This window comes from Geotrypetes seraphini, chromosome 2 (genome assembly GCF_902459505.1).
Source record: "Geotrypetes seraphini chromosome 2, aGeoSer1.1, whole genome shotgun sequence".
NCBI lineage: Eukaryota > Metazoa > Chordata > Amphibia > Gymnophiona > Dermophiidae > Geotrypetes > Geotrypetes seraphini.
In genome coordinates, this window is record NC_047085.1 from 308,703,631 (window position 1) to 308,775,719 (window position 72,089).

Genomic DNA, 72,089 nt, shown 5'->3' on the forward strand with positions numbered 1-72,089 from the left:
GCTACCTCTCAATTATCCATTTCTTAGTCCCTAGTTCTCCCATTTCCTATCTCACTCCTTTCCCAGCCTATTTCCTTCTATCTACAGTACTCCCTTTTACCACATTTCTACCACTATACTCACTGTCCTCTCATTCATCTTGACCTCATCCAAATAGATCACCACTTTCAGAATACCCCCTCCCTCTCTCCATTGGTCAGGTTATATCTTCCTGTCCCTTTCTCTACATCCTCTAGCATCTTTTATCCCATCTCTCTTCCCTCCTACTCCCTTGGGTCCATCTCTCCTTCTCCATTCCCCCACCCCCATGGTCCAACAATTTGCTCCTTCTGTTTTCTGTTGTTCTTCTTCCCTCCCCCTGTAGATGCTGAACAATGAGATGGAGAGGAAAAAAGAGATGCTCCATCTCTCTCTCCCTTCCACTCCCAGGCCTAACATTTCTCCCTCCCTTCCATCCCCAGGTCCAACCTCTCCTTTTCTCTTTCCAACTGACCCCCCCCCCATCCCATAACTCTCCCTACTGCCTTCCTCTCTCCCTTCCCCAGGTTCACCATCTAGCCCTTTCTCTTCCCAATAGTCCTCCCTTCAAGTAACTCCCCAGGTCCAACGTCTCACCATTCAGACCATTGCCCACCATCTCTCTCTCTCCTCTGTTTCCGGCCCCATAAGCAGTCCCCCAATGTTCAGTCTGGCACTTCTTTTAATACTCTCCCCCTTCGTACTTAAAAAAGAAAAAGTTAGTCCAGGGGGCTTCCTTGGCCCAGCATGTTCTCCCTCTTCTCTCCACGTCAGTCCGATGTCGCCCTCACTTTCTATCTTACTGAAAAATCCACCATTCTTGGCAGCGATTCAGAAATATTGCCCGCAGATCCTCTTCTTGCTTTCCGTCTTCCACAGTCTGTTCCCCAATGACGCAGCTTCCTGTTTCCGCCCAGGTAGACCATGACATATGGAAAGCAAGAAGAGTTAAATTTTAATTTGATATACTGCCTATCTAATAGTCTAAGTGGTGTACATATAGAGTTAGAATATATTAAGTTTATTTAAAAAATTGTTGACGAAGACAGGTTCATACAAACATTAAACCAATACTCGCTACATGAGGGAAGAAGGGAAATTAATTACATTATAGAGGAACTGCAAGCAATATTTCTGAATCGCAGCCGAGGCTGGCAGATTTTTCAGCGAGACAGAAGGTGAGGGGTTACATCGGACCGGCGCAGAGAGAAGGGGGAAGACATGCTGAGCCATATGGGCCTCCCAGAGCCTTGGAGCCCAGGGCAGCTGCCCTTTTGTTTCCCTCTAAAGCTAGCCCTGCACACACTTACGTTTTTGCCTACAAGTTAAGCATTGAAATATCTTGTTTAAATTACACAAATTCATATATACAAAAACAGATACCTATAATGTGCATCTTACTAAATCATTGAACACTAATCAGAAAAGTAAGTGTCCACAGATTTCACCAGTTTTAGTCCTACTGCTTTCCTGTTGGTAATACAGGTCTGCAATCTCTTCAGGACTCTGTGCAGCACTAAGAAAACCCCTCCTTCCTGTTTGTTACATGCAACTACTGAGCATGTGTGTTGCCTTAAAAAATGGCTGCTGTAAAGCAACAACATATAACTGAACATGCTCTATGCCCACTTTCTCAAGTTTTAATACACAAAAATTTCAAGGTGAAAATACATGGCATGACAGTTACAGGAACAAATTTCAGATGATCTGCCTCCAAGTGAGGGCAGGAAAGACAGAATCAAGTTATTATTTCTCTAGTTGCTTCCTCCGCTCTCAACAGTTCAGCATTGCCCAGTAATATCATACCCATAATGCTGTGCAAAATGGTGCTGCATCTATTTTTTTCTGCATGCTTCTAGTAATTATTTCTAATTTTTTCAGACTTCAATTTAACTAGACAATGTTACTATATTTTCTGTTGTATTTTGTGCTAATTGATTAACATTTTCCATCCAAGTATATTTTACTCTCTTTAATATCTTTAGGAGCTTCTTTTTGTGCTATGTGTAATCTACACTAAACTCTCTTTGTAGATCCCTCTGGAAGCTGAACTAGGATTTTTTTCAATTTTTGAAAGTCCTTCACATAGGACTGATATTTGTAAATAAAGGCAGTTGGATGAAAATACTGTACAAGTATTCTTACTTTAAGATAGAATAGTTTGGAAAAATTATAAATGAATGTTATTGTTACAGTTTTTCTAGGAGCTGTTTGAGAATAAGATAATTTATCCCAGGACAAGCAGGCAGCCTATTCTCACAAATGGGTGATGTCGTCAGCAGAGCCCGGATGCGGAAGCTTCCAAGCAGACTTGCTTGATGAAACTCGAAGTTTCAAGTCGACCGCACTGTGCATGCGTGAGTGCCTTCCCACCCAGCACAGGGCGCGTCTCCTCAGTTCTAAGTTTTCCGTGGAGCCGAGAAGATCGTCTTTGACTCTCTGCGTTTAACTTCGTTACTTTATGCCTTCTCTGAACCGCGGTTTGTATTTTTTTCTTCATGAATCGCTGTTCTTCCTTTATTTCTTTTATTTCTAGTTTAAAAAATTTTTTTAAAAATTTCAATCTTCCGTCCGTTTGCCGAGGCAGGCCGCTCGGCCGCAGCCCAAGGGCTTCGATTTTGCGGCGGCTATTTTTCCTCCTTTGTCCCGGCCTGTCACAGGCTTCAAGAAGTGTAGCCAGTGCCAGCGTGCGATTTCCCTTACGGACCCACACCGTAGGTGCCTCAAGTGCCTTGGGCCGGAACATCACCCAAAGTTGTGCAAGCACTGTGCTACTCTTCAACCTCGAGCCCTTAAATGTCGTCACCTTTTGGTGGAGAAGCTGTTCGGGATGGATTCTTCTTCCGATCCCTTGACATCGAAGGCGCCCTCGGCCTCACCTTCAACCGAGACTCCTCCTGCTTCTACCTTGAACCTCATCAGACCTTCGTCGTTTGCAGCAGCTCTCTCTTCAATGACACTTACTGTATCTTCCCCTGTTTCCTCAGGTCAGATAGCTCAGCAGAAAGTTCCAGCGGTGGTGCTCAAAGTGCCTAAGACTTCCAAGTCGAAGCACATTTACACTGCCTCGGTTGAGCCAAAGCAGGTGGTCTGGTTTCAGACGCGGATCCATCCTTGCCGGCTTCTTTCCAGACCATGCTGGAGAAGCAATTCATTCAGTTCCTTACTAATATGGGACCGAAGCTTCTTCCTCTCATCCAATCTGGGCATTCAGCAGACTCCCGCGAGGTCAAACTGCTTCCTTTGCCTCAGTCTGAACTTACACACTCTTTGCAGGTAGCAGAGTTTCTGCAAGTGTCTGGTCTGGTATCCAAGCACGTGAAGCAAGGAGCAGGATCTTTGCAAGTGCCTCAGCAGGAATCCTCACACTCTATCCAAGGAGCAGAGTCTTTGGGAGTGCATCGAGGTTCCTCCATCAAGCCTCTGGAGCTTCGCTCTACAGCCTCCAGTCCTATCCATTCTTTGGTGGCATCGGCTGCTTCTGTCTCCGAAGCGAAGTCTCCTCAATCTTTGAGATCTGCTTCCAAGCATCGTTCTCACCGACGATCGAGGCCTTCATCGAGGCATACTTCCAGGCATAGTTCTTCTTCTAAAGAACGTCCCTCTTCAACTAAGCCTCGCTCTACTCCTACTTCGACTAGACCGCTGACTCCTAGCTCGAGGTCTCCACTTCCGAACCTCGAGGATGCAGCGGTTTCGATTGCTTCGTCCAAGTCTTCATATTCTTTTGATGCCTTTTTTCCTGCCGAAGCTTCATCTTCGACCCAGGCTGCCTCAATGTCCTCGAGTCCTTCTCGAGGCAAAGCATTGGCGGATCAGCTATCTTTCTCATCTTTTCTTTGTCAGATGGCTGTTGACTTGGATCTTCAATTAGATGCTGGTTCCAAATACTCTAAGGAGTACCTCGAAGTCATGCATCTTCCTCAACCTCCGGCAGAGTCTCTTAAGCTTCCTCTTCACAACCTTTTGTCTCAGACTTTTGGTCGATGCCTGGAGACCTCTTATACTATACCGGCTGTTCCAGGCAAATTGGACTCTAGGTATAAAACTGTACGTCGCAAAGGGTTTGGCAACTCACAGTTATCTCATCAGTCCCTGCTAGTTGAGTCCTCCTTGAAGAGGTCCCATCCTTCCAAGGTTTATGCCACTGTTTCTCCTGGAAGGGAAAGGAAAACTATGGACAAATTTGGACGTCGCATCTATCAAAATGCCATGATATCCTCTAAAGTCCTCAATTATAATTTTCATTTTATTACTTATTTTGAGTTCCTCATTTCTCTATTACCAAAATTCTTGACTTATTTGGATACTCAAAAACACTTTGAATTTCAAGAAGTCCTTGCTTCTTTATCACAACTCCAATTACATCTCCTCCAGTCACCTTATGATGCCTTCGAGTTCTCTGCCCGGGCAGCTGCTTGCTCTGTAGCCATGCGTCCACTTGCCTGGCTTCATACTATTGACATGGACCCTAATCTTCAGGATCGCTTAGCTAATATTCCTTTCGCGGGCAATGACCTCTTTGATGAATCTATTGAGGCAACCACCAAGAAATTGTCTGAACATGAAAAATCCTTTGCTTCTATTGTCAGACCTAAGCCAAAGCCAGCTCCTGCCAAACCTACACACCCTGCTCTTATCAATGGCGTTTTGCTCCGAGGATGGCTCCTTACAATCACCCTCCTCTTAAGAAACAGCAGCCTCAGAAGCAACAAAAACCTCAACCTTCTGCTGCACCTAAGGCTACTCAACCTTTTTGACTGTTTAAAACAGAGCATAACCTCTACCGTTCTGACTCTGACTTCTCTTCCCCCTACAGGAGGTCGTCTCCATCATTTTTACCACCGATGGATGACTATTACATCCGACCTCTGGGTGCTCACCATCATCAGGGAAGGATACTCTCTTCATTTCACTCAGGTTCCACCAGAGCTTCCTCCAAGAGAGTATCCTTCCAATCCTTCCCAGACCGCCCTTCTTCTTCAGGAAGCTCAAGCTCTGCTTTGTCTCCATGCCATTGAACCAGTTCCTGTGGAACAGCAGAACAAGGGGTTTTACTCCCGTTACTTCCTTGTTCCGAAGAAGACGGGCGATCTGCGGCCCATTCTGGATTTCAGGGCCCTCAACAAATTTTTGGTCAAAGAAAAATTTTGAATGTTGCCCCTGGCATCCCTTTATACCCTTCTCGAGCAGAATGACTGGTTATGCTCTCTGGATCTCAAGGAGGCCTACACTCATATCCCCATATCACCCGTCAATATCTCAGATTTCGGATGGGGAATCTGCATTATCAATACAGAGTGCTGCCCTTCGGCCAGGCTTCATCTCCCAGAGTGTTCACAAGTGCCTGGTAGTGGTAGCAGCAGCTCTACGAAACCATGGTCTTCAGATATTTCCCTACCTCGACGACTGGCTCATTAAAGATTCAACATCTCAAGGGATTATTGTAGCGACCCAATGGACTACCTGGTTCCTACAAAGTTTGAGATTCGAAATCAACTTTCCCAAATCCCAACTTCAGCCCTCACAGAATCTACAATTCAATGGAGCTGTTCTGGACACTGTCCAACTCAGAGCATTCCTCCCACAACAACGTCTGGAAGCTCTTCTTCAACTCTGTCATACAGTGTCTTCTCGGTCTTCCATCTCAGCGAGACACATGATGGTACTCCTAGGTCACATGGCCTCCACAGTACATGTGACTCCTTTTGCCAGACTTCACCTCAGAATTCCTCAGTGGACTCTGGCATCTCAATGGACGCAGGTTTGCGACCCACTTTCTCAACACATAACAGTTCATTGAAGCAGTCTCTCCGTTGGTGGATGCTCTCTTCTAATCTCTCCAGAGGCTTGCTTTTTCAAACGCCCCCCATCAGAAGGTCCTCACGACAGATTCTTTGACCTACATTTGGGGTGCTCATCTCGATGGTCTCCGTACTTAAGGCCTCTGGACCAGTATGGATCGTCAGTGTCATATCAATCTGTTGGAACTCAGAGCGATCCTCAAGGCTCTCAACGCTTTTCAACATCTTCTTCACGACCAGGTAGTCCTCATTCGGACGGACAACCAAGTCGCCATTTATTATGTCAACAAACAGGGAGGGACGGGATCTGCCTCTCTTTGTCAAGAAGCTCTGAAGGTTTGGGACTGGGCAATCTGTCACAACACCTTCCTCAAAGCTGTTTATATCAAAGGGGCGAAGAATTGCTTAGTGGACAACTTGAGTCATCTTCTGCAACCTCACGAATGGACACTCCATTCCTCGCCTCTTCATCACATTTTTTCACAGTGGGGAACACCTCAGATAGACCTCTTTGCAGCTCCCCACAACTACAAACTGCCTCAGTTCTGCTCCAGGATATACTCTCCTCATCGCCTCGAGGCAGATGCTTTTCTTCTGGAATGGACGAATCTCTTCCTATATTCCCTCTCATTCCCTCCATTCCCTCTCATTCTCAAGACTGGTCAAGTTGAAGAATGATCATGCCACCATGATTCTGATTGCTCCTCGGTGGCCAAGACAACCTTGATACTCCCTTCTAATTTAACTCAGCAGCAGGGAGCCATACCGTCTACTAGTTTTTCCTTCTCTGCTTACACAGAGTCAGGGATCTCTGCTTCATTCCAACCTGCAGTCTCTACACCTGACAGCTTGGTACCTCTCAACATGACCCCTCTTCAGTTTTCTCAATCTGTAAGAGACGTTTTAGAGGCTTCTAGGAAGCCACCACTAGACAATGCTATCACCAAAAAAGAACTAGATTTTCTACATGGTGCTTTTCTCATAAGGAGCCTCAGCATTCCTCCTTATCTTCTGTTTTGGATTACCTTTTGCACTTATCCACTTCTGGCCTCAAGTCTACATTGATCCGAGTCCATCTCAGTGCAATTGCGGCTTTCCATCAGCCTATTGAAGGGAAACCCCTCTCTGCTCATTTGGTGGTTTCCAGATTCATGAAAAGACTTTTCAATGTCAAACCTCCTCTCAAATCACCTCCTGTGGTTTTGGACCTCAATATTGTCCTTGCTCAACTGATGAAGCTTCCATTTGAACCAATTGACAAGGCTCATCTGAAGGAAAGTGGTGTTTCTCATTGCCCTCACTTCTGCTCGACGAGTCAGTGAGCTGCAAGCCTTAGTTGCTGATCCACCTTTCACGGTGTTTCATCATGATAAGGTGGTCCTACGTATTTATCCAAAATTTCTCCCTAAAGTGGTATCGGAATTTCATCTCAATCAATCTATTGTTCTTCCAGTGTTCTTTCCAAAGCCTCATTCTCATCCTGGAGAAGTACCTCTTCACACTCTGGACTGTAAACGTGCTTTGGCCTTCTATTTGGAACACAGCAAACCACACAGAACTACTCCTCAACTTTTTGTTTCCTTTGATCCAAATAAGTTGGGACACCCTATCTCTAAGCATACCATCTCCAACTGGATGGCTGCTTGTATCTCATTCTGCTATGCCCAGGCTGGATTACCCCTACACAGTAGAGTCACAGCCCATAAAGTTAGAGCAATGGCAGCTTCAGTAGCTTTCCTCAGATCTACACCTATTGAGGAAATTTGCAAGGCTGCTACTTGGTCCTCGGTTCATACTTTCACTTCTCACTATTGTCTGGATACTTTCTCCAGACGGGATGGACAGTTTGGCCAAACAGTATTACAAAATTTATTCTCTTAAATTGCCAACACTCCCACCATCCCATTTTGGTTAGCTTGGAGGTCACCCATATGTGAGAATAGGCTGCTTGCTTGTGCTGGGATAAAGCACAGTTACTTACCGTAACAGGTGTTATCCAGGGACAGCAGGCAGATATTCTCACAACCCACCCATCTCCCCTGGTTGGCTTCTCTGCTAGCTATCTAAACTGAGGAGATGCGTCCTGCGCTGGGTGGGAAGGCACTCGCGCATGCGCGGTGCGGTCTACTCGAAACTTCGAGTTTCTTCAAGCAAGTCTGCTTGCGAGCTTCCGCATCCGGGCTCCGCTGATGACGTCACCAATATGTGAGAATAGCTGCCTGCTGTCCCTGGATGACACCTGTTACGGTAAGTAACTGTGCTTTGTGTGTGTGTCAAAAAAAATTGAACTTCTCGTGGGAAAGTTTGTTGGGCTAACCTGATTAAGAAAAGGGAAATCTGTTGGTCATGAATTTGAATTTTAGCAGGAAAGTTAGTTGTAAATCCAAGTTTGAATTTTAATTTTGTCAGGAAAGTTCATGGGCCCAATTTTTAAATTCTGGAGAGTCTGAGGTCCCACTGTTAAATTCTGTCAGAAAAGAGCGTTTGAGATGGAGGAAAAAGGCGTTTGTCTTCACCCTGTCTTTTTTGCGCTAAATTTATTTTGTATGAGAGGTGCAATGCTTTGTTTACAGAGAGCCCTTTATCTGTATTGAAGTTATTGGGGTGTCTTGCTATTTCTATTGCCTCTTTGATTCTTTTTGGCCACCAGCAGTCTTCTTTCTCCGGGATTGTATGACCAATTTCCCTGACACGGAGGGCTACAGATGATTTTTCTGTCTTGCATAGCTTGTGGTGTCTCTTGTGCTCTTTCAGTCTTTCCTCTTTAGCATGTACAGTTTCACTGATGTAAGATAGGCCACAACTGCAAGGGATTTCATATACACCAAAATTCAAACTCATGATCAACAGACTTCCCTGTTCTCAGTCAGGTCAGCCCAACAAACTTTCCTGCCAAAAATTCAGATTTCTTGATCCACAGACTGCCCTGTTCTCAATCAGGTCCATAGACCCACTTTATAGGCTGGAGTTGTTAGTCACGACTGTCCGCAGTATTGTGGTTGTTTGGATTCCCCCCATGTGAAGCATGAGCATCTTCTGATGGTGTAGCAGGGTGAGGGTCAGTTGAAGTTTCTGTCGGTGCTTGGGAGGCATTTATGGGTACCCACAGAACTGACCCCTGGGAACATGAAGCACCATGATCTCATGGGTAACATATGTTTGTTTGTTTTTTAATTCTTTATTGATTTTCCAAATATTAACAGTGCAATACACAAGTATATAAACATATAATAAATCAAGAAAAGCACATTCATCTTTCAGACATACATGAGCAACCATTTTATCCCACCCACCCAATGATTAATCAATAAAAACACAAATACATAGATTCTTTCAACAACCTTTCCCTATTTAAAATAGTAATGTAAACCCACCCTGGATGTATATATTCAAAGGGCTAAGATTAAGATAGAAATAGCCCTGGATGTGTGTGGAAATAAACAAAAATTAAAGACAAAAGACAACTACAATGAAGAAATAAAAGACGTCAATGGGCTCCAAACCAGTTTAAATAAATTAGTATGCCCCAACATGTCAGCATTCATTTTTTCATACCTATAGCTGGAGCAATTTCAAGTTACCATCTGCATAGCTATCCCAGTCATAATTAGGAAAAGCCAGCATTTATAATGTTCCAAGGGGGGCTTAATATGCAATAATGTTCCACATTTGACTACCTCATATGTTAATGGAATTGATGATTACAGTATGGTATTAATCTGTCCCCATATTGACTTCCAAAAGTTGAGTTTCAAAGGACAATAGAACAACAGATGATCCAGTGTCCCAATGTCTAGATGACAGTGCCAGCATCTATTAAATTTAGAACTGTCTAACTTTTGTAACCTAACAGTGGTCCAAAAAGAACTATGTAACAAGAAAAACCATGTTTGTCTCATAGATGCTGACACTGTACATCTCATCCTCCAAGTCCAAATTCGTGGTCATTGAGACACAGAAATATACTGCTTTATCTCTATGCTCAAATGTCTCTAAGACTAGATTTTGGTTTTTTTTTATTCAAGACTTCAGATATTAATTTATACCACCGGGCGGCCTGATGTCCTAGGAAATTTGTCTGGAAGCATAGGACCTGCAAGCTATAATGATTTTGTAGATTTTGCCAATCAGGGAACCCCTTCTGATTGGCTTGCTTCAACTGCAACCTGCTTATAGGACCTGGTGTTGGGTATGCTGTGTCCTTAAGTTATCTCCAAGCATTTCTCCTTTTCTGCCAATTCAGGGTAATGTGGATTTTCTTCCAGGTATTCAATGTCAAGCTATTTGAATATGGCAAACAAAAGGTTTACAATTTCTGTTCCAACTGTTTGATGATGATGAAGGTGTACTCTATACATTTGACTAGTTGAAGCATGTGTTTTTCTTGCCAGACTCTGATGTGTTCCATTATTAGCAGATTCAACACTATCTACAATCTCTGCCACCTGGCCAAATTACAAAAGCAAACCAAGAGGCGCTTTCAGACATGTTTAGCTTCTCAGCACAAAGTGTTATTCCACTTTGTTTTCACCATGTGGGTACATGATTTTCAACCGGGGTCAAACTGTGACATTGTGGTGGGACTCTGGTTGGCGGAATTCCATTGTTATCTTTTAGCACAATTTATTAGCAGAGCCTTGAAGAGAGCTCTGAAATTGACATCTGATATCACGCATTGGGAACTACAGCACAAGTTTTTGCTTCAGCTCTACATATATCCAACACAAGCACATTGGATGCACATTAGTCAGTCTCACCGTTGTTTTAAGTGTTCTGCTCCCTATGCTTCCTTGAGTCATCAATTTTGGTATTGTTCGAGGGTTTCTACATTCTGGATGACCTTGGGCTGATATGTGTCATGCATCTGGCATCGCTGTTGGATGCATACACCAGATTCAATGTTCGGTCAGCACAAGATATTCCCCAAACCACAGGGTATGACAGCTTTTGCATAGCGCGCTATATTATTGGGGGAAAAAAGCTATTTTAACAGTTTGGATGCAGCCAGAGGTGCCTTCTGTCCAACATTGGTGCTCCCTTCTGATTACACAAGCAGCCTTGGAATGTCGCAGCTTCCCAGATCTTGAATCTCCAAAAGGACGCCGTTTTTGTGCGCTTTGGGAACCCTTTTGGAATGACTTCACACCTCATGCACGCAGCAGAATTCTGAACAATTGACCTATAATTCTGTAATACCTTTCCTTTTTATTTGCAGGATTGTTCTGTGGGATGTTGGGAAGGGGGGGTGGGAGGGATTGTTGGGGAAAAACTGTTTATTCCATGTTTGGTTATATTTGCTGAAGTTGTGTGTTTTCAAAAGTAATAAAAATCATTTAAACATAACAACTAAACATCTGTATAGTCATATAGGTAAACATAGTACATACTCACCAGTGTGCTCGCCCCTAAGAAACCTGCACATTAAAAGGACAGTTAGAGAGTCATCACTTTTTATTTCTTAAGCTTGGCAGGCCACAATCAAAGGTTAGTGCATACTGCCATAGCAGGCACAGGAGTAAAAGTTAGCAAGCACTAGGGTTACCAGATTTTCCTGAAGGAAAATCCGGACCCATGGGCACGCTCCGGGCACACCCACTTCTGCCCATGTCACGCCCCACCCTGCCCTTAGCCACACCCCCTTAACCTGTTCATGCGTTAAGGCGGCATCTGCACATGCGACGCAATGATGTTGCATGTGTGCACGTGAGATCACTGCATTGCATCCACAGATGCTGTCCCAACATCGGAAGCTTTTCAAAACCCAAAGTTCTGGGTTTGTTGTTTTTTTAAAATGTATAATTTTCACAAATATATATCAAGTATTAAACATTTGTACAGATAGGTTTTGAAAAGTCATCCAGATTCCAGACCCCCGGACATATCCTGAAAAGGAGTACATGTCCGGGGAAATCCGGACGTCTGGTAACCCTAGCAAGTACTATATGATACGGCTACTGAGACTGAAAATTAGCAAGCACAATACATGGCTAGCAAGGCTGCAATAAAAGTTAGGAAGCACACAGGGTTTAAACCAGGGGTGCCCACACTTTTTGGGCTTGCGAGCTACTTTTAAAATGACCAAGTCAAAATGATCTACCAACAATAAAAATGCTAAACATATATATATATTTATTTATATATATATATATATATATATATATACACACACCGAGTGTACTTTGTATTTATGTTCAAATATTTTTTTATTATACAGCCCCCCTCCCCCGAAGGCCTGACCCCCCCCTGAAGGTCTGCACATTCCCCCTCAAAGGTTGACTCCCCCCCTGAAGGCCTGCACTACCCCTTGAAGGACTGCACTCCCCCCCCGAAGGCCTACCCTCCCCATATCCATTTACCTAATTCCAGCAGGGAGCAGTCTGCAGAGAGGATCGCTGGTACTTTAGCGATCCTTGCAGGTTGCCATAGGCCTCAGGAGCTGTCTTCCCTCTGCCCCAAGCCTTTCTCTGACTTAGAGGAGGGGCAGGACCACGGCAGAGGGAAGACAGCTCCTGAGGCCTATGGCAACCTGTAAGAATTGCTAAAGTACCACCTGCCACCAGCCGTCTCCCATTCGTCTCCTTTGGAGATCCCCACAGGAATAAGGAAGTTAAATTAATAGAATACTTAGGCACAGAAAAACAAAGAAATACTTCCAAGAACTGCCCCATAAGAACTGCCTGTCACAATGCTCATTAGTGGAACTGAATAAAAGACAAGGACAATGGATTTAGAAGGGGGACGATCCGCCCGGGTGCACGGCTTGGAGGGGTGCACAGCCGGCCAGGTCCAGGTCATCCTGCCTTTCTTTTCCCTCGGTCCGCGCTCGGGGCTTGCGCCTGCCTGGTCCTGCGCCGACGCTCGAATGGTGTCGTCAACTCCCGCGAGTCTCGCGATAACCAACAGCACCATTTGGGTGGCGGGTGCGAACCCCATGCGCAGACCGGTGGAAAGGAAGGGCAGGAGGACCCGGACGGCTGTGCATCCCTCCAAGCCGTGCACCCGGGGCGGGGGCGGACCGCCCCACCTCGGTACGCCACTGATTGGGAGGCCGATTTTGGGGGTTTTTAAATTGTATATTGGGCAACATTAGGCCTCGCTCTTACCTCAATCATTACATGCACTTCTATTTCTTGTGATGTGCTGAGCTCCGTCCCCCACCGACCTTCACCCCGCCCTTCCAGCACTCTGATAGGCCAGCGTTCTTTAAGAGGCGGGCCAGTCAGGAGGGGAAAAAAAGAGAAGGGAAGAAGGGAACCTGCTGTGCGATCGACTGGGGTTGCCTGAGCGAACGACCTGTCGATCGTGATCGACGCGTTGGGCACCCCTGGTTTAAACTAACAGGACTGCAGTAAAAGCTATAAAGCACTATAAGATCTAAGGCAGTGTTTCTCAACTTCTTTCATCCAAGTACCCCCTAAGTCTAACAAATATCAACCGAGTACCCCCGCCCAAGCTCCACAAGGCTCCATCCTAGACCTGCCTAGGCTCTGCCCCTGGCCCCACCTCCATAATAATAGTACTAATTGTAATGCAATTTCTTCTATCCATTTTTCATATATACACAATATAATCTTATTAATACATAATGGTAACCACAAATTTAAAAAAACAACAAAGTACACTGTATGCAGAGAAAATGTTAATAATCATTTATATTCGGGGAGGTTTTAAAGAAATCAAGGCAGATGACTTTAAAATATGCAATGTCATCTCAGTAACAACTATAGAAAATTGAAAAAATATAATGCAAAATGTAGGCAGCAGATATAAATTCTCAAAACGGACACATTTCGATCACTAAATTGAAAATAAAATAATTTTTCCTACCTTTGTTGGCTGGTGATTTCATGAGTCTCTGGATGCATTTCCTTCTGACTGCAAAACCAAAGAAAGCAACTGTGGAACTGATGATCTTAATGAAGTCTTTATTAATTAATTGTAGTATACATGGTACAAACCATAGATAGTGAGAGAGTTGAGGTATGGATAACGTTACCATTTATTTTTTCATCAAAATTGGACATCTATTAATATTCAGTCCCGCCCTCAATCCTGCCCTAGCCCCACCCCAGCCCTGCTCCCAGTTTCTTCCATTCATTTTTCATGTACCGTACACACAATATCTTATTAATTCATAATGGTAAACATAAAATTTTTAAAAACACAAAGCACACTGTACGCAGAGAAAATGTTAATTATAATTTTTGAGTTTCGGGGGGTTTTCAAAGATGTCAAGGCAGATGACTTTAAAATATACAATGTCACCTCAGTAACTATAGAAAAACAGACAAATATAGTGCAAAATATAGACAGCAGATATAAATTCTCAAAACAGACACATTTTGATCACTAAATTGAAAATAAAATCATATTTCTTACCTTTGTTGTCTGGTGATTTCAAGAGTCTCTGGTTGCACTTCCTTTTCTGACTGTGCATCCAATCTTTTTTCTTTCGCATCCAACATTTCTTTCACAATTCAGCCCCATCCCCTTTGGGACCAGGTCTCTCTCTCTTTTCCCTCTGTTACCCTCCTTTGTACCTTTATTCCAGGTCTCCCTCTCTCTCCCTCCTCTGTTATGATCTTTCATCTCTTTGATCTTCCTCAGGGTCTCTCCCCCTCTGTCTGAACCTCCCATAGTCCTGTATCTGCCTCCTGCCTTTCCCCTTTGGTCCAGGCCTTTCTCTCTCTAGTCTTTCTAATCTTCTTACAAAAACCCCCCATCTTTCTCTGCCTCTTTCTCTCCTTCCTCCCTTCATCCTAGCAGATTTTAGCATATCTCTCTCCTCTTTATCTCCCCTCAGATCTGGTATCTGTCTCCTTCCTCTTTTCCTCCTCCCAGGTCTGGTATCTGTCTCCTCCCCTTCCCCCTGCTCTGGCATCTTTCTCTCTCTGCTCCCTTCCTCCTGTTCTTTCCTGGTCTCAATTTATTTTCTGCCTCTATCTAAATTCTTTCTTACTATTCAGTACTCAATTTACCTCTTTCATTGTGTCTACCTATAGCTTGCCACCTCTTTCCCTCACCCCTTCCAGTATCTAACTCTATCCTCTTCCCTTAATCCAGCATGTGCCCTTTTTTCTTTCTCCTCCCCACTTCCTTCCAGCGTCTGCTCCCCCTCTCCCCCTCTTCCATTCAGTCTGCCCTCCTCTCCCCACTTCCATTCACCGTCTGTCCCCCCTCTCCCCCACACTTCCATTTATCATCTGTCCCTCCTCTCCCCCACACTTCAGTGACTGTTCCCCTCTCTCTACCCCATCTACTGTTCACCCTGTCTCACCCCTTCCATTCACTGCCCTCTCTTCCCTTTCCATCCAATGTCTGCCCTCTCTCTGTCTCTTCCATATGGCATCTTCCCTTCAATAGACTGTTCTGTGCCCCTTCTCTCCTTTGTACATGATTCATTTTAGCTTCACCCCTTCTCCATTTTTCTGTCTCCACCCCCTTCCCCTATGCTCTGACATCTCTCTCTTCTCCTTTCCTTTCTTCATTCCTTCCCACTCAACCCCACGGACTGGCATCTCTCTTCTTTGCTTCTCTTCTATCTATCCCTCCCCCTCCACTATCTGGCATTTTCTCTCCTTCCTTTCTCTCCCTCCTTTCTTCCTTGCCCCTGGTCTAACATCTGTCTCCTTCCCTTCCTTCCCCTCCCATGGTCTTGGCATCTCTCTTTCTTCTCCTCTCCCTTTCCTGGTCTTCCTTCTCCCTCCTTCCCTTTCTCTCCTCAATTGGGTGTTACAGCATTTCTCCCCCCCTCCAAGTCAGCTTCCCACCCTCCCATTAACGGGGCTCTAACACTGCACGCTATATGCGAAAAAACTTAATTCATGGTATCAGAGAGTTAAGACAGGACAGAATCTGACAACGGTGGGACCAGCTGAATTTTTTTTCATTCACATAGGCTGATTAGTGTTATATACACCTTGTCAACTTTTTAGCAATTCTTATGTTCTTTTTTTCTCTAAGGCTCTGTATATCCTCATTTCTGTATACCTTTAATTCTGCCTCTGTGTTTCTTGCACTAGATACCTTAGTATTTGTGTTTATAAGTGGATGAAAGGTGTGGAAATCTGCATCACTTTGTCTGTTTTTACACCTTCACTTCAGCAGCGAAGAACTGTGGGCGTAGTTTAAATGGGTGAAACAGGAATCCAGGAAGAGGTAGAAATGAAAGCCTAACAAAGTGTTTGTGAAAGCCACTGTGTATGTAAAAGCGAAGCAGCTTAAGAGGGAGAGAGAGAGAGAGATCCTCCTACATGCAGTTACTGATTCCCTGATACAACGCGAAGTATTACCTGGGGAAAGCCCGAACAAGTAAAAACACATTGAACTTGAAGCTCGTGTGAGGTGGCTGACCAAGATCAGAGCTACTTCATTCAGCCTCTCAACACGATCACCCACCAGTTTTGTCGTCTTTTTATTTTTTTGAGGGAGTCGGGGTAGATATTACTCTTTTCACCCCTTCCCTCAGTTCATCATTTCAAAGCCTCCTGATGGATAAAAGAAGAGCAGCTTCCCTCCCTCCACTCCCTCACAGCGCGCACATGTTAGAGCGAACAGAATCCAGAGGGGGGGGTGTCTAACACTGCACGTGCTGTGAGGGAGTGGGAAGGAGGGAAGCTGATTACCTGGCAGTCAGGGACCCCCTCCCCTATTTGCTCCCTTCTCCCTGATGTCAATGAGGAAGTTCCATGCCAGCCAGGCAGTAATTGGCTGACCCGGAATTTCCTCTCCAACGTCAGAATTGACGTCAGAGAGAAGGCTTCTGGATGGCACCTGTACCTTCATTTTTTGTGGTTTTTGCTGTGACGGGCGGGGAAACGGGCGTTTTCCCCCCACACAGCTTCGGAACGCCGTCTCTGAAAAAGGGACATTTTGACGTCCCGAAGCTGTGCATGGGGACAATGGGACAGGGGATCTGAAAAACAATTTAAAAAGAAGGACTTACTGTGCAAAAATAGTAAAATACTGTGGTAATATAAGGACAGACTGCATATTACTTACTGTATGACTTGACTCGATTAACGAGGCAAAATGGCGCTAGCACTCGGCGGACGCCAACGCATGCGCTTTTAAAGGGTAATTCTAAACCCGATATCAAAGTCAAAGCGCATGCGCTTATATCTTAATCGTTCACTAATACTACTTAAAAATTACACGTAAAATTTAGAATCTAGAAAAAGACAGTCCAGTCTACAGTGTTGTTCAGTCCATTAGGTGTCAAAGTCTGAAGTTTATAGATCCAACGGATCTCTCTTTGTAGTAAACGCCTTTTGTGCTATGACAGTATCTCAAAACCAGTTCACTAATCCCCGAGATGGCAAGTCATACCACATAAATAAATTTTTAACATGTTCATCTGACCATGTGGACTATATCATCGTCTGTCCCTGCAAAAAAATCTATGTAGGGATGACTACTAGAAACTTCAAAACTAGAATGATAGAACATAGGTCCAACTTGAAAAACAACAGGATCAGTGCCCCTCTGGTTGAGCATTGCTCTCATGCACAACACAAATTTGAAGAATTGAAATGTTTCTGTGTTGACAGAGAGGAGTCTAATATGCGTGGGGGAGATAGGAAAAGGCATTTACTACAAAGAGAGATCCGTTGGATCTATAAACTTCAGACTTTGACACCTAATGGATTGAACAACACTGTAGACTGGACTGTCTTTTTCTAGATTCTAAATTTTACATGTAATTTTTAAGTAGTATTAGTCAAAGCATGCGCTTTGAATTTGATATCGGGTTTAGAATTACCCTTTAAAAGCGCATGCATTGGCGTCCGCCGAGTGCTAGCGCCATTTTGCCTCGTTAATCGAGTCAAGTCACACAGTAAGTAATATGCACTCTGTCCTTATATTACCACAGTATTTTACTATTTTTGCACAGTAAGTCCTTCTTTTTAAATTGTTTGAAGATGTTTTTAGTATTTTCATAACTGTTATATTCTTTATGTTTGCTTTATAGAATTTTGACCCCTGAAGAAGCCGATTACAGTGAAACGGGTCCCCGTAGGGTTTAAGATATCACTACAGCAAATATTTCCAACATCACTAAGATAAGAGTGTTGTTTGAATGTCACATTTTTGATAACTTATTTGAAGCATTTTTGATTATTCATTTGAAGCACTTTAAAGCACTTTTAGAGTTTCCTACTGTACTCAATGATTGATACCTACACCTGCAATTTTGGTTTAAGATATCTTTGATGATTCACCAAGCAGGTATCTGAGAGTACAGTATGGTTACATCTTCTTAAGTCTTACAAGTCTGTACTGATTTGACTATGTATAACATAACCATTTATTTTTTTCATCAAATCGGGATATCCAGTCCCGCCCCCCAATCCCACCCTAGCCCCACCCCAATCCCGCCCCCAATTTCTTCCATTCATTTTTCATGTACACATATCTTATTAATTCATAATGGTAACCATAACATTTAAAAAACCACAAAGCATACTATACGCAGAGAAAATGTTAATTATCATTTATATTTAGGGGGTATTCAAAGATGTTAAGGCAGATGACTTTAAAATATGCAATGTCACCTCAGTAACTATCACCTCAATAACTATAGAAAAATAGACAAATATAGTGCAAAATATAGACAGCACATATAAATTCTGAAAACTTACACATTGTGATCACTAAATTTAAATAAAATAATTTTTCCTACCTTTGTGTCTGGTGATTTCATGAGCCTCTGGTTTTGTTTCCTTCTGACTGTGCATCCTTTCTTTCATTTCTTTCTGCACTCAGGCCCAACAATTGTCCCTTTCTATTCCCTCCCTCCTTCCTATGTCCTTAGTGCCCCCAGTACCTCCTTCCTAAGTCCTTAGTGCCCCCTCCTGTGTCCTTTGTGCCCCCAGTGCCTCCTTCCTATGTCCTTAGTGCCCCTTCCCATGTCCTTAGTGCCCCCAGTGCCTCCTTCCCATGTCCTTAGTGCCTTCAGTTCCTTCTTCCTATGTTACCCTCACTGCCTTCCAGCCTTTGTCTCACCCTTCCCCCTAAGCCTAACTGCCTGCCTGCCGTGCCAAAGCCTGCCTGCCTACCTCCCTCCCTGCTGTGCTAAAGCCTGCCTCCCTCCATGCCGCGCCAATTCAACCCCTCCCTGTCGCAGCTGCTGCTTCTTGCCACCCGGAAGCCTTCTTCCCGATGTCAATTCTGACGTCAGAAGGAAAGTTCCTGGCCAGCCAATCATGAGTTATCATATGATACGTTTAATTAAACATATCTAACTTTAGAACATTATAACACAACTCTTTCTGAATAATAATAATACTAACTTGCTAAATTATACCTGACAAGCCACCTGTCTTAATTCAAGCATATTATTATCATCTAAGGGCAAATATATTTTCACAGATAAGAGGTCATGGACTGAGGCTGAGGGGCAGCAGGCTCAGGACAAATGTCAGGAAATTCTATTTCACACAACGAGTGGTGAACGCTTGGAATGCTCTCCCAGAGGAGGTGGTGACGGAGACTACCATTCTGGGTTTCAAGCGTGAGTTGGATGCACACCTCCTTGCAAATCACATTGAGGGATATGGGTAATCAGGGTCTCCATCTGGGAGCACCTGGCTTGGCCTCCGCGTGTGCGGGTCGCCAAAATAGATGGACCTAAAGTCTGATCCGGTGAAGGCGTTTCTAGTTAGTATTGGGGTTCAAGAAGGGATTGGGCAACTTTCTGAAGAAAAGGGGATAGAAGAGTACGGATAGAGGACTACTGCACAGGTCCTGGACCTGATGGGCCTCCGCTGTGCGGACTGCTGGGCATGATGAACCTCTGGTCTGACCCAGCGGAGGCAATGCTTATGTGCTTATAACCATACCGTTTAATAAAATCTATATGCAATATACAATATGCAACTATTATAAACCCAGACCCCTGTGAACGTATATTAACTGGAAATTCATATATATGATGTTTTCCCCAAATACAGAATAAGGGGTCCTTTTATCAAACCACGCTAGCGGGGTTAGTGCGTCGGACATTTCAATCATGCGTTAACCCCCGCGGCCAGCAAAAAAACTAACCCCATGCTCAATGCATGCATTAGTGGCTAGCACAGTAGACGGTTTAACACACAGTATTACGCGTGATAAACCCCTACTGCAGCTTGATAAAAGGACCCCTAAGTTAATTTTATTTACACTATCCTTGTTAATGAATCGATTATTAAAGTACTGTCTAAAATGATTTATACCCACGCTTATCTTTTCAAAATGCATCCTAACCCATATTAAAGACTAAAAAAAAAAAATTTTAGGCATTAATAAATTATCAAAAGTAAACCCCACCTGGACAAAATTTATATGATATATCTTAATATATTCAGCGAGAACAGAAAAATTAGTATATATTAGTATATAAATTATATATATTAGTATATAAATTAATATATATTTTAATAAGAATATTAACTTTTAACCACCAACTCTTAAATTTACTCCTATAGAGACACTAATCGTTCAGTCAACTTAAAGGGAGACCATTTTAAAAAGCACCATAGTAGGCTCAATCCTCAACGTCTATTTCTCATTGTGCTTGTCTCCTTGTGAGTCATGAGCTGGAAAAGAGAGCAACTTGGTAAGCTTTACTTTCAACTTCACCTTCCTCCAGCAGCGAGTGCTTCCTACTTCTGCATACTCCTTTTAGCAAATACACGGAAGGTTCCCAGTAAACAAATAACCAGAAAGCTCTGCTCCAGACACTGAGGCTCATATTTCCACCAACGTGCATCACTTCAATGTCAATTTCCTCATACCAAAGGGGAGGATCCTCATCCTCGATCTTCCTCCAATTATATGGCATTTAACTTGAGAAAAAAAAATGACTGGGCAGATTCCACTCTGCAACCGTTGAGAGACGCAACTGTCAAAGGAATCCATACGTGGACAAACAAAACTATCATCCGAAGCGAAAATCCTCCTGTTCTCAACTAATCAATTCAGTGCTCACCTGTCCCTTTCAAAATATTTTCCTCTAAACAATGTAATAAAGTTTCTTTCTCCTCCGATGTAATCCCATTCATGAGTACGTCAAATAAAATCTGGAATCAATGTCTGCTGAATCAAATTTATGTAGACATCTGTTCCACTTGCTGAGACAAATATTCTGTCAGCTTTTCAGGGTCTTCAAGGTTTAAAGTTTTGTTTCCATATGTGATCCGCATTGTCGCAGGGTAAAAAAGACCATACTTAATATCTAATTCCTTCAGTTTTGGCCTTAATAACAAGAATTGCCTTCTAACGCTGGCTGTCATCTTTGCAAAATCTGGTACAAAAGATAATTTAGACTCCTTATACTATAGACCGCTGTTAACCTTTGCTAATTTAAGTATTTTCAGCCCCTGCTGGAATCTTAATGCTTAAAAATCATCGGTCTTGGGACAACTTGACTACTGACTCTTCTCGTTGGAATCCAAAGGAAATCCAAAGGAAATTTTAAATTCAATGGCAGCAATTTTGGCAGAATTTCTTCCAAAAAGGAAACAGGATCCCCTCCAAACCTTCCATAAGTCCCAGCACTCTTATATTGTTTCTTCGGGCCCTGTTCTCATAATCTTCCATCTGTTTTGTCACCCCATTTAATGTTTTATGATCCTTCCGGCATTGTATGAATCCATCCTCCATTTTATCTACCAGATTTTCCACTTACATTATCCGAACATTAGCAATTTCCATTTGTTTTGCTCCATTGACAATTTCCTCCTTCACTTCTTTTTTTTTTTTTTAATATCATATTTATTGAGACAAGAGACAACTGGGCAACAAGAGCCAACCACAAATCAGCAAAGCAAATAAACAGGGTATCATACAGTAGCAGAGTGTGACAAGATGTAAGAAAACATACGAAATATACAGAGGATACCACAGAACTACAGCATGGTAAATGTGGTAACAGCTCGCACCCCAGCGCCCCCCATCCAATTTAGTGTAGAAGAACAACAACCAGAATCCCCAAATGATCCATACATTCATACTACAAGCAAATGCAGCGCACACATACTTACAAAACACACCCATGCACTACAAGACACAACCAAACACGCACAAAGGCATAAACACAAACACACAGACTTACGCTCTCTGCCTAAAAGAAGTTACAGGGGGGCAGTAGATAAGGGGAAAAAAAACAGGAATCTACACCCACTAATACAGAAGAAGAAACTGCCTGTAGCAACTAAGCATCCATGTCCAAAATCTGTAGCCAGAGGGAACAATAAGTCTTCCAGTGATCCTGTGGGCGAGACGCATAAGTGTCCAGCTCAAAGTGGGCTTGTTGTTTCATCATGGTGACCCACGAGGTGTAGGATGGTGCTTCCTCAGAAGTCCAATATGTCAGGATGAGTTTTTTCCCCACAAGGATCGCAAGTAGAACAAATTTCTGAAAGGGGAAATCCAAGCCATGTTGTTGCAGGTCATAGACATCCCCCAACAATAGAGCAGGTACATTCCAGGGCATTGTACAGTGCATGAGAGCAGCCAGACAACTCCTCACCGAATCTCAGAAAGTCAGTTTTAAACAAGCAAAAAAGGAATGAAGGAAAATACCCCTATGGGTTTTACATTTAAGACAGTTATCAGTAGGCCAAAGCCCTATAATATGTCCCCGGGCTCGGGTAAGGTAAGAGCGGTGTAGGATTTTGAATTGGGTCTCCTGCAGGGCTGCCGCTTTCACATGGAGGTATTGCATGTGGAATAGAAGTCGAATATCATGGAGGGAGACATCCATCCCAAGTTCATTGGTCCACTCTCTGACCAGAACATGGAGACACCTCTCCCCAAGTCTATCCCTCCCCGCCCTGTACCAAGTGGTTATTTTATTATGCTCAGTGGGGGGTGGATAAGAAAATCGTATCCAAAGTGCCATAACCCCAGCCCTCCCCATGAATGCGCGTCAAGGAATGATAGTAGTGATGGATCTGGAAGTAAGTATAAATATGGGCAGGGGGTAAAGACCACGAGGCCTGCATTTGAGCAAAGGAAGGAAACACTCCTCCCCCCCAAAGCCAGAGCAAAACCCAAAGTCGTATCGCGCTCCGGGCGTCCTTTCAGATCCGCCAAGCCCCCCACCCCGGGAACAAAAGCAGGGTTGCGAAGGAGAGAAAGAAAAGGGGAAACAGTTGGCAACCTCTCCTGTTGCAGGCGCCACCAACGCCAAGCTCTTCGGAAAGGAAGGAGGAATGGGAGAGCAGAAGCACCAGACCCCCCGCCCCCACCCCCTGCTCAATGAATAAAAGATGAAAAAGACCAGGGTAAGCAGCAGTCTTCAAGCAGGGCTGCAGGAGAATAGCGACGCGATGAGACCATGAGCTCATGTATCCAGCGGAGAAGCGCTGCAACATTATAGACACGGAGAGCAGGTAAGCCTAAACCCCCCCTGTCTCGACTCTGTGACAATTTAAGAGTATTGATGCGAGCCACCTTCCCCCTCCAAACAAAAGAACGGACAATAGATTGATAGGAGCGCTCGTCCGTGCGGGAAATCCAGACAGGAATTGTTTGCAGTGTATATAGCAATTTCGGAAATAACACCATTTTCACTAATGCTACGTGACCGAGCAATGAAAGGGGGAGCGATTGCCACTTGAGACAAAGGGTTTTAATCCGTCCAATAGTAGCTGTGATGTTTTCATCATACAGTTTACGGGGATCTTGATAGAGCATGATACCTAAATATTTCAACTTCCTTGGGGCAATGCCAATGCCCAGTCCCTGACACCAAGGTTCCACAGCTGAGGCTCCTAACAGAAGAGCCTCCGTCTTATCGAAATTAATTTTGAGGCCGGAAAAAACGCCATAAGAGCGAATGATGGACATTAATGCGGGCATGGTCCGGTCAGCATGATTAACATAGAGAAGCATATCGTCAGCGAACAAGCTGATGCGGAACTCCCGGCTACCCACCCGAAGTCCCTCCAACTGTAGGTCCTGACGGATCCGAGCGGCCAAAGGCTCTAAAGAGAGAAGAAAGAGAAGCGGCGAGAGGGGACAACCCTGCCTGGTGCCCCTCCCAAGAGGGAAGGGATCCGATACTCCACCATTCACCAACAACTGGGAGTGAGGGTTATGGTATAACGCCAACAGCCAAACAATGAAGTTGCCTCTGATACCAAAGTGATCAAGTGTCCCAAAGAGGTGGGGCCAGGAGACCATGTCAAACGCCTTCTCGACATCCAAGCTGGTAATGAGCACTCGCTCATTGATGGCACGGGGAGACTGCAACACTGCGAGGACCTTCAAAAGATTCATGGAGGCGTGCCTGCCCGGTACAAAGCCCACCTGATCTTCATGAATGAGAGAAGGCAAAAATTCATTGAGTCGCGCTGCAAGAATACTAGCCAAAATTTTAATATCCTGATTGAGAAGGGAGATGGGCCTATAAGACCCCAAGGCATCAAGCGGTCGCCCAGGCTTGGGGAGAATGATAATATGTGCCCTATTATGGGAGTCCCCTGGGGAAGTAGCGCGAAGTCCCATAAAATAATTCCGTAAAGACAATAAAGCCGAAGGGTCCAAAAGTTTATAAAATTCAGGGCCAAGACCATCAGGTCCCGGTGTTTTGGCTAGTTTAAGTTTTGTGATGGCCACCTGCAGCTCCTTGCCTTCTAATTGGGCCACTAAGAGCGGCACATTGGTCAGCAGACAACGTGGGAAGAGAAATGCCCTGGAAGAATTGAGCGATAGCAGCTGCATCAAAAGGTTGAGCAGTGTAAAGATCAGAGTAAAATTTCACAAATTGCTGCGTAATAGCCTGTTGGGTAACATGGGTAGCTCCCCGTTTGTCTTTGATAGAAGTAATGGTATGCCGCGCTTTGTGTACCAAATTATCCAACAACCGGCCCGTTTTATCACCCCACTGATGTAGCTTATATTTGTAACAATATAAATTACGACTAGCGCGTTGATCCAAGGCACTATTAATTTTAGATTTAAGGATACCCATGGCCTTCTTTGTAGTGTCATCGAGGCGAGATATATGGAGAGTCCGATAAGCAGCAAGATCCCTAGACAAAGCAAGGAGCTCCGCATCACATCGTTTTTTCAAGGAAGCAGAATAAGCAAGAATATGCCCCCGCATGACCGCCTTAGCGGCCTCCCAATATATGGCTGGGCCTGCGTCCTCCACCGAATTAGTGTGAGCAAAATCATCCCACTTCTTTTGAAAGAATGGTGACATACGCCAAACACGACCTGCAGTTGGAGAGCCAAATTGTAAGGCAAGGCCCAGAAGAGCATGGTCAGAAACAAGAGGGACTGAGATGCTGGCAGTCGTTAGAGACTGAAAGAAAGAAGCAGAGATAAGAATGTAATCAATGCGAGAGTAAGTCGAATGCGGGTGGGAGTAAAAAGAGAAATCGTGCTCATCTGGATGCAGAGTACGCCAAGAGTCCAACAGACCCAATTCCTTCATGAGAAAGTGCACACCCTTATTGAAATGTCCCTTCGGTACCGGTTTAGCGGGTTTATGGTCCCATTGTGGATGAGCTACAAAATTAAAATCTCCACCCAATACAATCTGCTGGGGCAAAAGCGGAGCAAAGTGGCCCACCAAGGAGGTGAAAAAGGCATGGGTGTACGAGTTAGGGGCATAGACATTACACAAGACTAAAGGTTTCCCCCACAGTTCCCCAATCATGATAATATACCTCCCATTAGGATCAGCAATCTGGCGATGAAGGTGAAAGGGAATGTTTTTGTGTATGAGTATAGCCACCCCACACCTCCGAGCTGTGAAGGAAGCATGACCCACCACTCCCACCCACTCTCTGCAGAGTTTATCATGTTCTAGAAGAGTTAAATGCGTCTCCTGCAGAAAGGCAATAACAGTGCGTTCCCGCTCAAGATAAGCTAGGATTTTGGTACGTTTGATGGGGGAGTGTATCCCATCCACATTGTGATTTCACATTCAATTGAGTCATGTCATATAAAAGTGCACATCATCAGGAACCAAATATGCAGCAAACAATAATACAAGGGTGGGACGTCCCAGCAAAATCCCACCCCAGGCAAATGACGCCTCTGCATAAGGAGAAACATAGTCAAGGGAAAGCCCCAACTCCATACATCCGTCCAGCAGAGAAAGCAAACATACAAACCCAAACATACTACTACACATTCCACAAGCACCCTAACACTGACCCTCCCCCTCTCCCAGCCCGACCAGAAAATCATCCACAGCGAGGAGAATCCCCGCTATTCACCAACCCTTAGAACAAACCATCAAGTAGCCCCGGGCCGCACCACTAAATATTGTAGTCTCACCCAACCTGATATAATGGAAGCGAGAGGCCATATATGCAATCACAAAATGGAAAACAGCACAAAGGCACATAAACAGTGATCCCAACAGAAAAGGAGGCATAGGAGCTGACAAAGGCCATAGAAGCGAGTAGGTCACATGGATGTAACTGACGAAGGTCAATCAGAGCTCGCTCAGGAACAGGACACCCAAACAAGAAAGAGGGTCCTTTCGTTCAGAGTGGTACAGCCAGACCAAGAGAGTCGAGTACAACCAAGGAGCAGCCTCCGACGAGTTGCAGCCAGACAGAGGCCCAGCTGCCCATTCTCCATTGTGAGATGTCCATGCCCCGAGGACAGACAACTCCAACAGACTTGCACCCTGCATAGAGGGCCTAACGCGCCGTCCCCGGATTCAACACTCGGCAGGGCAAAGGGGCAAAACTCAGCCAACCGCAGGCACCACTCAGCTACAGCCCCCCAACAGCCAACTCGCCGAAGATAGACAAAACAACTGGGCAGAGGGGAAGGCCGGTCCAGCGACCTGTGCAAAAGCGGATCCTCTACATTCAAGAGACTCCACGGTCCCCATATGCCACAGCAGGGAGTGATTTGAGGAAGCCCTCCAGTGCCGCTGGAGTGTCATAAAAAGTGGTGACATTATTGTAAGTCACTCGGGCCCTAGCTGGATACAGGAGGGAAAATCGGATGCTGCGCCTGTAGAGCTCGCTGCAATGAGGCGCCATAGCCCGGCATCAAGATGAGACCTGTGGTGAAAAATCTTGGAAGATAAGAACTTTGTGCCCCTCAACTTGCAGGTTCAGATCTTTTCCAAGCCGGTAGGCAGCCAGCACTCTCTCTTTCACTGCAAAATTTAGGAACCGGGCAATGACCGGCCAGGGTCTGGTCTCCTCGTCTCGACATGGCCCCAATCTGTGGGCGCGCCCAATGCAGAATGGTACATGCAGATCAGACAGAGCGACAGCCCGAGGCAACCAGTCCTCTAGCCACTGACGGAAATCAACATCCCGTATGGAGTTAGGGATCCCGACAAAGCGCAAGTTATTACGCCTGCCCCTGTTTTCATGGTCCTCAAGACGCTCGGCCATGGATTTATTGGCTGATTCTAAAGTGCGGAGGCGCTCTTCAAAGTTAGCGGAAATGTCCTCTTGCTGGGCTATCCGGTCCTCCGCTCGTTGAAGTCTGCCTGCCTGGGAGTCCAGGCTCTCCCTAATGTCTGCCAGAAAGGTGTGGATAGTGGCAAGCTTATCCTCCATCACCAGGGTAAGCAAGCAAGTTCCTGGATTGCTGCTGCTTCCAGCGTGAAGACAGGTGCCTCGTGCACCTCCGCCATCTTGCCTTCCTGCAGCCATGGTCTGTCCTTCGCGGTTCTCGCCAACTTCGCTGCCATCGGTACTCCCCGCACAGCTGATTAATCGCATGCGCAAGGCAGGAAGAGGAGAGCTGCCGACTCCACTAAATGTAACGCCGCGCTGATGAGTGAAAACAGGATTTAATAGCAAGAAGAGTCGGCATGGCCCGGAGCTACACGGAGGCACTTCCGTTCAGCGACCCGGCATCACGTCTCCTCCTTCACTTCTAACAGCATTTCCTTAATGTTTCTAAGTTCTGACATAAGCTCAGTGCTGTCAAAAAAATTCTCTGCAGCTTCTTTGGGTAGTGGAATTTTTGAGGGAGTCGGCGGGTCTGTTTTCTGCCTTTTTGAACTACCTCATGACATGAAAGCCGCTTCAATTTTCGATTGCCTTGAAGTAGCCATTCTATAATTCAATATCCTTTATCTTGAAGTAAGAGGAAGCAGTGATTCTCTAAGAAAATAGCCCTAAAACACCATGATATAAGGAGCTTCACGATCAGCCGTCCATTACAATGCGCTGCCAAGCCACCCCCCTCCCCATTTATTCAAATTTCTATACCATTCTCCCAAAGAAGCTCAGAAAAGTTTACATGAATTTATTCAGGGACTCATGCATTTTTCCCTATTTTCCTGGAAGGCTCACAACCTATCTAATATCTATAATAATAAAACGCTAAGAGTGCATGCACACTCATGCCGTGTGTTCCCTGAGTCCTGATCTGTCGGGATGTGGCGGCACGAGTGCGCATGCGCTAGATGGCGGAGTGAGGGGCCGGCAAAGGAGAGCAGGCCAGGATTTGGCCAGCCCCGGCCAGGCATGACCCCCCTTCCCCACCGCGGCGGTTCCCGCCGGCAGAGAAGACAGCTCGGCGGCGGGTTGGCATGACAGTGCTAAGGCGGCTTGAGGTGCCGCCACGGCTGTCGGCACATGCAGGCCGCGGCGGCTTGAGGCGCCTGCAGTACGTGGCAGCTGTCGGCGGAGGGCAGATGCTAAACTCAAGAATGTCTAGGGGCATGTAAAAACTAAGAATTGTCACCTGCAGGTCTTTTTTTTTTATTCCAGAGTAAAAAATTTTCTGTCATCCCAGGTAAGTCTGAACAGCAGGGGTAAACTGCAGGAAATTCACTAGATTGTTTTGCAGGGCCTTGAGTGGTTCCCCTGCGAATAGAAACGCTTGGCTTCTCCCAAAGCTCCTTCGAGAGACTTTACTTGAGTTGGAGGAGGAAATGGACACAAATGACCCATTGACGGGCAGAAACCTTGGTGGTGGGAGGGAAGGAGAAGGGGCAGACCTCTATTCTGTAGGGGTGCTGGAGCCGAGAGCGTACGGTGGGCACATCTTTGCCCCCTGCCAACGGAAATTCAGCCCAAAGCTTTACAAACCTCGGGTCTGACTATTTCGCGCTGGAGCAACCTATTCATTGATGGCTCTCCAGGGCTGTCATCTGATTTAGCTCCCTACAGAATTACACTTATTTATTGAACTGTGAGTTTTCCTCGATTACTGCCATGAACCGATTTATATTTTGGTATGATTTTATTACAATATATGATGGAGTTTGGCTGAGAGCATATTTTGAACATCTTTTTAGTAGCCATAGCTGTTTGTGAGGGGTTTTTAATGCTACATCTCTCTTTAGCAATTTTATATATATATATATATATATATATATAATAATAATAAAACGTTACGCGCGTATGCGCACTCTCACCGCGTGTTCCCTGATCCCTGATCTATCGGGATGTGGCGGCAAGAGTGCGCATGTGCTAGATGGCGCGGAGTGAGAGGCCAGGAATTAGGGGAAGGAGAACAGGCCCGGAATTCGGCCGGCCCCGGCCAGGCAAGAACCCCCTTCCCCGCCGCAAAGAAAGAAAGACAGACAGGGGGAAGGGAGAGTGACAGAAAGAAAGACAGACAGTGGGCCAGGGAAAGAGACAGAAAGACAGACAGAAAGAAAGAAACGGGGCAGGGAGACAGAAAGAAAGAAAAAGAAAGAAAGAAATGCCTAAGTCTACACATCTATTCTAGCACCCGTTAATGTAACGGGCTAAAAAACTAGTACCTGAGATAATGGAGGTGGGGGGGGGGTGGAAGGGTCACAAGGAGTAACATGGGTTTGAATCCACAACTCCCAGGGTCCTAAGGCTGTAGCCAACCAGCATGCCTGACTCCTTTCAACCTACTAAGTTCCACTTACTTTTTTTCCTACAAGTTAAGCATTGAAATATCATGTTTAAATTACACAAAAACATAATGTATGCAGATTAAAACAGATACCTCAAATGTGCATCTTACTAAATCATTGAACACTAATCAGAAAAGTAAAGATCCACAAATTGAATTCAGCCATCTAAACAGATTTCACCAGTTTTAGTCCTACTGCTTTCCTGTTGGTAATACAGGTCTGCAATCTCTTCAGAACTCTGTGCAGCACTTCCTGTTTGTTACTTGCAACTACTGAGCATGTGTGTTGCCTTAAAAAATGGCTGCTGTAAAGCAACAACATATAACTGAGCATGCTCTATGCCCACTTTTTCAAGTTTTAATACACGAAAAAATCAAGGTGAAAATACAAGGCATGAGAATAACAGGAACAAATTTCAGATGATCTGCCTCCAAGTGAGGAGCAGGAAAGACAGAATCAAATTATTATTTCTCTAGTTGCTTCCTCCGCTCTCAACAGCTCCGGGGTTGCCCAGTGATGTCACTTAATTTGCAGAGCTGCTTATTTTTTCATACCCATAATGCCGTGCAAAATGGTGCTGCATTTATTTTTTTCTGCATGCTTCTGATAATTATTTCTAATTTTTTCAGACTTCCATTTAACTAGACAATGTTAATGTATTTTGTGCTAATTGATTAACATTCTCCATCCAAGTATATTTTACTCTCTTTAATATCTTTAGGAGCTTCTTTTTGTGCCATGTGTAGTCTACACAAGATGCTTTTCGTAAATCTCTCTGGAAGCTGAACTAGGATTTTTTTCAATTTTTGGAAGTCCTTCCTATAGGGCTGATATTTGTAAATAAAGACAGTTGGATGAAAATATGAAGTATTTTTTCTTTTAGATAGAATGCATTGGTTTGGAAAAATTATAAGTGAATATCATTGTGATTATAACAGTTTTCCTAGGAGTTGTTTGAGAATAGAGTAGTTTGTGTGTCATAAGATTTGAACTTTTGGTGGGAAAGTTTGTTGGACTAATCTGATTAAGAACAAGGAAATTTGTTGGTCATGAATTTGAATTTTAGCAGGAAAGTTAGTTGTAAATCCAAGTTTGAATTTTAATTTTGGCAGGAAAGTTCATGGGCCCAATTTTTAAATTCTGGAGAGAGAGTCTGTTAAATTATGTCAGAAAAGAGTTTGAGATGGAGGAAAAAGGCGTTTGTCTTCACACACACACACATCCCCCTGTCCTTTTGCGCTAAATTTCTTTTGGATGAGAGGTGCCATGTTTTGTTTACAGAAAGCCCTTTATCTATATTGAAGTTATTGGGGTGTCTTGCTATTTCTATTGATTCTTTTTGGCCACCAGCAATCTTCTTTCTCCAGGACTTTTGTATTTTCAAATCTGATTGTATGATCAATTTCCCTGCCATGGATGGCTACAGCTGATTTTTCTGTGTTGCATACTTGTGGTATCTCTTGTGCTCTTTCAATCTTTCCTCTATAGCTCATGTAGTTTCACCGATGTAAGATAGGCCAGAACTGCATGGGATTTCATATACACCAAAATTCAAACTCATGACCAACAGACTTCCCTTTTCTCAGCCAGGCCAACCCAACAAACTTTTCTGCCAAAAATTCAAATTTCTTGCTCCACAGACTGCCCTGTTCTCAATCATTATCGGCTGGAGTTGCTGGTCACAGCTGTCTGCAGTACTGTGGTTGTTTGGATCTTGTGCTGGTGTAGCAGAGTGAGGGTCAGTTGATAGTTTCTGTCGGTGCTTGGGAGGCATCTATGGGTACCCACAGAACTGACCCCTGGGAACATGAAGCACCATGATCTCATGGGTAACATGTTTTTTGGTTTTTTAAAAAAATTCTTTATTGATTTTTCAAATATTAACAGTACAATACACAAGTATATAAACATATAATAAATCAAGAAAAGCACATTCATCTTACAGACATACATGAGCAACCATTTTATCCCACCCACCCAATGACTAATCAATAAAAACACAAATACATGGTCGCTAGTGCTGCTGAAGCACTTTCAATCGGGACAGGCAGTCCTGCAGCTAACCAACCCAGCCAGCTGAGAGGGTCCTGTTTTGGATCCTTAAAACACCGGCCAGCCATGGAGGGAGCCTGTTGCTAGTGCTGCTGAAGCACTTTCCATTGGGACAGGCAGTCCCGCAGCTAACCAACCCAGCCAGCTGAGAGGGTCCTGTTTTGGATCCTTAAAACACCGGCCAGCCACGGTACGCGGCCCGCAGTTGCAAGCCGAAGGGGCGTGGCTAAAGGTGCCTGCCCTTTTTGAGCCCCTTCGGAGCCCACAAGGAGCAGGGAGCTCCTTCCAATATGGGCAAAAGGAAGCCAAAGTAATTCAATCTGCTGTGTTGTCTGGGCCGATGGATTATCATCTCATGGTTCCAGTTTTGCCAAATGTGGGAGAGAAGGTAACTTTAGATACCCAAGCTGCCTCATTGTCCTCTGGGGAACCTTCACCACCTCCTCAACCATCACATTCTTTAGGGTCAGAAGAATCCCCCCTTTTAAAGGAAGGATTATCTTCTTCCCTACAATTATCTTTATTATCTGGACTGGAGGTTTCAGGACAATCCATAGAGGGAGCTAAAGGGCTGACCCCAGTTCAGATGGTTACTGGGAAAGGTTCGGATGTTCTCCCCAAGGATAAAGTGATCACTCTAAATGATGTTTGGCTAAGTTTTAACAGAATAGAGTAATCATTACAAAAAAACGTTTTGAATTTATGTAAATTTTCATCTGATATAAGTTAAAATGAATAAGCATGATGTTAAATTTGGAGAAACAGCAAAAAAGTTAGTAAAATTGGATCAGGCAGTAAGTACTTTACAACTTAATGCTGCTTCTAATATTAAGGATAGTATGATGACTCATGCTTAATTAGAGAAAATGGAGAATTCTATAAGGGCTAAAAACCTCTGCATACTAAATTTTCCTATCACACATTATTTATCCCCAATGGAACTCTTGAGAATGTATTTGAGGGAGATATTACATTATACTAATCTGGACGCTTTTGAAGTTGATAACCTCTATTACATCTCAAGAGCTTGCAAGGAAATGGTAGTAGAAGGTGAAATGGATAAATTGGTGACACCCAATAGTTTGAATGTATCACAGTTTCTTGAATCTTCTAAAGACATAATAAGTAATTGGGCAACTCTTCTTGTGGCCCTCAAGACAGAATTAGAAAAACAAGCTATCTTGAAATTATATTTTTTGAAAAAACAAGATCTGTTTTGTGGCCAATGGGTGATAATTTTTCCTGATGTCTCTAGATATACTCAGTTTAAAAGGAAGCAATTCCTCCAGCTAAAGCCTAAGGGGTTCATAATATAAAAAAAAAAAAAGTCTAAAAAGTGTCCTAAATGGCTACTTGGACGATCAAAAAGCCTGATCATCCAAGTACCCATAACCAAAGCTGGTTTTAGATGTATCTAAAACCAGCTTAGGCCTTTCCCCTGCCACTAAATGCACAGAGAGAAAAGAGGCGTGTTTAGAGGAGGGGAAAGGGCGGGAGGTGGGCTGACCTACACCTAGGCGTGCAACAGGTATAACCAAAACCTTAGGCAGGTTGCCTAGTCGGCACTTATACCTTTTTGACTTAGACGAAATCAAAACAGGTCTAAGTGCCGAAAAAGGGGCCGCTGAGCTGATGGCAGCTGGCGCGATCAATTCAGCGACACGGCAACCTACCCACCCACCGCAACCATCACGGCAGGAGAGATGCCTCACCTCCCCTACCGCGATGCGATCACCCCTCTACCCGAACTGCCGCGACCTGCAGCAGGAGAGATGCCCAATCTCTCCTGCTGCGGGTTGTGGCAGTTCGGGTAGAGGAGTGATCGCATTGCGGCAGGGGAGATGGCCAATCTCTCCTGCCGCGATACATCACCCCCCTTCCCCCCGACAATATCGTGGCAAGAGGGAGCCCAAGCCCTCTTGCCCCGGCGATCATCGGCACCCCCCATTACGTTTGGGCCAGGAGGGAGCCCAAGCCCTCCTGGCCAGATGTACCCCCACCCCCCACTACAATACGGGCAGGAGGGATCCCAGGCCCTCCTGCCCTTGACAACCCCCCCAACGACTGCCACCCCGAACACTCAATCGCCCCCCCGCTTACCCGTGACCCCCTGCCGACCCCACGACCCCCCCACCCCCAATCCCCACCCCATACCTGGTAAATGTTGGACGGATGGGAGCCAAGCACGTCCGGCAGGCCAGCCAGTTCCAGAATGGGGCCGGATTGCCCAGGCGGCTGAAACCCCGTCCACAGGTGGGGCCTAAGGTGCCTGGGCCAATCAGAATAGGCCCGGAGTCTTAGGCCCCTCCTGTGGGCGGGGCCTTAGGCACATGGGCCAGGTTGGGCTCCCTCTTGCCCCGAACGTAGTCGGGGTGCCGCGGAGCAAGGGGGCTTGGGTTCCCTCTTGCCCTGAACGTAGTCGGGGTGCCACGGGGCAAGAGGGCTAGGGCTCCCTCTTGCCCCGATACTGTCGGGGAGTCGTCAGGGCAAGAGGGCTTGGGCTCCCTCTTGCCCTGATGCTGTCGGGGAGTCGGTGGGGCAAGAGGGCTTGGACTCCCTCTTGCCCTGAACATAGTCGGGGGTTTGGGGTGCCGCAGGCCAGGAGGGCTTGGGCTCCCTCCTGCCCGGATCGTTTTAAGGTGGGGGGATTCTGTAACCGGTGTTGTTTTTGACAGACACCGGTTACAGAATCCAGCTTTTAGGCGAAGGACTGGCTCCTCCTTCGCCTAAAAGCCCTTGTGTTGGACGTTTGGGGCTTAGGCGGTTTTTTGGTTCATTATGGGGTATAAGTGTAGACGTCATGGAGGGATAAGTGTAGACGTAGTGGTGGTCTGGGCGTTTAAACAGCTGAATGTAGAGGCAGGCCATTATCAAAAAAAAGGACGTTTTTTTTTATTATGGACATTTTCCCTGCTTCTGCTTTCAACGTTTAAGGCCTTAGGCCAAAAAGGGACTTAGACGGTGTTTTTGATTATGCCACTCCACAGTTTTGGCAGTTGGAGCTACTTTCTTTTTGAAATTTCCATGCAAGTGCCTTATATCATATGGAAGTGATAAATATGTGTTTTATGATCCAGTCCAGTTACAAGATTTTATTAAAGGGGAGGTGTGCGGACCCCTGGGCATCTGCTAAGGGAGGAAAGAACTGACTGTAGACTCTCTTTTGCTGAACTTTATTTCCTGCTGTGCTTTTCTAACCTGCTTTCAGTGCCAGAATCGGGCAGGCACTGCTGATATCATTCGGGGTCCTCTCCAACAGGCTTAAAAATGCTGGAGAACTGATGGTATTTTGGGAGGTGTACTAACCCTTGGGCATCTGCTAAAGGAGGAAAGAACTGCCTGTAGACTCCCTTTTGCTGAACTTTATTTCCTGCTGTGTTTTTCTAACTTGCCTTCAGTGCCAAAATCGGGCAGGCACTGCTGAGAACACCTTCTAAACATCATTCGGGTTCCTCTCCAACAGGCTGAAAAACGCTGGAGAACTGGTGGTATTTTGGGAGGTGTGCTGACCCCTGGGCATCTGCTAAGGGAGGAAAGAACTGCCTGTAGACTCCCTTTTGCTGAACTTTATTTCCTGCTGTGTTTTTCTAATCTGCTTTCAGTGCCAGAATCGGGCAGGCACTGCTGAGGACATCATTTGGGTCCTCTCCAACAATCTGAAAACACAGAAGAACCAGTGGCGTGCGGCCACAGGGGCCTGTCCAAAGGGGCTCGTCTTAAGGGGCATGATTTGCCCCTTTGGAGACACGTGGAGAGTAGAGTCTACTGGTTTTGGTAACTATTATTTATGGGTGTTATTCTCCTCTTCCCCCTTTTTTTTTTTTCTTTTCTTTAATAATTTGGTTACTTAGATAGGTTAACTATGGGGAAAAGAAAAGGGAAAGGAGTTTCTACACCTGTAATGATAGGTCCCATGGACCGTCATCTTATTACTTCAATATTAGAACCCCCCACAAGCAGCAGAAAGATTAGAACAGGTTTCAAGAATTTCTCTTAGTTCTCCCGAACGAACTCCTTCTCTCCCCCCTAAATCCTCTGAAGAAACAGGACCCGAAGCCACTGATCCTTCAGCCAAAACGTTTTTTCAATAAATGAATAATAAAAGAACAAGAGGGCATTCAGAAAAATTGAAAGGGGACAGATTCAAAACGAATGCTAGGAAGTTCTTCTTTACCCAACGTGTGGTGGACACCTGGAATGCGCTTCCAGAGGGCGTAATACAGTACTGGGGTTCAAGAAAGAATTGGACAATTTCCTGCTGGAAAAGAGGATAGAGGGGTATAGATAGAGGATTACTGCACAGGTCCTGGACCTGTTGGGCCGCCGCGTGAGCGGACTGCTGGGCACGATGGACCTCAGGTCTGACCCAGCAGAGGCATTGCTTATGTTCTTATGTTCAAAAATGCCAAAAAGTTTCACTACCTCAACTGAGAGGCTGTTAGGCTCAGATGAAACTCCGGAAGAGGTTTCCTTGAAAGATATTTGAATGCTTAACACAAGGATGTATCTCAATCACAAGAATTTTCTAGAGAAGTTGTAGAAAAAATGGAGAATGTAGATTCCAATATTAAGGTTTTAGACTCCACTATGACAACTATGGAAAAAAAGGTTACATTACATTAGTGACTTCTATTCCGCCTTTACCTTGCAGTTCAAGGCGGATTACATAAGAATTGTTATGATCTTAATACATAAGCTTATATGGTAAGGTTTTCTAATTTGCTAAGGCGTAGGATGTAGGTGTCGGTGGAGTTTGGCAATTTGTTGGTAAGTGATAATTGGTTTTATGTGTTTTTTTAAGAGTAAGGTTTTTGTTTCTTTTTTGAAAGTTTTGTAGTCTGTAGTTGAAGTCAGCAGATTGGCGAGTTGTCGGTCCAGGTTCGCTGCTCTGTTGGCCAGTAGGTTGTCATATATTTTTTTTCGTTTGACCTTTTTGGTTGGCGGGTGTGCGAATATTGTGTGGGTTCTCCTGTGTCTGATTGAGGTGGAATGAGTTAGTCGATTGTTCCAGTAGGAAGATCTGTTTCCGTTTATGGCTTTGAAAAGTAGGCAAAGGAATTTGAATTGTATTCTGGCTTGTATTGGGAGCCAGTGTGAGTCGTGGTAGGCCTCCGTGATGTGGTCGTACTTTTTCAGAGAGTAGATAAGTCTTAGGGCTGTGTTTTGTACTGTTTGGAGTTGTTTTATCTTTGTTGTTGGGCAGGGGAGATATAGAATGTTGCAGTAGTCTATTAGGCCTAGGATTAGAGATTGAACTACCAGTTGGAATTGTTTTCTGTTGAAGAATTTTCTGACTTGTCTAAGGTTTCTCATAGTGGCGAATGATGTTTTTATAATTTTGTTGATTTGTGGTTGCATGGTGCAACTTCTATCTATCAGCACTCCGAGGAGTTTTAGCGTGGGAAGTATGGGGTTTGAGATCGAATTAATTTCTATATTTGTCAAGGTTGGGGTTTTGCAGTTTTCAAGGAGGATGAAGTTTGTTTTGTCCGGGTTAAGTTTTAGTTTGTGTTCTTTCATCCATGTTGCTACTGTTTCAAGTGTTTCGTGAATTGTGCCTATCATGGATGGTTCTAGTTGGTCGAAGGGGATGAGTATGGTGATGTCATCTGCGTAGCTGTAGGAGGTAATGCCTAGTTTATCTAGGTAGGAACTTAGGGAGACAATGTATAGGTTGAAGAGTTGGAGATAGGGGAGATCCTTGTGGCACTTCACATGGGTTGGACCAGAGATCCGATTTTTTTTGTTTGTTTTTACTCTATAAGTTCTGGATTGTAGGAATCCTTTAAACCATGTTAGAACTTTTCCTGTAATTCCTATTGCATCTAGAATTTGTAAGAGGATGTCATGGTTTACTAGATCAAAGGCTGCAGAGAGGTCTAATTGTATGATCATCATCTTTTTTCCAGTGCAGAGGTGTTGTCTCGCGATGTCCATGAGTGTTCCTAGTAGGGTCTCCATGCTGTAATTGGTTCTGAAGCCGGTTGCGTGGGATAGAGTAAGTTATGGTGATCTAGGTATACATTTAGGGCTTTAGCTACTAGGCCTTCCATTAGTTTGATGTATAGTGGGATTGAGGCTATATAGGTCTATAATTAGATGGTTGGTCTGTTGCTCCCTTAGGGTCTTTTAGGATTGGAGTTATGATGATTTCACTGAGGTATTGTGGGAAATGGCCGTCGGTGAGTAGGGTTTGTATCCATTGTAGGAGCAGCGTGCGGAATATCATACTGGAGGTTTTCAGTAGGTATGGTGGGCAGTGATTAAGATCGCAGGCTGCATGACTGTATTTGTTATATAGTTTGTTGAAGTCTGACCATTGTATAGGTGAGAAGTGGAACCAGGTTCTGTCTGCTGCTATCGATTCTTTTTCTGTGGGAGAAGTTGAGATTTCTTCTAGGTGATTCGGTGTATCATTGAACGTGGATCTGATATTAGCAATCTTATTTTTGAAGAATGTGGCTAACGTAGTGGCTGAGGAAGGGGGAAGAGTTGTTAGTGGTCAGATATGGCGAGGTGTCTGTGAGTTCTTTTAGTAACTGGAATATCTTTTTTGTGTCTTGGGATCCTTCTCCTATTTGCTTTGTGTAGTACGTCTTTCTTTTTTCTTTCACCTTTTGTTTGTAGTTTTGGTGAAGTATTTTCCATTCTGCTTTTGTGGAATCTTGGCTGCTTTCTAGTTGTCTGCACTTTCTTTTGAGTTGGAGTAGTTCATTGTCGAACCATTTGTCGGATTTTCTATGTATTCTTGTTTTGGATTGTTCCGGGGCTAGAACATCTAGGGTTGTTGTACTTAGGATGTTCCATTGTGGGATGAAGTCTTTGGGGTTGTAGCCTTGGATTATGGTGTCTGTCTTTGTCCAGAATTTGGCGGGGTCAACATGTGGGCGTGAGATGTAGGTTGTTTTTTGTGTAATTGGTTTGCTTTTGTTTTCGGTCCAGTTGATTTTGAAGGAGTACGTATAATGGTCAGACCATATGGATCGGTACCAGTATCCGTTAGATGTGTATATTTCTGGCTGAGTGGGCTGTTGGGACATGTAGGCTGCAATGTCGAGTTGGTGACCTTTTTCATGGGTGGTTTGCGGTCTAGTATCTTGTATGTTAGGGCCTCGAGGTATGCTAGTAAGTTTTCCACTTGTTGTGGGATTGGTTATCGAGGTGTAGGTTGAGATCTCCTAGTATTAAGTTGTATGTTGTCGTAAGTGAGTTTTGGTAAATGAAATCTTCGAATTTTGGTTTTGCTTGTGTTCCAGTTTCCTGGAGTTATTTTTTTTTTTCAATATCTTTATTAACAATTGCGAAGGAACAAACATCCACGGGCAAAACAGCCAAAAAGAGCCATCGACAACAGTCAGAAACAGCATAAAAGAGAAGGCCAACAAGAGAAATACATAATACAAAAACCCCATGGGTGAATGCCCATCACAATTGACATTTTGAAGTTATACCCCTCCCCAAACAAACACACACCTGCCAACTCCAAGCCCACACCACAAATCTCACCAGCCACATCACTCACATGCCACCCAGCAGCCCGTCGACACCCTCCCTCGCACACACACCCACACCACCACATATACAGCTACTCTGGGGACAAAGCGAAAAACAGAAGGGAAAAGAAGGAAAAAAGGAAAGGCAAAAGCAAAAACACCAGCAGCAGCCCCCCCCAAGAAAAGGGCGGGGAAAAAGGAAAGAAAGAGAGAAAGAAAGAAGTCAAAACGTCAAGAATCAAGGGGGGGAGGGGGAGGGCACATCCTCTGCCTCCAAGCTGGAACAGCCCTTCAACACCCGCTGCCACAAATCTCGGTAACAACGATGAGTCAGGGTCCCAGACAGAGGAACACGCTGAAGTTCATAACGCCCCACTTCAGCCAACCGAGCCCGCCATAGCGGGAAGGAGACCACAGAATCGCCCACCCAGTTCTGTAACAGGAGCTTTTTCACCACCAAGACAGCCATGTAAAGAACCCTGCGCTGAGGGAATGTAAGCCCCCCCTCAATCAATTCCCGTTGATCCCCCAATAGCAAAAAGCCATAGGACCATGGCACAGCTCGTTGTAAAATGCTCTCCAAAAAAGGAAGAGCATGCAACCAAACGGCAGTGGAAGGGCACTCCAAGAAATGGTGAGTAAGGGAGCCCACAGAACGATGGCATTTGATACAGACTGCATCCTCCCACAGCCCCATTCGAGCACCCTGAGCTCGAGAAATATACGCCCGGTGGAGGATTTTAAACTGCATCTCCCTATACTCCGTGGACCCCCCCAAGGCATACACAGTGGCAAAGAGATCCAGGAAGGCCTTACGATCCAGAAGAGTACCAAGATCAGATTGCCACTGGGAAGCCAAGCGATCAATAGAGTCCAGGGCCGACGCATTCTTCAGAATCCGATACCAAGTAGCCAGCTTGTTAGAGGCAGGAGAGACCTGAAAAAATTGGACATCCAAGGGCCCACAGAGCCAAGCCTCCCCCCACCGCCGGCCTAAAGACAAGTAATAATGCCGGGCCTGGAGGTAAGCCCAAAAATGAGTCTGAGGAAGGTGCCAATGAGTCTGGAGCTGGGCAAAGGACGGGAAAGGACCCCCCCCCCACCTGTAGGATATCCTGTATTCGAGTAGTTATGATTCGAATTTAACTACTGGTGAACGTAACGCCCTTACAGCTCTAAGCAAAGATACTCAGTGTGTCATTAAACCCGCTGATAAGGGCGGATCTATAGTTATATTGAATAATCATCAATACGTCACAGAAATTAATAGACATTTATCTGATACACGCTTCTACTCTCTTTTGTCAGGGGATCCTACTGATTCCCTTGTATCCACCATAGCTACTATTGTAGATAGAGCTCATGAAGAAGGTCAATTAACGAGAGCTGAGACTAAATTTCTCAAGTTATCGTCTCCCAGGCGTCCGACATTTTACGTAGTCCCCAAAGTCCACAAGTAGGTCATGCCTCCACCTGGTAGACCCATAGTATCCCTCAGAGGCACGGTACTGGAGCCCTTATCCAAATTCATTGATTGGTTTCTCAAACCTCAGGTGACCAGTGCCAGGTCTTATCTCAAGGATACTACCCATTTTTTGACTTGCATTGCTAATATTACTGATGTTCAAGACACTCATATACTAGTTACAATGGATCTTGAATCTCTTTATTCTAATATTCCCCAATCAGCTGCTCTAGAACTGATTTCCAGAATTTTCATGCAAGACATACATCACGATCGGATTAGAGCAGATTTTCTTATTCAATTGGCTCAATTGGTATTAAATCACAATTATTTTCAGTTTGATCAACAATTTTATTTACAGACACATGGCGTCACCATGGGTACGGCTGCAGCTCCAAGCATCGCCAATTTATATGTTTCCAGCTTTGAAGAATGTCATCTATATTCATCAGCTTGGTACCCTTACATCAAAATATGGCGCAGATTTATTGACGATGTTTTTTGCATCTGGACGGGACCGGCAGAACTGTTATCATACTTTCTGGATTGGCTCAACTCTTTGGATTCCAATCTGAGATTCACTATGGAGTCAAATTCTAACCAAATATCTTTCTTGGATGTGTGGGTTATCAAATCCGATCATACCTTAACCACTACACTATACAGAAAGTCAGTTGAGGTCAATAACTATTTAAACTACACGAGCTGTCATCCGACCAAATTGAAACAATCACTACCTATAAGTCAGTTTCTTCGCATCCGCAGGTTATGTTCTAATATTAACGAGTTCCGAAGCCAAGCTCGCAAGCTGTTCACCAGGTTTAAAGAGAAGGGTTATCCACATCGTGTTCTTCAAAATGCCTATAACCGGGCTTTGTATGCCAACAGGGATTTGTTGCTTTCTACTACTTCAGTCCAAGAGGATTCTGGTGTCACTTGTGTTCTAGCGTTTTCGGATCACGCTAGGAGGGTTGCTCAGAGTGTGCGGAAGCATTGGCACATTCTTCAGTTGCACCCAGTTTTTCAAGATCTTCCCCGTATCACATATTCACGTGCGAAAAATTTGTCAGATTATCTGGTCCATTCTAACTATTCCAGCTGTAAGGGGACTTCCAATCGTGAGGGTCAACATTTTAAATGCAACAACACATGTGACATCTGTAAAACTACCATCGAAGGGAAGAGATGGCAACATCCCAGGACCAACAAATCCTATGTTTTCAAATCAGTTACCACCTGTAAATCCAAGTGGGCTGTATACGTTATTATATGCCCCTGCAGCATGATATATGTGGGCCGGACACAGAGGACTGTTAGGACCCGTTTGATCGAACATCGTTCACGGATTAATACCCAATCCACGAGTGCTCCCATGGTTCCTCACTGTATACAGTTTAACCATGCTTTTCAAGATCTTCGCTGGTTTATCATGGAACAAGTGTTTGAAGATTACCAGGGGGACAAACTAACTTGGCTGCGACGTAGAGAACAATACTGGATCTTCGAACTGCAAACTTTGTCTCCATGTGGACTCAATGATTACATTGAATGGCAATATACTTACTAGCACCAGTTCATAAAGGCCTTTTTGATTTGTACATTCTGTCAGATGCCAGTTAGTATTGTTTCCATTTTCCAGCTAATGTATTATCTTACCCATTCAATAGTCACGGACTCGATATGTCAGCTGTTTAGTCAGCTGACTTCTTTAACCAATTACATTTGTGTCTGCAGTTTAAATTGGAGGCGTTCTCTCCAGTTGAGTGCCATTTTCTACCTCGCTTTCCAAGCTGTGTCTGAGAAACTGTGAGACCTAGCGCAGTCGAGTTCCTGAAGAAGGGGGTGTGCACCCCCGAAACGGAGTCCCGTAGGACGAAGCCATCCTTGCTGACTGCCTTCACACGGAGAAGCTAAGTTCTTCTAGTTTGTGTTCAGCTTGGTTAGATTTGGACACTCATTTCCTTTTTGGCCCCATGATTGGGGGACAGAGACAAATTTCAACTTAACTTAACGGTGTGTTTTTTATTCAATTACTTTTTCACACTTACAGCACTTTATTGTTGCACTTTATTTATTCACTTATTATGCGGAGAGAGCCCGGGGATGTTTCGCAGTTAACACTCTTCTGGGTGTAATTCGCATCAGCTTTTCCCTGGGTTTTCCCAGTGGTGGCTGTGTGACTGAGGGCTCTCCTGCTTAAACAGTTATTAATTTTTAACATCAGTTGATTGAGCGTTCAGTTGGTCTTTGTCTCTTTCCCCTAGTCATTTTTCTTTCTTGGGGTTTGGGAGGTTTTTTCTAGTTTAGTTTTTTTGGATATAAATAATTGACAGGACACAATCAAAAGTTGGTGCACACTGCCATAAGAGGCACAGAAGTAAAAGTTAGCAAGCACTAGGGTTACCAGATTTTCCCGAAGGAAAATCTGGACCCGTGGCCACGCCCCAGGACCACCCAGTTCTGCCCATGTCATGCCCCACCCAGCCCCTAGCCAGACCCCCCTTAACCTGTTCATGGATTGAGGCGGCATCCGCGCATGTGATGTGATGATGTCGTGCGTGTGCATGTAGAAAAATCACAAGAACCCGAAAATAGTTGGGAGGTGAAAGAATCAACAAAGAAAGCAAAAACCTCCCAAACCCCAAGAACTGGAACCAGACAAGGGGGAGAGACAAATTAAAGTCTCATCTGGTTCTTCCCCAAATAAACAGACTTGGATTAACTTACAGCGTAGTTTAATCCGTTTAGATTTGCACAGCATGTCTCTAGTGGAATATCTCAAAAATCAATATATCCTTAGAGGCCTGCGTATTCAGAAGGTTCCTGGGCTATTCACGGACAGAGAATCTTTTCTCTGTAAATGGGCATCTATTCTGAATAAATGCTCCATTGACTTAATGATGCTTATAGTTGACACAATTCAGGAAGTTACTCAAGAAGTGTCTACACAAGCAGATAAGATTCACGAAGAAATATGTAAAGAGCCGGAGGCTTTTCAGGCATTACAAGACAGCCTTCCGGCTATTCAACAATCACTAGACCAATTAAGAACCAAAACACGTGCATCTAAAATCAAAAAATTTCACCGTGATGCAGATGATTACGCAAAGGGTAATATTTACTCATGGCTGATCTTTAAAGAAACGGAACATAATACACCACCTGTTCATTTTTTCACTGATTTGGACTCAGGCTCCAGTAGTGGCATAGAAGATCCTAGTGCCAGGTCTAAATCCCCGGTTTTTTTTACCCAGGGGGGGTCGGGGCAGGCAACGGAGACAGAGGGGAGGCAGGCAGAGAGGCAGGGGGCCCAACAGAGGCCAATATCCCAGTTCGAATCCACCCACATGTCCTCAAACAAGATCGTTCGGTCCAGCCAATCCCTAGTTAACAACCTATCGGGGATACCCTTATCCATCGACCAATTAAAGGTGTTGAATAAAGGGCTCTCGTTTGTTCCATCCACGTGGTATGATGCCTTTACTACACGCTGTAACATCGAACGGTTTATTAGATCTCTCCAGATTAAGTTATTTTTCCAGAAGCAGCCTGATACTGAAGATCTTTCTATATTTAGACCTCCCTCTATATGGCTCCCTCCGGGTCCCTTAGACCCTGCTCTTCATACCTTTAGGAAGCTTATTTTGAGAGATTTGCATGTTCTTGAAGGCTCTCTCGGTACTAAATCACGTAGTTACTCTAACTTGACCACGCGTGAACGTGCTGCTTTACTGGCTTTAGGTAGAGATACTCAACGTGTCATTAAGCCCGCCGATAAGGGCGGCTCAATTGTCATCTTAAATAACCAACTATCACTGCTGAAGTTAATAAACATCTGTCTGACACACGTTATTATTCTATCCTTTCTGGGGACCCCATTGATTCCCTTATCAGTACTATTGCCTCCATCGTAGATAAGGCTTATGATGAAGGTCAATTAACTGGAGAGGAAAAAAGATTCTTAAAATTGCCTTCTCCTCGCTGTCCGACGTTTTATATTGTCCCCAAGGTGCATAAGAACGTTAATCCCCCACCGGGCAGACCTATAGTGTCTCTAAGAGGCACTGTCTTGGAGCCTTTGTCCAAATTTATAGATTGGTTTCTCAAACCTCAAGTCATCAAAGCTAGGTCTTACCTTAAGGACACCACTCATTTTTTGTCATGCATTACACAGATCACGGATATCCGAGATACCTACCTTTTGGTCACGATGGATTTGGAATCTTTATATTCCAACATACCCCAAAATGCTGCCTTAGAACTAATTTCTAGAATTTTTATGCAGGATATCCACCATGACCGCATCAGAGCTGACCTACTCATCCAATTAGCGCAGTTGGTTTTGAATCATAATTATTTTCAATTTGACCAACAATTTTTCCTCCAGACACACGGCGTGGCTATGGGCACTGCTGCTGCCCCTAGCATCGCCAATTTATATGTCTCACGATTTGAGGAAACTCATTTGTACTCTTCGATGTGGTTTTCATACATTAAAGTGTGGTACAGATTTATTGACGATGTCTTTTGTATTTGGATGGGCCCCCCAGAGTTGTTAAATCACTTTGTGGATTGGCTCAACACTTTGGATACTAATTTGAGATTCACAATGGCATCCGATCAACTTCAAATATCTTTTTTGGATGTATGGGTCCATAATTCCAACCACACTTTAACTACCACCGTTTACAGAAAACCTGTAGAGGTCAATAATTATTTGAGCTACACTAGTTGTCATCCCACCAAGCTCAAACAATCACTGCCTATAAGTCAGTTCTTACGTGTTCGGAGGCTATGCACAGACCTCGATGAGTTTCGTACTCAAGCTCGGAAACTTTACATCAGATTTAAAGAGCGAGGTTATCCGCATCGAGTTCTTCATAATGCTTACAATAGAGCTTTGTACGCTAACAGGACCCTTTTGCTTTCTTCGGTTCCATCTCAAGAAGAGGTTAAAACCATCTGTGTGTTGTCCTTCTCAGATCAAGCTGCGGCCGTTGCCCATAGTATTAGGAAACATTGACATATTCTCCAGCTTCACTCCATCTTTCAAGAACCTCCTCGTATAGCATATTCCCGTGCTAAAAATATTGCAGATTATGTGGTTCATTCCAAATACACAGCAGATCGTAGTAACATCATTCAGGAGGGACAACACTCAAAGTGTAGTGATACTTGTAATCTTTGCAAAATCACCATTGAGGGTAATACATGGCAACATCCTAAGACTTTTAAAACATATACCCTCAAATCGGTTACCACATGTAAATCCATGTGGGTGATATATGTCATCACATGTTCTTGCTGCATGGTATACGTGGGCCGTACTCAAAGAAAAATCAAGACTCGTCTCATTGAGCACCGTTCACGTATATACACACAATCAATGAGCTCTCCGTTAGTGCCTCACTATGTTCAATTGGGGCATGCCTTTCAAGATCTACGCTGGTCTATTATTGAACAGGTTTATGAGAACTATCAGGGGGACAAACTACTCTGGTTACAACGGAGGGAGCAGTACTGGATTTTTGAACTCCAAGCGTTGGCCCCTATTGGACACAATGACTACATCGAATGGCAACTGCCTTTTAATTTTAGTATCATTATTCTTTTCTGTTTTGGTTTTCAACATGACACCTGTCTGCAGTTTTTCTGCAGTTTATTGCCTTAGCTTACTTGGGGTTAAGTGATTTTCCTTCCCCTGTGGTTTTTTGGAGTCATGTGACTCATTCATCCAATGATGTTCTAGTGTCTGCAGTTTAAATTGGAGGCGTTCTGTTCGGTTCAGCGCCATTTCCCGCTCTGTCAATCCAAGCTGTGCCGGATGATTTGGAGGGTCACAGCGCAGTCCAGCCGTTCCTGAAGAAGGGGGTGTGCATCCCCGAAACGGAGTCCCGTCGGACGAACCAAGACCTCTGCTGACTGTTTGTTTCCACGGAGAAGCTAAGTACTTCCTGTTGGTATTTTTTGCTTTGCTGGATATGGACGTTTGATACTTTGGCCCCCTGGACAAGAGGTAGAGACAATTGCCGTGAATGGTAGAGTGTGTTTTTTTGATTCATTTATATCTTTTTTCACACTTAGCACTGTTGGGTGCACTTTATCACTAAAAAACACGGAGTAGAGCCCGGGGATGTTTCACAGTTAACACTCTTCTGGGTGTAAGCCAAGTGACAGCCTGTACCGCTGGGAGTTTCCAGTGGGTGGCTGTGTGATTGAGGGCTCTCCCGTGTATACATAAAAATTATTTGTAGATTGTGTTGTGTAGCTCTACCGTCCCCACTCTTGTCTCTCCCCCTTGTCTGGTTCCAGTTCTTGGGGTTTGGGAGGTGCGTGTGCATGTGACATCACTGCGTTGCATCCATAGATGCTGTCCCAACATCGGACGCTTTTCAAAACCCAAAGTTCTGGGTTTGTTTTTTAAAAAAAATGTATAATTATCACAAATATATACCAAGTATTAAACACTTGTACAGAAAGGTAGATTAAGACAATATACTTAAATAAAAGTCAAATAATATTTTTAACAGGAAAATATCTGGGTTTTGAAAAGTCATCCAGAACTCCGGACATATCCTGAAAAGGAGGACATGTCCGTGGAAATCCAGACATCTGGTAACCCTAGCAAGTACTATATGATATGGCTACTTAGACTGAAAATTAGCAAGCATAACAATACATGGCTAGCAAGGCTGCAATAAAAGTTAGGAAGCACACAGGGTTTAAACCAGGGGTCTCCAACCTTTTGGCTTCCCTGGGCAGCATTGGCTGAAAAAAATGTTTTTGGGGCCGCGCAAACGCTGCAGCAAGACAGGAGGGAGCTGGCAAGACGATAAACACCCGAGGGCAGCAGAGGAAAACACTGCATTGCCCTCGACTGGGGCCGCACAAAATACTTCACGGGGCCGCATGCAGCCCTCGGGCCATAGGTTGGACACCCCTGGTTTAAACTAACAGGATGGTAGGCGTTCGATAGGGTGTGGTGGGATTTTCTTTATGATACGTTAACAGCTTATGGTTTTGATGGTTTGTTTGTTTTGGCGGTGCAGGCATTGTATGCCTTTCCGCAAGGCAAATTAGTGTTGAAAGATTTTGAAATGGAACGGTTCCGATTTCCAGGGGGACGCGACAGGGTTGTCTCTTATCGCCCTTATTATTTGTGCTTACACTGGATCCCCTTATCCGGGATATATATGCAGTGTCATCTATACGGGGGATTAATATCAGTGCTACAACCTTTAAGCTATCGGCCTTTGCTTATGATATCTTCAGATGGAATGTGAGTTTTTTGCTCCCTTTGATGTGTTCGCTTTACTCCATAGTCCCCAGAAAGACCTGCCAACTTATATTAGAACCAGTGTGTTATTTTGTTTGTTGCAAGCTGCCTGGCGATGGCTTGAGGAAGCACTGGGAGGGATCCGGCGGTCATGGATCTTTTGCCTTTTAGGGGTAATCCAGATTTTCCTCTGGGTAGAGAGTTCCAGGAATATTTTTCCTGGGGAGAGAGAGGTGTTTCCCGGTTAGAACACCTCTTGGGGGCCAATGGGGGAGCTGTTGGCCCGTGCTAATATGCAGGCTGTAGTGGGAGATACCTGGGGAGCGCAGTTTGCGTGTCATCAAGTGGAGCATTATGTGGGATCCTTCGAGAGAGCACAATTGAGCAAGCATTTGGGGGTCTGGTTACGGGAGTTTTTCACTCAGGAGGAGGGGGTTTCCCTCTCGGTGTCCAGCATATATGCTATTTTGCAAGACTTACAACCATCTAAGGACTATCAATTAGTCAGGGGTAAATGGGAGATGGAATTGCAGATTAATTTGGGACAATGGGATGTAACCCGTACTTTGAAGGTGATGCCCGTGTGCCTGGTTTTCGGGAGACGTGCTACAGGGTGACCTTACGTGCATTTTATACTCGTACACAGTTATATTACAGTGGAGGTCTCCCTACACCAATCTGTCATAAATGTGAAGACAGGGGACACACTCTGGGGCATGCCTTTAGGTCATGCCCCATAATCCAGCGCTTCTGGAGGCGTATAGTCTCTTATATGTTGGAGTTGCTTGGCAGAGCCTTGCGCAGTACCCCAGCCCACTTAGTATTGGATTTGCCAGAGGCTTATGGCTATTTGCCTAGGGGGAACCGGGCTCTCTGAAGAAAGATGAGCTTGCTGGCCAGGAGGTGTATTCTTCAATACTGGACAGTACCAGACCCTCCAGCGTTTTGGCATTGGAGGAACCAGTTGCATCAGTTGGCTACCTGGGAGTTGAGGGATGAGGGAGAGTCTCGGAAGCAGAAGATGGTGTTTTTGAATATCTGGGAGTCATATCTGCAGTCCTTACATCCCAAGGGATGCAGTGAGGTTTTATGATGGATGTCCTAATCTGGGTGCTCAACTTGCTGGGGTGAGAGAGCATGAGTGAGATATTGTGGGGCAGGGTGGAGAGTACCAAGGGGGGGGATGGGGGTATTGGGAAGGAGGGAGGGATTTGAATGGTTCTGGCACTTAGTTACCAATATATTCTTTGGGGATGAGTGGGGGGAGGGAGCTGGAGTGGCTTCTTCGGGGCTCATGAGAGTCCAGGGCCTCGGAGTGCCATTCCGTCAACTCTGGCCTTGTTTGCAAGGAGTAGAATTGAGGGGGGATTGGTTACTGTTATTTTTTTCCTGTTAATGCTTGATATAATATTGAATATGATGCCTCATTGTATGTGATGTGAACCCTTTGTGTTCCATTGTGTGCTTACTCTGTTGTTTGCATCAATAAAAATTGTTTGAACCTAAACTAATAGGACTGCAGTAAAAGCTATAAAGCACTATAAGATCTAAGGCAGTGTTTCTCAACTTTTTCAAGTCAAATATCCCCTAAGTCTAACAAATATCAACCGAGCACACCTACCCAAGCTCTACCCGAGACCCACAAGGCTCTGCCTAGGCTCCGCCCCTGGCCCCACCCCCATAATAATAGTACTAATTGTAATGCAATTTCTTCCATCCATTTTTCATATACACACAATATAATCTTATTAATACATAATGGTAACCACAAAATAAAAACAACAAAATATACTGTATGCAGAGAAAATGTTAATTATCATTTATATTCGGGGAGGTTTCAAAGAAGTCAAGGCAGATGACTTTAAAATACGCAATGTCATCTCAGTAACAACTATAGAAAACAGAAAAAATATAGTGCAAAATATAGGCAGCAGATATAAATTCTCAAAACATACACATTTCAATCACTACTGTATTTTTTGCTCCATAAGACGCACTTTTTTTCCACCCAAAAGTGGGTGGAAATCTTGGTGCTTCTTATGAAGCAAAGGTATACCGCGGCACCACCTTTTAAAGGACATCTGCCCGCTACCGCTGCCTCTGCACCACCTTTTTTAAAAAACACCTCCCCATCCGCCCATAGTCATCCCCCCTCGTCGTCTTTCTCCCTTTTGGCGCAGAGATCTGCAGCACGGATCCCCACCTTTGACTAGGGAGAGGAAGTCTATGCAGGGGGCTGAAGGGCCGAGCCCCAGGAGTTCGGCGCGCAAAGGGCGGGAGACACCTGTTGCTCCAGGGGCCGATTCTGCTTATGTGCGAAGGCTGCCCCTCTGATCTGCTTCCACTCCTGCCCTCGATCTTAACCCAGGAAAACAAGCGGCAGAGCAGGAAGCGCCGCTGCTGCTGCTCAACATCCACTGCTGCGCGCCCTTCCGCTGACTCACTTTTACCCTGCACCACCAAGACCAGAAGTCTCCAGACACACGCATGATAAGAAACGTTGAGATCTCACATTCGTTCACCTGTAGCCCGTCTAGGCCTGCCATTTGCACCGGCTCTAGTACACGAAAAGCGGCTGCCCCTCCGTGCACAATCACCCTCAAAATGACAACCATTTGCTTCACTACCTCCCGGAGAACCCCCTTCCTCACATCAGCTCCTCTTAGCTTTACCCTTCTCCTCCACTGCCAATTCCAGGCTTCCTTCCTTTCATCCAGCTGCCCACTATACCTGGAAGAAAATGACCCGTCAAGGCTGGGAAATGAGCCCGGAAGAGCAAAGGCAGGGAGGGAGAGAAGCCGGCTGGAGCTGCTGAGCAGAATTTTAAAAAGGTACTGAGGGGGGCTTGCCTGTAGCTGGCTGGCTGGCTGGCTTGGGGCTGGTTGGCCTGGAACTGCTTAGCTGGCCTGGAACTGGCTGGCTGGTCTGGGGCTGGCTGGTTGGCCTGGAGCTGCTTGGCTGGCCTGAGGTTAGCTGGCTGGCCTGGGACTGGCTGGCTGGTCTGGGGCTGGCTGGCTGGTTGGCCTGGAGCTGGCTGGCTGGGAGGTGGCTGACTGGTTTGGGGCTGATGGGGCTGGCTGGTTTGGGACTGGGGTGGGCTAACGTGCCCACCACTAGATGTGCCCTGTACCCTGTCTCAGCCTACCACTAGACCACCAGAGGGGGGACAGGGCACATCATTTGGTTCAGAATTTCTTTTCTTGGGTTTTTTCTCCTCTAGTGGTGGGTACGTCTTATAGTCAGGTGCATCTTATGGAGCGAAAAATACGCTAAATTGAAAATAAAATTATTTTTCCTACCTTTGTTGGCTGGTGATTTCATGAGTCTCTGGATGCACTTCCTTCTGATTGCAAAACCAAAGAAAGCAACTGTGGAACTGATGATCTTAATGAAATCTTTATTAGTCAATTGTAGTATACATGGCACAAACCATAGGCAACACAGTGAGGGAGTTGAGGTATGGACCCAACACGGTCCGTGTTTCAGTCAAAAAAGACCTTCTTCCTGGGTCTGTAGTTGCTCTAAATCACAATGAATAGATTCCTGATAAGGAAAACAGTAAACCATGTGCCAGAGAACTAGCCATACATGCAATAATGCCGGTGAGCAAGTAAAAAGATGCCACGGGAAAACCACTCGTTAAGAATGCAATTTTTCACCACTGTCTACCAGCCCCATGCCCATTTCTCCTTTTATCACCCCTCTCCAGCACCATGCCACATCTCTCCCTCCATCACTATGTCCAACATTCCTCCCCCTTGCATCCCCTTCAATCTGTCCCTCTGTTCACTCTCCACCACCATATCCAACATTTCTCCTTCTCATCCTTTTCTTCCCTATGCAGCTCTACCTCTTTATGCCCAATTTTTCTTTCTTCCTTTCCCCATTTATTTTTTTCATCAAAACGGGACATTTATTAATTGTCAGTCCCATCCCCAATCCTGCCTCCAATCTCTTCCATTCATTTTTCATGTACACATAATATCTTATTAATTCATAATGGTAACCATAAAATTTTTTAAAAACCTACAAAGCACACTATACACAGAGAAAATAAGAACATAAGAATTGCCGCTGCTGGGTCAGATCAGTGGTCCATCGTGCCCAGCAGTCCACTCACGCAGCAGCCCTCTGGTTAAAGATCGGTGCCCTCACTGAGACTAGCCCTACCTGACCACGTTCTGGTTCAGCAGGAACTTTTCTAACTTTGTCTTGAATTCCTGGAGGGTGTTTTCCCCTATGACAGACTCTGGAAGAGAGTTCCAGTTTTCTACCACTCTCTGGGTGAAGAAGAAATTCCTTACGTTAGTACGGAATCTATCCCCTTTCAATTTTAGAGAGTGCCCTCTCGTTCTCCCTACTTTGGAGAGGGTGAACAACCTGTCCTTTCTACTAAGTCTATTCCCTTCAGTACCTTGAATGTTTCGATCATGTCCCCTCTCAATCTCCTATGTTCGAGGGAGAAGAGGCCCAGTTTCTCTAATCTTTTGCTGTTCGGCAACTCCTCCAGCCCCTTACCCATCTTAGTCGCTCTTCTCTGGACCCTTTCAAGTAGTACCGTGTCCTTCTTCATGTACGGCGACCAGTGCTGGACACAGTACTCCAGGTGAAGGTGCACCATGGCCCAGTACAGTGGCATGATAACCTTCTCCGATCTGTTCATGATCCTCTTCTTTATCATTCCTAGCATTCTGTTCACCCTTTTTGCCGCAGCCACACATTGTGCGGACGGCTTCACTTGTCGATCATAACTCCCAAGTCTCTTTCCTGGGAGGTCTCTCCAAGTACTGCCGCGGACATCCTGTATTCGTGCATGAGATTTTTGTTACCGACAAGCATCACTTTACACTAATCCATGTTGAACCTCATCTGCCATGTTGATGCCCATTCCTCGAGCCTGATTATGTCACATTTCAGATCTTTGCAATCCCCCTGTGTCTTCACTACTCTGAATAACTTCGTATCGTCCGCAAATTTAATCACCTCACTCGTCGTATCTATGTCGATCGTTTATAAAGATGTTGAAGAGCACAGTTCCAAGCACCGAGCCCTGCGGCACCCCACTGGTGACACTCTTCCAGTCTGAGTATTGTCCATTTACCCCCCACTCTCTGTTTCCTATGCTCCAGCCAGTTTTTAATCCATGTGAGTATTTCACCCTTGATTCCATGGCTCACAATTTTCCAAAGTAGTTGTTAATGCGGAACCTTGTCAAACGCCTTCTGAAAATCCAGATATACAATGTCGACTGGGTCGCCCTTGTCTATCTGCATGTTTACTCCCTTGAAAAAGTGCAGCAAGTTCTTCAAGCAAGATCTGCCTTTGCTGAAACCATGCTGGCTGGTCTCATCAGACTGTGTCCATCAATGATACGGTCCTTTATCAGCACCTCTACCATCTTTCCCAGTACTGAGGTCAGACTCACTGGTCTGTAGTTACCCAGATCCCACCTTGAACCTTTCTTGAAGATCGGCGTAACATTCGCCACCTTCCAGTCCTCCGGAATCTTTCCCGATTTGATCGATAGATTGGCTATTAGTTGAAGCAGTTCAGTTATAGTCCCTTTCACTTCCTTGATAACCCTCGGATGGATGCCATCCGGTCCTGGGGATTTATCGCTCTTTAGCCTATCAATCTGCCTGCATACCTCATCTAGACTGTCAACCCTGTCAGTTTCTTTTCTTCGTTTCCAGCATATAGCCTGATGGGTTCCGGTATGCTGTGTATATCCTCTTCAGTAAATACAGATGCAAAAAAATGTGTTCAGTTGGTCGGCGATTTCTTGGTCTTCCTTTAGCACTCCCTTTATTCCACGGTCAACAAAGGGTCCCACTGCTTCCTTTGGACCCTGTTCCCATAATCTTCCATCTGTTTTGTCACCCCATTTAATGTTTTATGATCCTTCCGGCATTGTATGAATCCATCCTCCATTTTATCTACCCGATTTTCCAATTGCGTTACCCGAACATTAGCAATTTCCATTTGCTTTGCTACATTGACAACTTCCTCATTCACTTCTAACAGCATTTGCTTAATGTTTCTAAGTTCCGACATAAGCTCAGCGCTGTCAAAAGTATTCTCTGCAGCTTCTTTGGGTAGTGGAACTTTTTAGGGAGTTGGCGGGTCTGCTTATTGCCTTTATGCACTACCTCATGACATGAAAGCCGCTTTAATTTTTGATTGCCTTGAAGTAGCCATTCTATAATTCAATATCCTTTATCTTGAAGTAAGAGGAAGCAGCGATTGTCTAAGAAAATTGCCTTAAAACACCATGATATGAGGAGCTTCATGATCAGCCGTCCATTACAGTGCACTGCCAAGCCATGCCCCCCCCCCCTTTATTCAAATTTCTATACCATTCTCCCAAAAAGCTCAGAAAAGTTTACATGAATTTATTCAGGGACTCATGCATTTTTCCCTATTTCTCCTGGCAGGTCAACCTATCTAATATACCTGGGATAATGGGGGAGGAGGGAATTAAGTGACTTGCCCAGGGTCACAAGGAGTATCATGGGTCTGAATCCACAACTCCCGGGGTCCTAAGGCTGTAGCCAACCAGCATGCCTGACTCCTTCCAAGCTACTAAGATCCACTTACTTTTTTTTCCAAAAATTAAGCATTTAAATATATTGTTTAAATTATACAAATTCATATATACAAAAACATAACGTATGCAGATTAAAACAGATATCTCCAATGTACTAAATCATTGAACACTAATCAGAAAAGTAAGGGTCCACAAATTGAATTCAACCATCAAAGCAGATTTCACCAGTTTTAGTCCTACTGCTTTCCTGTTGGTAATACAGGTCTGCAATCTCTTCAGAACTCTGTGCAGCACTTCCTGTTTGTTACTTGCAACTACTGAGCATGTGTGTTGCCTTAAAAAATGGCTGCTGTAAAGCAACAACATATAACTGAACATGCTCTATGCCCACTTTCTCAAATTTTAATACACGAAAAATTGAAGGTGAAAATTCAAGGCATGAGAGTTACAGGAACAAATTTCAGATGATCTGCCTCCAAGTAAGAAGCAGGAAAGACAGAATCAAGTTATTATTTCTTTAGTTGCTTCCTCTACTCTCAACAGCTCCGGATTGCTCAGTGATGTCACTTAATTGCTGAGCTGCTTATATTTTCATACCCATAATGCCGTGCAAAATGGTACTGCATTTATTTTTTTTCTGCATGCTTCTGGTAATTATTTCTTAATTTTTTCAAAGACTTCCATTTAACTAGACAATGTTACAATATTTTCTGTTATATTTTGTGCTAATTGATTGACATTTTCCATCCAAGTATATTTTACTCTCTTTAATATCTTTAGGAGCTTCTTTTTGTCCCATGTGTAGTTTACACAAATCTTCTTTGTAAACTTCTCTGGATGCTGAACTAGGATTTTTTTCAATTTTTGAAAGTCCTTTATATAGGACTGATATTTGTAAATAATGATTAAATGAAAATACAGAGTATTTCTATTTTTAGATACAATGTATTAGTTTGGAAAGATTATAAATGAATGTTATTGTGATTATAACAATGAGAGTAGGATAGTTTGTGTGTCAAAAATTTTGAACTTTTGGTGGGAAAGTTTGTTGGGCTGATCTGATTAAAAACAGGGAAATCTGTTAGTCATTAATTTGAATTTTAGCAGGAAAGTTAGTTGTAAATCCAAGTTTGAATTTTAATTTTAGCAGGAAAGTTCATGGGCCCAATTTTTAAATTCTGGAGAGAGAGTTTGAGGGCCCACTGTTAAATTCTGTCAGAAAAAAGCATTTGAGATGGAGGAAAAAGGCGTTTGTCTTCACACACTCACCGTTCTTTTTGCACTAAATTTCTTTTGGATGAGAGGTGCAATGCTTTGTTTACAGAGAGCCCTTTATCTGCATTGAAGTTATTGGGGTTTCTTGCTATTTCTATTGCCTCTGATTCTTTTTGGCCACCAGTGAAACGTACACGATCCGTTTCTTGGTCCCGAAACTGCCCTGCAAAACACTCTGTCATCTGGAGGCAATTCCCCTTAGAAAGAAAGATAGGTAGCCAGTATTCTAAAGAGATATTTGCCTGTTTTATTATCAGTCTGCATTCATTTATATATCTTCAGTGGTATTAGCAGATGACATAAGTACAGACCATATCTAGTGACAGGATACATAGGCTTCAAAGAAGTAATCAACACCAGAAAGGGGGGGGGGATGAATGAGCAGGATATGTACTTCATTGTTTAAATCTTAAAGGTGTTAAGAGCTGTGGAGGGTTGAGCCTTCATGTCTCAGACAACTAACCTAGTTAACATAAATTAAATGACCTCTTCCCAAACCATTAAGAGAGTAAACACCCAACATTCTACATTTGATTACTTCCAGCATGGACAGAGACAGAAAACTTAAAATGTGTCCTTTCATAGACAGAGACAGAAAACCTATCCTTTCCTTTCAATCCCCTCTTACGTCATGAAAATGACGTCATAAATGCACAGCATGAGCGTGGAGGGAGAGATATTCTAGATATGTCTCTTGAGGAGGAGTTTTAGGGGCTGTAATATGAGTCAAACAGCGTAGGAACAGTCTAAAAATTACAGAAGCAACAAGAGTGCAGATAATAATAAAGATTATAACAATAAGAAGGTCTTTACCCACCCCTGCATCCAACTAAAATACTGGTCCCAAGGATGAGATAAACCAGAGTTACGTTTGAGTTCAGCAGAGAGGTCTTCTAATTTTTTAATGGCCATAGTAACCTTACCCGTGGGACCTGTATTGTCAGGAATAAAGATGCAACAGGATAAAGTATTGGGGAGAATTTTACAGACACCCAACAAAGCGTTGCTGATTATAATAAATGTAATTAATCCAATCAACATTCTTATTGATAGTAATAAGTGATTCAAACCTAGCATTAACCTGGTCTCGGGCCTTGAATTCATCTGGGACCCCTCTTGGGACCCCTATCTCATCTATGTATAGCTAAAGCGCACTGGCCTATCTACGGGCTGGGTAGTTTAACACGGAGTCGAAGGTCTCCACAGAGCCAGTAAATATCACCTAAAGAAAAATCTAATGCGGCAACAGTGAAGCATACCTATAATTTCCAAAAAAGAATACTAGGCTGTAGTTAAATTTCCAGTATGCCTCGGACAATAGTTTCTGATTAATACATTAACACATTTTAGCTAATCATGATTTAATCAGGACTACTTGAAACCGTCTTCCTGCCCTCAGGGTCTATCTGCATCCCCATGCCAGAGTCAGATTGATACAATTTCCCATAGGCCTTTGGTGACACCAGCTATGCCAACCGAAAATGCTGAACGCCTGCAACGGCTATGCTGACATCTTCCATATTCTTTGAAATGAAAGCAAACTTGTGGTACCCTTAGCCAGCTTGCCTCGCTTATGCCTTGCCAATCTCTAACAGTATATCATAGCTGTCCTCCAAGCTATGAAGATGAACAGTTCCAATTATGAGTTCAAACCTCTGTCTTAGGTTGCATAGGTCGTATCTATATCTTACCCGTCGTTGAGCGAATGAACGGTGCATAAGGGGTGTATGAAACTTTCTCAGGAGGCCCAGGCAAAAAGGTACAAGGATGTCATAAGAGAGTATGTAAGTATGGGATATGGGATAATATTATCCCTGACCCTGGTAATGGTAATGCAATAGGCCATGCCAAATTAAAACCAAATTAGAACCAAATTAGCAAGTTGTCAGAGAAGATACTGGAAATTCATGTATAACTGCCTTAAAAGCTAGAAGGAACTTTGTGAGAAAAGAAATGTACACGTGTTTCACTCTACAGCAAAGGAGAATCATAACAATACATAGCAAAATTTGTAGAATAGTTAAGATAGGATGAATTAAAACATTAAATACATGGTTTGCAGTGGGCGAATACCCAAAGAAAAGTTCCCAAACTGAGATATGAGCGTCTCGTAGCAAATTTTCTATAGTTTGTGCAATCTGTCCATTTTCAAAAGTGATAGTATGATTCACTTCTTTGGAGGTTTTCTTAAGTTGTTCAATGTAAGTATGGAGTTCAGTAAAGTTCAGCAGCTTTTGGAATGTCTCATTCCCCATTCCAAGAGGTAGTGGATGTACAGCATATGAAATAAAGTCTGAAATGTCCATAGAATAGGTTAAATAGGAGGAATTGTACAGCAAAGCGTTCTTAGGAAGGTGGCTATCTCCGATGAACAGGAAACATTGTGTACAGCATGTGTGGAAAAGTCTTTGCAGTCAGGGTGCAGGAAGATGAATTACAGTCCAGCAGGAAACGGCAGTCTCTTTAAACTGGTGAGATGCACACTTGGGATGAAATGATGTTTGCACAGGATCTGTTGTTTGCACAGGATCACTGGAAATTAGTGGTGTTCACCCTTGAGATGAAATGATGTCTGTGCATACAGGGAGGGATTTGAAAAGAGTCCCGATATCATTCAGCAGCTGTACTCCAGTGTGATCCAAATAAGAGATAGAAAATGGAGGAGAAACCATGTTGCCTGTACTGAATGTAGAGAGAGAGAGAGAGGAGAGAGAGAGAGAGAGAGACCAGGTTGCCTGTACTGAATGTGGCAACATGTGACAATATTAATACATTTACTTGTCATAGACAATATTCAAGTACTTAAGGTTCTTAATCAGACATTCCAAAAAGATATGTTTTTGTGTGCTGCATATAACTATTATGGCAATTCAGAGAGACCATAATTCTGTACTGAATGTATTTTAAAAAAATTATGTCAGTCAGAAATGTGTACTGAATGGTTCATATCAAGTGAGCACCATAGAATAAACACTGTATAGATATAGAATAAAACCTTTTCTTAAAAATACAACCCCTAACTAAGCTACATTTAGCATATGCAAATTATAGGGAAAAAAGAACATTGCGCATTTGGGCTAGTAAAAAGTGGGAAAAGAGCTAGCTCTAGAAATGGCCAATACATTGGTGCCTCGCATAACGGCCGCCTCGCACAGCGAACGCTGCGCACAACGAACTTCTTGTCTTGATCCGTACAACGGACTTCGTTTCACACAACGAAGTCACCCGAGCTGCATCGCTTAACTGGCGCTACATATTTTAAACCTCCCCCCGCCGCCACCGCATATTTTTAAACCTCCCCCCGCCGCCACCGCATATGTTTAAACCTCCCCCCGCCGCCACCGCATATGTTTAAACCTCCCCCCGCCGCCACAGCACATGTTTAAACCTCCCCCCGCCGCCACCGCATATTTTTAAACCTCCCCCCCGCCGCCTGGGCCTGCGCTGATCTCTGAATGGCTGCAGTCAGCTCTCGCGGGACTCACAAGAACTAACTGCAGCCAGCTCTCGCGGGACTCACAAGAACTAACTGCAGCCATTCGGAGATCGGCATGGGCCCACACAGGCGTGCAGAGGAATTGCTCCTGATCTCTGAGCTTCTGGCCTGTACGCCACTGGCTGGGAAAGATGGGAGGAATTAAAAAAGGTACTGGGGAGTATGTGGGGGGTGATTATAATACACAGCAAGGATCAACAAAACCCCTGTCTCCCCTCCCCTTCACATATATCCCCTCTATATCATGCTAACAGCTCTAACAAGGTAAATTTATCTTTTTTTATGTCATCTTAGCATATTTTATGCTACAGAACGAATTATTTTTTTTTACATGTATTGTTATGGGAAAATGCGTTTCACATAACGAACTTTTCGCATAACAAACTTGCTCCTGGAACGAATTAAGTTCGTTGTGTGAGGCACCACTGTATTATATATCCTGGGGTACCCCTCAAACCAAAACAAGTAGACAAAACACAGACCACATGGCACAGACAAGACACAAAACATATAGCTCTAGGCTTCAAACTATTCTTCCATCGGTCAAGTGTTCAGAGCTGAACTTATCTCTGGAAATAAACACATTGTTATAGAAAAACAAAACAGAGATGAACACATGAGTAAAGTATATGGACAAATAATGCATATCATAACCATCTCATATTTAGAAAAGCTAATGTCTCTTTGGATTGTCTTTATCTCTGCAGTGACAAAGAGGATCCCTGGAAAACACCAGATATATCCTTGTGCCAAAACTGGGATGGGCATGCATATATCCGAACCGCTGCTAAGAAAAAGAAAAGAAAAACACATTTTAATTTTGCAACATCCTAATTTCAGCTAAAACAATAGGAAGGAATTTTTTTCCATTCACAAATGTGCCAGCTGTGGCTTTCCAGATTTTATCTTTAATAGTCCTGTTCATGCGTTCGACAATACCGGAACTCTGTGGGTGATATGGGAGATGAAATTTCCACTCAGTGTGGAGTGCGATAGCTAAATCTTTGCATACTCTGGCAGTGAAAGCAGGACCATTATCTGAGTTGATGTGTGTGGGACATCCCCACCTAGGGATGATTTCGCGAAGTAAAATGTTCACCATAGTCTGAGCAGTTTCATTTGTAGTGGGAAAAAACTTCAGGTTATCGGGAGAACATGTCAACAATAACAAGGGCAGCTGGTATACAGGGTTTCCCCTCTTTGCACCAAAGTCCGTCCGAAGGGCGGCTTTGGGCACCGGCCAGATGGACATTGATTAAGCCAGTGACCAGGGTCTCCGCAATTAAAACATCCAGTACTTCTAGATGGATTATTACCACCTCGATCGGAGGCAGGGGCCCGCCCGCTACAAAACCCGTGACCCCCTCTTCCGTGAGGAGCGGACAGGCGGGGTCCCCAGGTAGGTAGCTGGCCCTGATAATGCAGGATTTCCCGAGGTTTAGAGATCTCAAGCGTAGGAGAGTGTTGCGTAGTGGTTAGCGCTACAGCCTAAGGAACCTGAGGCTTGGGGGTTCAAACCCCGCACTGCTCCTTTTTTCAATCTGAAATTATGCACGAGAACTAGTGGGCCATTCTGAAATCATTTGTTTGACCAGAATCTGCAAAGGAGAACGGAGGTTAGAAAGGAAAGTCTGAAGTAGGGAATCCATATTTGCAGGGGCACTAAGTCCTGCCTCTTGGGTCCAGGTTTCATTAAACCTTTTCCACACCTATCAAGCTCTGTCTGCAATCCTAATCGAATCACATTGGATTCCTGTTACTCATCGCATTACCTTTAAAATCCTACTTTTAGTTTTTAAAACACTGTCTTTGAACGAACCCCAATTCATTAATAACTACTTATTCCCCATAGTATATCACGTTCTTTAAGATCCATTAATCAAAAACTCTTAACAATTCCATCACTGAAAGTTATCGGAACTCATCATCATGATATCTTCTCTGTAATGGCCCCACAATTATGGAACACCTTACCTCAGCATTTAAGAGAAGAAAATGACCTAAACCATTTTAAAGGCAATCTGAAGAGCTTCCTTTTTAAAAGACGCCTTTAATTTATTTATTCCCTATTCCTATTGTTTTCACCATTCATGTCTTCTTTTGTGCTTTATTAATACAATTGTAGTTCTGCCCTTTTTTCCTTATGTATCTGTTAGTTTGTATGTCAATATGTCAAACTCATGTAATTTACTATAAATAAGCTTATGTGTACATCGCATAGCAAATTAAATTAAGCTATTCAATAAGTTAAAAATAAACTTGAAACTTGAATCTCACAAATTTCCATATTTTTCTTGCTCTATCTGTAAAACTAATTCTGGCCCCTGTATTAATTAAAGTTAATTTATCCTGACCCTCTTTGGGGCGGCCGCAAGTGCCCAAAATCAAAGGTGCCACATACCTCAAGCTGAATTCAGAGTCTGACTTCTTTCCCTTATCCTGCGTCTCCAAAATTGAGTCCACAGGAAAGTGATAGGAGTCCGGCAGGGCTGTGAAGGTTTGAGTGACCTTGGTATTTAGGTACAGAAAGTCAGGACATCCCTATGCACTAACACTGTTTTTTTCCTGGCTGTCAAATCACTTTTTACTCTTTCCAATTCTATCTGCATTGTATCTTGATCCTGTTGCAATGCATTATATAAAGGCATCAGTAAGAAAGAAAGATAATGCCTCCAAATTATTCAAAATACTGCCATTAAAATCATTTCACCTTAAAAGCTCAAAAATTTGATCATGTCACACCACTTTTGATTAACTCCCATTGGCTTCCCATAGATCATTGATTTACTTATAAAATAATGTTACTGATACATAAAACCATAGCTTCCGGTCTACCTGATTTCATCAACAGGTTATTAATCTCCCACAACCTGCATCGCACATTACATTCTTCTTATCAAAACCTGTTATCCATTCCCTCTTTAAGACACCTTGGCACCGTGCATACTAATAAAGTTCATCACTTGATAAATTTAAAACTAGCTTGAAGGCCTTTCTTTTTTAAGACGCATTTGGAGTATAATAGTCCTTTTAAGGACTGTAATGGGACTTTGCTCCTTGCTTTTCTTATTCATTTTAATCTTTTCTACAAAGTGCTAGATTATTTATTTTTTGTTTCCTCCCTTTTGTTTTCATCCTTCTCTCTTTCTTTTTCATTATAATTTGTTTTGCTTTGTTTTTAAATATATGCCTTTCTGACTGTCTGTTTTAATAATTACACAAATGTATTTCTACCCTTTTTCATTTTGTTTCGGTAAGTTCCCAAAACAAACCTGAAACCTAAAACGGAATTTATTTTTTATTTTTTTCTTTTCTTTCTGGCGACACAGCACAAGAAACGGCAGAAATTTAAACCTATAAGCAGTGCAAACACATACGGGAAAGACAAGCTGCTGAAAAGTTCTCAGCCGGCCCGTCAGATACTCCATGCTATCCACAAACAGTGCTGAGAACTAGTCAGCCTGCTTGTCACTACAACAAAGGAGAAGAGGATGAAAAGGAGGGGCTGCCCTCCCCCTCTTCCCGCCAAAGACTGCCACAGAATCAGCTCTAGGACACCCACTGCAAAAACCAAACCTGATCTAATACATATATGCAGACGACATCTCCATCCTAACAGCATAACAAATGAAATCTCAAAATACATTACTCATATAATGACTGAAATAGAACATTGGACAAGCAACTTCAAACTGAAACTTAACACAGAAAAAACAAAAATCTTCCTTGCAAGCCCAACGGATAAAATTGCCAATTCAACGCTACATATAAAAGACCATGATTACCCAATTACCAACACAATAAAAATATTGTGAGTCACATTGGACACACAAACCTCACTATGATTGAACACACGAATATTGTGGCAACAAAATGTTTCACGATGCTATGGAGATTAAAGACCATCAAAAAATACTTTGACCCACTTTCGTTTAGATTACTAGTGCAATCACTAGTGCTTTCTACCCTGGACTATTGTAATATCGTTTATTTGGGTATCATTCAGAACTCAGCTGTCCGCTTGATATATGGATTAAAAAAGAATGACCATGTCATCCCCACCACAAACCACTGCACTGGCTGTCAGTCGAGGCAAGAATATTATTCAAGTTCTCCTGCATATGTTTCAAGCTAGTTTGGGGACTAGCATCTACAAACCCACTTTGCACTCCACAACCCAACAAGACAAACCAGAAACAGCTATCTTTTGTTTGCATACCCAAGCATAACCAATTGTAAATACAAAACCTTTCTGGACAGAACCTTCATGCTCCAAGCAGATAAACAACAACATTGGCTAGACAGTCACATTAATAAAGCCGAACTGACCTACAATGCCTTTAGAAAACTCATAAAAACTACCCTATTCGACAGATACATCACCTAAACAGAACCTCACCAAGCACTCTTTCTTTTCACAATGCTCTCTGAAATCCTAATTCGTGCTGTTTCTGAATCTCTAAACAAACTGTACATTGTAATTTTTTCCCTTTTTTTTTCAGGAAAGCTGTGATTTTTCTTTACAGGTCAGCTCCGAAATTCTTAGCAAACATTATATTTTGTAATTTTGATTCCTAATAGTCTCTGTACTCTGTACTAATAGTCTCTGTACTCTGTACTCCCTCTACATATTGTAAATCGCTGAATGTTCAGCTCTCTTAAATGCAAACCGCCCAGAGTCGCAAGATTGTGGCGGTATAGAAGAATAAAGTTATTACCATTATTATTATTATTACTGAAGCGAACAAAGTCTCATCTGTCTAGGAGGTGGAGAATCCTAAGTGCCTTTATGACCCATTAGAAAAACAATATCACAATGCAGGAATTTTTTCAATAACAAAAACAATATAACAATGCAGAAATTTTCGCTTACCTTACCTTATAAGCGAGGTACATTAATAATATACAATATAATCTTATACTCTATAAAATCTTATCTAAGCGATAGAAGAGAAAAGCGCATGCAAAGAATAGCACAGATGACAGAATGCGCAGACGTTTCTATAAATCCACAATAGAGACTTTCCAAAAGTCTTCACTTAATTTCATTCTTCCCGAAAGAATGGCAGCTGCTTATTTTCGCGGCGGGAGCTTACCGAAAACTCCACATTAATATTTGTCCTTGCCAAAAGGACAGTAACCGCGGCGGGTTTACCGAAAACCCTACAATTTAAATAAAGGGTTGGAACATGATGCCAATACCTGTGAGTATTAAAGAACAGAATTCAAAATTCAGAAATACTCACAAAATATTGGTAATGTCAAGTCCATCACGGACGTAGCCCCCAAATTGAAACGTACACGATCCGTTTCTTGGTCCCGAAACTGCCCTGCAAAACACTCTGTCATCTGGAGGCAATTCCCCTTAGAAAGAAAGATAGGTAGCCAGTATTCTAAAGAGATATTTGCCTGTTTTATTATCAGTCTGCATTCATTTATATATCTTCAGTGGTATTAGCAGATGACGTAAGTACAGACCATATCTAGTGACAGGATACATAGGCTTCAAAGAAGTAATCAACACCAGAAAGGGGGGGGGGAATGAATGAGCAGGATATGTACTTCATTGTTTAAATCTTAAAGGTGTTAAGAGCTGTGGGGGGTTGAGCCTTCATGTCTCAGACAACTAACCTAGTTAACATAAATTAAATGAGTAAACACCCAACATTCAACATTTGATTACTTCCAGCATGGACAGAGACAGAAAACTTAAAATGTGTCCTTTCATAGACAGAGACAGAAAACCTATCCTTTCCTTTCAACCAGCAGTCTTCTTTCTCTAGTACTTTTGTGTTTTCAAATCTGATTGTATGACCAATTTCCCTGCCATGGAGGGCTACAGCTGATTTTTCTGTGTTGCATAGCTTGTGGTGTCTCTTGTGCTCTTTCAATCTTTCCTCTTTAGTGTGTGCAGTTTCACCGATGTAAGATAGGCCACAACTGCATGGGATTTCATATGCACCAAAATTCAAACTCATGACCAAGAGGGTGTCAGGTCATAAGCGCGCCGGGACAAAAGCGCGTCCAGACAATTGAGCGCAGTGCGGAGGTGCGCGCCGCTCAAAATTACTGTTTTTTGGGCTCCGATGGGGGGGGGGGGTCGTGGGGGGGAACCCCCCACTTTACTTAATAGACATCGCGCTGCATTGTGGGGGGTTGTAACCCCCCACATTTTACTGAAAACTTCACTTTTTCCCTGTTTTTAGGGAAAAAGTTACGTTTACAGTAAAATGTGGAGGGTTACAACCTCCCAAACCCCCCACAACGCCGGCGCGATGTCTATTAAGTAAAGTGTGGGGTGGTTCCCCAACAAAACCCCCCATCGGAGCCCCTAAAAACTGTAATTTTCTTCGGTGCGCGCCTCCGTCTTGCGCTCAGTTGTCGGCGCGCGCCTTTGTCTTTCGCGCCGTTGTCTATGAACCACCAAGAAACTTCCCTATTCTCAGTCAGGCCAACCCAACAAACTTTTCTGCCAAAAATTCAAATTTCTTGCTCCACAGACTGCCCTGCTCTCAATCAGGTCAGTAGACCCACTTTTTAGGTTGGAGTTGCTGGTCATGGCTGTCTGCAGTAGGAACGGGGCAAAATAAAAATTGGTAGCCACGGGTACAGAGACAAGGCCATACACCGCCACATGGAACAGTGAATGGCCTAGTTCCTGCAGTAAAGTATCTGCAGCGTGTTGCCTCCCTTCCCACCACTCCTGGTCAGCAGCCTTCCTCGTGATTGTGCGGTCCAGCAGCTCCCTCCCTCCTCCCTCTGTCTAGATCGTCGCGGTCCGGGCATCTCTTCCCCTCGTAGGGGCATCACCCTCCCTTCCCCTCAACTTTGCTTGCAATTTTCAGAGATTTCTCTCTCGGAGCGGTCCAAACACCAAAGCCTTCTCACAAGTCGTGCGCAATTGCTCCAAAACTTCTCCTCTGACGCAAGCCGTCCAGGTGAAAACAGGAAGTTGTATTAGAGAAGCTTTGGAGAGGCCATGCGTGACCTGTGAGAAGGCTGGCATCTGGGCCGCTCGGAGAGAAAACCTTGATCCTGGAAAGCACCCGCAAAGGTGACGGGAAGGAGATGGCACGATGAGGGAAAAAGGTTCAGTGGCACTGAAGGGGAGGGGAAAAAGGAACAGACGCCGAAGGGAAATGGGGAGGAGAGAGGAGGAAGAAGATGCATGGTAGTGGGGTGGAGAGAGAGAAAGGGGTACAAACCCTGGAAGGAAGTGGAAAGGAGAGGGAGGGGAGAGGATGCAAAAGGGAAGTGGAGAGAGAGGGAGGGGCAGATGTTGGATGGAAATGGGGAGGGGAGAGAGGGGAACAAAAGCAAGTAAGTTGAGAGGTCCGGGAAGTGCGGGTAGGTCACCAAGACGAAAACTACAAAAAACTGAAGTTGCGAGTTCTGAACCCTCGAATATGAAAGGGGATGCGTATTGTACCTGTGTTAATAAACCTTTATAAACAAAGCCCTGCCAGCTGAAGATCTTTTCTCTAGTTCAGCAGCCAGAACAGAACTCTGATTTATAAAATGACAATTGTACAGAATGTATTGTTTCTTTTTTTACTTTAATAAAATTAATACAGTATAAAACTATTTGAGGCTCTTGTGGATGGGATCAGATGATTTGCAGGGACGCGGCCTGAGCTCATGTGGACAGGACGGAGACGGGGACTGAGCTCGCAAGGACGAAAGCTCCTAATTATGCTTCCGGGGATGGGGCGGAGACAGAACGGGTGACCGAGTTCACGGGGACGGGGTAGATTTTTTTTCCCTGTCATTCTCTATCTGGTGTACTAAAAAACAATCTCCTGCTGGTGATTAGGGCAGCCAATCAGAAGCTTCCATTTTTCTCACACATCCTTAATTATGCTTTAAAATATCAAGTAAAACTTCTTGACTTTTTGCCTTGCTACTTTATGTTAATGAGATCACTATAGCTTAATGTAAGATCACTTTCTCTCCTTCCAAATACTTACATTTATAATCTAATTTAGAATAACATTGATGTCTATTACTTAAAAATGTTTTTGTTTCTGCTTACTCATATGCTTTTACTACACTTTATAATTTCTCTATTTTTCAAGAACAACATTGTAGTCCTACTATTACTAGTAGGACCTTCAAAAATTTAACGAAACTCATTAATGTTCCTCTCCACGGAAATCTTTAGTAAAAGGCGAAAGATTTATTCGATTTGAAGAGAAACCAGAGATTATGACATGAGTTCTCTTATACTTCACGTGACACAAAGAAAGGCTCCTAAAGCTGTTATAGGGAGTAACATATACTTGGATGGGAAATGTAATCATTTAATACAGCATACAACAACAACAAAAAAAAACAGTAACACTGTCTAATTAAATGATAATCTGAAGAGATTAGTTAAAATCACAAGAAGCATTCAGTAAAAATGTAGAACCATTTTGCACAGCATTATGGGTATGTAAATATAAGCAGCCCTGCAATTAGATGACATCACTGGATTATTCTGAGCTGGTTTAACACGGAGAAAGCAACTAGTGAAATAATAGCATTATTTAGTCTTTATCACTTCTCACTTGGAAACAGATAATCTAAAATTTGTTCCTGTAATTCTTATAACTTATATCCACCTTGAATTTTAGTGTATAAATTTTTTTTGAGATGGGCATGGAGCATGATCGGTTAGACGGTGTTGCTTTACAGCAGTCGTTTTTAAAGGCAACACACATGCTCAGTAGTTGCATGTTACAAACAGGAAACCTGAAGGACTAAATCTGGTGAAATCTGTTTTAAATTGCAGAATTCAGGTTGTGGATCTTTTCCTGTCTGATTAGTGTTTAATGATTTAGTAAGATGCACAATTGTGATACCTTTTAAAATCTGTGTAATCTATGAAATTTATAAAAGACATTTCAGTGCTTAATTGACCACAGACAGGAATAACAGAAAAGGGTTCTGCTAATTTAGGTGACAGAGTGACTTGTTAAGTTCTAGGTTATTCCTCCAGAAATAAAGCATTTTAGTATTGGAGTAATACAAATATTAGAATATACTGCAGGCAGTTTTTCAAAATTCTGTGGGAAGATCTTAGTTTCCATGGCAGATTTTTCAATTAATCTGAGTATTAAGTGGGGCAAATTCATGAAAGGGTGCTAAGCACATTAGCATACACAATTTAAAGACATCCATTAGTGGGCATCTTTACCGGTTAGCATGTGCTAACAAGCTTAGCCCTCTGTCATGAATTCCTTTCTAAATCATATTAATTTGTATTTTACAGTATAACATTTTATGGCTTTTTTGTGTGTGTCACTTTGACATGGTCCTTTTTTCCTGGAATGTGTGAGTAAGGGATCTTAGTTATTAGTGCTAGGAAGAGATAAGATGACAGAATGAGGAGAGGGGAAGAGATCAAGTAAGAGGAAGTAAAAGGTGACCTTGGAGAGAAATGGAAAAAGGATCCTAGGGAGTAGAACACTAAGGATAGACTTAGGCTGGGCAGGGGAGAAGAACTAGAGCAGTGGTTCCCAACCCTGTCCTGGAGGACCACCAGGCCAATCGGGTTTTCAGGCTAGCCCTAATGAATATGCATGAGAGAGATTTGCATATAATGGAAGTGAGAGGCATGCAAATCTGCTCCATGCATATTCATTAGGGCTAGCCTGAAAACCCGATTGGCCTGGTGGTCCTCCAGGACAGGGTTGGGAACCACTGAACTAGAGGGTATCATGCAAAGGGAAAGAGCAAATAAGCCAGGATTAGTGGAGGGAAGAAGTGATGATCCTCTGATTGCACACCTCCTGAGAATTATCTCTTTCTTCCCCTTCCCCAAACCCTTTAAGATAGGATTACCATATGGCTCCAGAAAAAAGGAGGACGGATTGAGATATCTGGGTTTCACTTCCATTGAATGCAACAGAAGTAAAACCCGGATGTCTCAATCCATCCTCCTTTATCTGGGGCCATATGGTAGCCCTACCTGCAGACCCTTCAGTTACACCTTGCACCCTTTTCTACTCCTTCCTCCCCACTGCCTTTGATCACACTCACCCAGCATCCGTGCCAATCCCATCACCATTGCCCAGCCACTACCGCTCAATCGAACTCAGGATATTTGTGGTCTGTCCATGCTGGTTCCTTAGGCATATGGGCTGGGTTGGGCCCAAGCCTAAGGCCCCATCCACAGGAGGGGCCTAAGGCTACTGGGCCGATTCCAGTTGGCTCAGGCACCTCAAGCCCCACCTGTGGGCAGAGTTTGATGCGCCTGGGCCAATCAGGCCCTAAGGCCCGCCATTCGATGGATGGCAGGCCTGCCGGACGGATGGGCTTGGGACCCGTCCATCTGGCTAACTTATTTCCAGGTATGGGGGGTGTCGGGGGTGGGGGGTGTCGCGGGGTCAGCGGGGGGGGGGGGGGGTCTCACGGGTCGGTGGGTGGGGAGCTGATCGGGGGTTCAAGGGGGCGATCACGGGAAGGGGGTGTGTCGAGGGCAGGAGGGCCTGGGTTCCCTCCTGCCCCTATCTTAGTGGGGGTGGGGGGTAGGGGGGTCACCTGGGCAGGAGGAGTTGGGCTCCCTCTTGCCCAGAAAGTTCTCGGCCAGGGTGGGAGACGCCAGGCCAGGAGGGCTTGGGCTCCCTGCTGGCCCGATCGTACTCGGCCGGGGTGGAGGTTGCCGGGCCAGGAGGGCTTGGGCTCCCTCCTGGCCCGATTGTTGTCGGTGTGTCGCAGTCATAGGGCCAGGAGGGCTTGGGCTCCCTTCTACCCGGATCGTGTCGGGGGGAGGGGTGGATTGCTGCAGGAGAGATGGCTCATCTCTTCTGCCACTTTAGCAATCCCAAGTGCCACGTTTGGCGGCACTTGGTCGTATCACTATTGCGGCAGGGAGATGAAGCATCTCTCCTGCCGCGATGGTTGCGGTGGGTAGGTAACCGGCCGCTGAGCTGATCGCAGCAGTCGCCATCAGCTCAGCAGGCAATTTTTCGACACTTATACCTGTTTTGACATGGTCTAAGTCAAAACATATAAGTGCCGACTAGGTAACCTGTCAAAAAGTTTGGTTATACCTGCTGTACGACTAAGTGTAGGTTGGTCCATAGCCCGCCCTTTCCCCTCCTCTAAAAACGCCTCTTTTCGCTCTATGAATTTAGAGGCAAGGGAAAAGCCTAAGCTGGTTTTAGATACGTCTAAAACCAGCTTTGGTTATGGATACTTGGATGATCAGGCTTTTTGATCGTCCAAGTACCCATTTAGGCCTCTTTTCAGATGTTTTTTTATTTTTGATTATGAGCCCCTTAGAGTTTTTAAAAGTTAATTAAGACACCAAAAATTCCCGAGCATATAAGTGGAACTCTTGAGGTACCTATATTCATGAAAGATATGAGGGATATGGGTGACTAAAATTACGCCAGGTGTACACCTGGCTGGGCCTCCGCATGTGCGGACTTGATGGACCAAAGGTCTGATCCGGAGATGGCAGTTCTTATGTTCTTATTGCTAGCAGTCAGCATTTTCGGTTGGCCTAACTAACGTCAGCAATGGTCTATGGGAAATTATATCAATCTGACTCTGGAATGTTGAAGCAGATAGACCTTAAATGCTCCTGCACAGAATTCACATACATTAAGCATCCAGCCAGACTGGATTGTTTATCAAGAAGATAGGCTACTTGAATGGGACAAAGAAGCTAGAGACTAATCCCATCTACCATGCCTGCAAGTATCACACCTTCCTTATCAATTAAACTAACCATTGTTTCAAACAGTTTACAAATTATAAACAGAAAGATACTAGGAAATACAATAGTTTCTATATTTAGAATGAGATTCCAAGCTATAAAAGCCTCCTCTCTGCAACACCTCCCTCTTGCTCTCCCTGGAACATCACGCTTCTCTGTCTCAACATCACCCCTTTTCTGTCTTTCTTTCCCTTGGATTCTTTTCTTTGTCTGTTCTCTCTCATTCACAAGAGCACAGAAGAGGTCTCTGTATTTGTAAAATGTATTCCTTAATTGTAATCTTTATAGATCTTGCTTTTCTGTAATATTAAGCTTATTTCTCTGCACACTATATATATTCTTTATGCAAGCACTCTTAGTGGTCTTTGTCAGTGATTTTACTTCCTAATGAATCTTCTGCGAGGGTATTGAACCCGAGACCTGGCGGATTGTAAGGCGGCCTCATATTACCCCTTCAAACCTTACACAGATGATATTTTGCTTCATTTGAGGAATCCTGAAACTACCATTCCACATTTACTAGATTTGATTGACAGATTTGGGAAATTTTCTGGATATAAAATAAATTGGAGCAAATCGGCGGTTCTTCCGCTAAATGTACACTGTCCAAAAGGATTATTTGACACATTCCCTTTTCTTTGGAAAAAAGAGGGTATAAAATATTTAGGTATTTGGATTAAAAAACCACTGGAAGACACAATGAAAGTAAATGAATCGCAGCTGAGGCCAGCGGATTTTTCAGCAAGACAGAAGCTGAGGGCGACATTGGACTGGCACAGAGAGAAGGGGGAAGACATTCTGGGCCATATAGGCCCCCCGGAGCCTTGGAGCCCAGGGCAGCTGCCCTGTTTGTTTCCCCCTAACGCCAGCCCTGCAGACATACCCCCCTTCTATGCTGGAATTTTTCCGGCATCACACTTAGGGCTCCTTTTATCAAGCCGCACTAACGGGGTTAATGCATGTGACGTTTCATCACGAATTAACCCCCGCGCTGGCCTAAAAACTACCGCCTGCTCAAGGGAGACGGTAGTAGCTAGCGCAGCCGGCGATTTAGCACACGGTATTACGAACGTTAAACCACTAGCACGGCTTGATAAAAGGAGCTCTTAAAGGCAATATTCTTCAGACCATTAAC

The 72,089-nt window shown here is 44.0% G+C and overlaps 1 long non-coding RNA gene and 1 other non-coding gene across 2 annotated transcripts; both read right to left on the reverse strand.

Annotated features, from left to right (window-relative positions):
• Positions 1 to 562: 562 nt before the first annotated feature.
• LOC117353718 lies at positions 563 to 29,874 on the reverse strand. The gene is made up of 4 exons (XR_004538005.1): positions 29,736 to 29,874; positions 13,650 to 13,697; positions 11,214 to 11,236; positions 563 to 921 (listed from the first exon to the last, which is right to left on the reverse strand). It is a non-coding gene; the product is annotated as an uncharacterized LOC117353718 (long non-coding RNA).
• A 37,459-nt stretch (positions 29,875 to 67,333) lies between these two features.
• LOC117356126 lies at positions 67,334 to 67,452 on the reverse strand. Its single transcript, XR_004538562.1, has one exon. It is a non-coding gene; the product is annotated as a U5 spliceosomal RNA (small nuclear RNA).
• Positions 67,453 to 72,089: the final 4,637 nt, after the last annotated feature.